Source organism: Jaculus jaculus, chromosome 4, assembly GCF_020740685.1.
Source record: "Jaculus jaculus isolate mJacJac1 chromosome 4, mJacJac1.mat.Y.cur, whole genome shotgun sequence".
NCBI lineage: Eukaryota > Metazoa > Chordata > Mammalia > Rodentia > Dipodidae > Jaculus > Jaculus jaculus.
Window position 1 is genome coordinate 21,562,086 of NC_059105.1, and position 72,089 is coordinate 21,634,174.

Consider the following 72,089-nt stretch of genomic DNA (forward strand, 5'->3'; position numbering starts at 1 on the left):
GCATTTCCTCTACCATAAGCCTCTCTTTGCACCATTTTTTCATTTGTGTCATCTGGTTTTTTTTTTTTTTTTTGGCTTACTAATTTTATTTTATTTTTCAGATCATTGTGAGATTTTAGCTTTATTAATAAATTAGGATGCTAAGATAATTATAATTTGACTTTATCTTATCGCTTGATTTGTTGCTGCTGGAAAAAAATAGTTTTTTTTTTAATTTTTATTAACATTTTCCATGATTATAAAATATATCCCATGGTAATTCCCTCCCTCCCCACCCCCACACTTTCCCATTTGAAATTCCATTCTCCATCATATTACCTCCCCATTACAATCATTATAATTACATATATACAATATCAACCTATTAAGTATCCTCCTCCCACTTTCTCCACCCTTTATGTCTCCTTTTCAACTTACTGGCCTCTGCTACTAAGTATTTTCATTCTCACACAGAAGCCCAGTCATCTGTAGCTAGGATCCACATATGAGAGAGAACATGTGGCGCTTGGCTTTCTGGGCCTGGGTTACCTGACTTAGTATAATACTTTCCAGGTCCATCCATTTTTCTGCAAATTTCATAACTTCATTTTTCTTTACCGCTGAGTAGAACTCCATTGTATAAATGTACCACATCTTCATTATCCACTCATCTGTTGAGGGACATCTAGGCTGGTTCCATTTCCCAGCTATTATAAATTGAGCAGCAATAAACATGGTTGAGCATGTACTTCTAAGGAAATGAGATGAGTCCTTTGGATATATGCCTAGGAGTGCTATAGCTGGGTCATATGGTAGATCAATCTCTAGCTGTTTTAGGAACCTCCACACTGTTTTCCACAATGGCTGGACCAGATTGCATTCCCACCAGCAGTGCAGAAGGGTTCCTTTTTTTCCACATCCCCGCCAACATTTATGATCATTTGTTTTCATGATGGTGGCCAATCTGACAGGAGTGAGATGGAATCTCAATGTAGTTTTAATCTGCATTTCCCTGATGACTAGTGACGTAGAATATTTTTTTATATGCTTATATGCCATTCGTATTTCTTCCTTTGAGAACTCTCTATTTAGCTCCATAGCCCATTTTTTGATTGGCTTGTTTGATTCCTTATTATTTAACTTTTTGAGTTCTTTGTATATCCTAGATATTAATCCTCTATCAGATATATAGCTGGCGAAGATTTTTTCCCATTCTGTAGGTGGCCTCTTTGCTTTTTTTCACTGTGTCCTTTGCGGTGCAGAATCTTTGTAATTTCATGAGGTCCCAGTGGTTAATCTGTGGTTTTATTGCCTGAGCAATTGGGGTTGTATTCAGAAAGTCTTTGCCAAGACCAATATGTTGAAGGGTTCCCCCTACTTTTTCCTCTAGCAGTTTCAAAGTTTCCGGTCTGATGTTAAGGTCTTTAATCCATTTGGACTTAATTCTTGTGCATGGCGAGAGAGAAGAATCTATTTTCATCCTTCTGCAGATATTTATCCAGTTTTCAAAACACCATTTGCTGAAGAGGCTGTCTCTTCTCCAATGAGTATTTTTGGCATTTTTATCGAATATCAGGTGGCTATAGCTACTTGGGCTTACATCTGGGTCCTCTATTCTGTTCCACTGATCTACATGTCTGTTTTTGTGCCAGTACCATGCTGTTTTTGTTACTATGGCTCTGTAGTATAGGTTAAAATCAGGTATGGTGATACCACCAGCCTCTTTTTTGTTGCTCAGTATTATTTTAGATATTCGAGGTTTTTTGTGATTCCAAATGAATTTTTGGATTGTTTTTTCTATTTCCATGAAGAAAGCCTTTGGAATTTTGATAGGGATTGCATTAAATGTGTAGATTGCTTTAGGTAAGATTGCCATTTTCACTATATTGATTCTTCCAATCCAGGAACAAGGGATGTTTCTCCACTTTCTAGTGTCTTCTGCAATTTCTCGCTTGAGTGTTTTAAAGTTCTCATTGTATAGATTCTTTACTTCCTTGGTTAGGTTTATTCCAAGGTATCTTTTTTTTTTTTTTTGATGCAATTGTGAATGGGAGTGATTCTCTGATTTCATCCTCTGTGTGTTTGTTGTTAGCATATATGAAGGCTACTGATTTCTGTGTATTTATTTTGTATCCTGCTACATTGCTGTACGTTTTGATCAGCTCTAACAGCTTGCTAGTAGAGTCTTTAGGGTTCTTTATGTATAGAATCATGTCATCTGCAAATAATGATAACTTGATTTCTTCCTTTCCAATTTGTATCCCTTTTATGTGTGTCTCTTGCCTTATTGCTATGGCTAAGACTTCCAAAACTATATTAAATAGAAGTGGGGACAGTGGACACCCTTGTCTTGTTCCTGATTTTAGTGGAAAAGCTTCCAGTTTTTCCCCATTTAGTAATATGTTGGCTGTAGGCTTGTCATAAATAGCCTTTATTATTTTTTCTTTGGTTTGTGTGTTTGGAAGTTTGAGTATAATGTGGCGAGGAGAGTTTCTTTCTGGGTTTTGTCTGGCTGGGGTTCTAAAGGCTTCCTGTATCTGTATTGTCACCTCTTTCCCAATTTGGGGAAAATTTTCCTCTATGATTTTGTTGAAGATGCCTACTATGCCTCTGGAGTGGAGTTCTTCTCCTTCTACTATGCCCTGAATTCTTATATTGGATCTTTTCATAGTGTCCCGAATATCTTGAAATTCCCACTCATACTTTTCTGTAAGTTTGTCTTTCTCTTTGTTGGACTGCATTAGGTCTGCCACCTGATCTTCTAGCTTAGATATTCTGTCCTCTCCCTCATCCATCCTACTGGTGAGATTTTCTACAGAGTTTTTTATTTCATTAACTGTGTTCTTCATTGCTAGTAATTCTGACTGGTTTTTCTTTATTATTTCTATTTCCCTATTTATGTCTTGTATTGCCTTCTTTATTTCATTAAATTGGTGTCCTGCCTCTTCTTTGATTCCTTTGATTTCCTCTTTGATTTCTTCTTTGATTGTTTTCATGTGTTCTTTGACCTCTTTGAACATATTTATAATTATTCTTTTGAACTCTTTCTCAGGCATTTCCTCTAACTCTTTCTCACTGGAGGACATTTATGATGCATTAATACTTTTAGGTGGATTTATATCGTCTTGCTTTTTAGTGTTTCTTGTGTTATAATGTATATAATTTTGCATCTTGGATTAAGTTAATACTTGGATTTTCTAGCTAGCTGTGTATTCTTAGCTGTATCAATTGATTTGATGTAATATATTTTCAGGGTAGGACCTTAAGGTATTAGGTGTGGCTCTTAAGACTCTCAGAGTATCTACAAAGATGTTCTTAGGGGTTGAGTTTCCCTGCTATAGGAGTATTCAAGCAGGCTGAGTGGAATAAAATACTGGTAGATTCTAAAATTTAACTAAACACTGTACACATTCAATCAAAAACAGCCCTGAGTATGTATGCAAGAGTAGTTATTATAATGACCAGATCCTCTATCAACAAAGAGGTTTAGATTTCTGGTCTGTTGAGGTATCCAAGTCAGCTTGTGACCAAGTGAGACCCTTCCCTGGTGCAATCCCAGTTACCTTGGGTGATTGTGGTCTCAGTCAAGTTGCTGCCTGGGTCGTCGGGCTGCTGTTCTGATTTCTGGAGCTGGGCACTTGCTTTTCCTACGGGGCAAACTGAGCTGCTGCTGCTGCCTCTGCTGCTGTCGTAGCTGCCACCACCGGAGCCACCACCGCTGCTGAAGCTGCCGCTGCCGTGTGCACCGCCGCTGTTCACCCCGAATCCGCTGCTGCGGGATCTGCCGCTGCTGCCGCTCCTGGGTCCGCTGCTGCTGGGGCCACTGGTACCGGTGCTGGAGCCGCTGAAGTTGCTGCCGAACTCTGCTCCTGCTTGGGTCCCGCTGTCAGCCCAAGTTGGCATGGCTGGTCCCGGGCCGCTGCTGTGTTCGCTGGAGCTGGGTTCAGGTGGTGGGAGAGGGGAGGGAGCCGCAGCTGCTCTGGTTGTATCGCTGTTCGACGTGTGCTTCTACCTCGCGGTCTGCTCTTCCCTCCGTTGCTCGCTGCCGCTCTCCCCTCACGTTTCCCGAGTTGCGGAGAGCGCGGTGTGAGGGGAAAATCCCGCACCTGGCTTGTCCTGCGGCTCGAGCCGAGAGCCCGGCGGCTTTCTGCCGCTCCGCGGCTGCCAGTGGCCGAGCCGCCCCGGAGCCGCTGTTCCCGCCTGTGCAGGCTCTGGATGCTCTGGAACTCTTCTACTTCTCCGCTGCCGCCTCAATTTCCTATACACCTCACTTTTTAGTAAAAGTGTGTATTTTGCTGAGTTTTTTTGGTCTTTTTCCCCCCTAGGCTGTTTTGGCGTGGTACCTACGCCGCCATCTTAACCGGAAGTCCATAAATAGCCTTTATTATATTGAGATATGTTCCTTCTATTCCCAGTCTCTGTAGGACTTTTATCATGAAGGGATGTTGGATTTTGTCAAATGCTTTCTCTGCATCTAATGAGATGATCATGTGATTTTTGTCCTTCAACCCGTTTATGTAATGTATTACATTTATAGATTTGCGTATGTTGAACCATCCCTGCATCTCTGGGATAAAGCCTACATGGTCAGGGTGAATGATCTTTTTGATATACTCTTGTATTCTGTTTGCCAATATTTTGTTGAGAATTTTTGCATCTATGTTCATGAGGGAGATTGGTCTGTAATTTTCTTTTTTTGTTCTATCTTTGCCTGGTTTTGGTATCAGGGTGATGCTGGCCTCAAAGAAGGAGTTTGGTAGAATTCCTTCTTTTTCTATTTCCTGGAAAAGCTTAAGAAGCAATGGTGTTAGCTCTTCCTTAAAAGTCTGGTAAAATTCAGCAGTGAATCCATCCGGGCCTGGGCATTTTTTGGTTGGGAGATTATTGATAACTGCTCGGATCTCCATGTTTGTTATAGGTCTATTTAAGTGATTAATCTCATTTTGATTTAATTTAGGTAGGTCATATAGATCAAGGAAATCATCCATTTCTTTCAGATTTTCATACTTTGTGGAGTATATGCTTTTATAGTATGTCCCTATGATTTTTTGAATTTCTCTGGAATCTGTTGTGATGTTACCTTGTTCATCTCTGATTTTATTAATTTGTGTCTCTTCTCTCTTTCTTTTGGTCAGATTTGCTAAGGGTTTATCAATCTTGTTTATCCTTTCAAAGAACCAACTCTTGGTTTCATTAATTCTTTGGATTGTTCTTTTTGTTTCTATTTCATTAATTTCTGCCCTAATCTTTATTATTTCTTCCCGTCTACTAATTTTTGGTTTGCCTTGTTCTTCTTTTTCCAAGGCTTTAAGGCGAAGCATTAGGTCGTTTACTTGCGACCTTTCTAATTTCTTAATATAGGCACTTAAGGCTATAAATTTACCTCTTAGAACTGCCTTCATTGTGTCCCAGAGATTTTGGTATGTTGTGTTCTCATTATCATTTGACTCTATATATTTTTTGATTTCCTTTTTGATTTCTTCATTGACCCACTCATCATTTAGTAGTGTATTGTTTAGTTTCCATGATTTTGTGTATGCTCTATAGCCTTTCTTGCTACTGATTTGTAGTTTAATTCCATTGTGGTCAGATAGAATGCAAGGAATTATTTCAATTTTCCTGAATTTGTTAAGATTTGCTTTGTGTCCTAATATATGGTCTATTTTAGAGAATGTTCCATGTGCTGCTGAAAAGAATGTATATTCTGCAGCCTTTGGATGAAATGTCCTGTATATATCTGTTAGGTCCATTCCTTCTATGACCTCATTTAGTCCAGATGCCTCTCTGTTTATTCTTTCCCTGGATGACCTGTCAATTGATGAGAGTGGGGTGTTAAAGTTACCCACCACCACTGTGTTTGGTGTTATCTGTGACCTTAGTTCTAATAGTGTTTGTTTGACGAATTTGGGAGCCCCCATGTTAGGTGCATATATGTTTAGGATTGTAATGTCCTCCTGTTGGAGTGTGCCCTTAATCAATATAAAGTGACCTTCCTTATCTTTCTTGACTAACGTCGGACTAAAGTCTACCCTGTCTGATATTAGGATAGCAACCCCTGCTTGTTTTCTAGGCCCATTTGCTTGAAACACCGTCTTCCAACCTTTCACCCTAAGATAATGTCTATCCTTTGTAGAAAGGTGAGTTTCTTGGAGACAACAAATTGTAGGATCCTGCTTTTTAACCCAGTCTGCAAACCTATGTCTTTTCGTTGGGGCATTGAGGCCATTGATATTAAGAGATATTATTGAAAGGTGTGTATTTATGTTTGCCATTTTTGTGTGTGTGTGTGTTTCTGGTTCTACCTGTGCTCTCTTCTGTTAACTGGTATTTGAGTATAGCTTGTTTTTTCTAGGTTCCTTATATGTGTGCTTCTACTTTTGTTCAGCATGGAGGATTCTATCAAGTATTTTCTGTAGAGCTGGTTTTGTCTTCAAATACTCCTTTAACCTGCTTTTGTCATGGAATGTCTTTATTTCTCCATCTATTTGAATGGATAACTTTGCAGGATAAAGTAACCTTGGTTGACAGTTGTTATCTTTCAGAACTTGGAATATATCACTCCAAGCCCTTCTGGCTTTAAAAGTTTGTGTTGAATAATGTGCTGTAATCCTGATGGGCTTGCTTTTGTAGGTAACTTGATTTTTCTCTCTAACTGCTTTCAATATTTTTTCTTTGTTGTGTGTGTTTGGAAGTTTGATTATAATATGGCAAGGAGAGGTTCTTTCTGGGTTTTGTCTGGCTGGGTTCTAAAGGCTTCCTGTATCTGTATTGGCACCTCTTTCCCAATTTGCGGGAAATTTTCCTCTATGATTTTGTTGAAGATGCCTACTATGCCTCTGGAGTGGAGTTCTTCTCCTTCTACTATGCCCTGAATTCTTATATTGGATCTTTTCATAGTGTCCCAAATATCTTGAAATTCCCACTCATACTTTTCTATAAGTTTGTCTTTCTCTTTGTTGGACTGCATTAGGTCTGCCACCTGGTCTTCTAGCTTAGATATTCTGTCCTCTCCCTCATCCATCCTACTGGTGAGATTTTCTACAGAGTTTTTTATTTCATTAACTGTGTTCTTCATTGCTAGCAATTCTGACTGGTTTTTCTTTATTATTTCTATTTCCCTACTTATGTCTTGTATTGCCTTCTTTATTTCATTAAATTGGTGTCCTGCCTCTTCTTTGATTCTTTTGATTTCCTCTTTGATTTCCTCTTTGATTTCTTCTTTGATTGTTTTCATGTGTTCTTTGACCTCTTTGAACATATTTATAATTATTCTTTTGAACTCTTTCTCAGGCATTTCCTCTAACTCTTTCTCACTGGAGGACATTTATGATGCATTAATACTTTTAGGTGGATTTATATCGTCTTGCTTTTTAGTGTTTCTTGTGTTATAATGTATATATTTTTGCATCTTGGATTAAGTTAATGCTTGGATTTTCTAGCTAGCTGTGTATTCTTAGCTGTATCAATTGATTTGATGTAATATATTTTCAGGGTAGGACCTTAAGGTATTAGGTGTGGCTCTTAAGACTCTCAGAGTATCTACAAAGATGTTCTTAGGGGTTGAGTTTCCCTGCTATAGGAGTATTCAAGCAGGCTGAGTGGAATAAAATACAGGTAGATTCTAAAATTTAACTAAACACTGTACACATTCAATCAAAAACAGCCCCGAGTATGTATGCAAGAGTAGTTATTATAATGACCAGATCCTCTATCAACAAAGAGGTTTAGATTTCTGTTCTGTTGAGGGATCCAAGTCAGCTTGTGACCAAGTGAGACCCTTCCCTGGTGCAATCCCAGTTACCTTGGGTGATTTTGGTCTCAGTCAAGTTGCTGCCTGGGTCGTCGGGCTGCTGTTCTGATTTCTGGAGCTGGGCACTTGCTTTTCCTACGGGGCAAACTGAGCCGCTGCTGCTGCCTCTGCTGCTGCTGTAGCTGCCACTGCTGAAGCCACCACTGTTGCTGAAGCTGCTGCTGCTGTGTCCACTGCTGCTGCTCCCCCTGAAGCTGCTGCTGCAGGATCTGCCGCTGCTGCCGCTCCTGGGTCTGCTGCTGCTGGGGCCGCTGGTACCGGTGCTGGAGCCGCTGATGTTGCTCCCAAACTCTGCTCCTGCTTGGGTCCCGCTGTCAGCCCAAGTTGGTGTGGCCGGTCCCGGGCCGCTGCTCTGTTCGCTGGAGCTGGGCTCAGGCGGTGGGGGAGGGGAGGGAGCCGCAGCTGCTCTGGTTCTCTCGCTGCTCCACGTGTTCTTCTACCTCGCGGTCTGCTCCTCCGCTGCTCGCTGCCGCTCTACCCTCACGTTTCCTGCGTTGCGGAGAGCGCGGTGTGAGGGGAAAATCCCGCACCTGGCTTTTCCTGCGGCTCGAGCCGAGTCTGGCAGTTTTCTGCTGCGCTGCGGTTGTGGTGGTTGGCCAAGCTGCCGGAGCCGCTTTTCCCGCCTGTGCGGGCTCTGGATGCTCTATAACTCTTCTACTTCTCCGCTGCCGCTTCAATTTCCTATACACCTCACTTTTTAGTAAAAGTGTGTATTTTGCTGAGTTTTTTTGGTCTTTTTCCCCCCTAGGCTGCTTTGGCGTGGTACCTATGCCGCCATCTTAACCGGAAGTCTCTAATTTTATATTTTTAAAACATTTTTATATTGAGGTTTTATTTTTTTAATATTTTGTTTTTATTTATTTACTTGAGAGATAGAAAGGCGAGAGAGGATGAGAGAATGGACACGCCAGAGCCTCCAACCACTGCAGATGAACTCCAGACATGTGCACCAACTTGTGCATCTGGCTTATGTGGGTTCTAAGGAACCAAACCTGGGTCCTTAGGTTTTGCAGCCAAGTGCCTTAACTGCTAAGCCATCTCTCCAGCCCCAGTTTTACATTTTTAATTAATTTAACTTGATAAACAATTTATCTGCTTAGTTATATACTATTTATAAAAGAGAGAGAGAATGAGCACACTAGGGCCTCTAGCCACTGCAACCGAACTCCAGACACATGTGCCACCTTGTCATTTGGCTTACGTAGGTCTTGGGGAATTGAATCTGGGTCCTTAGGCTTTGCCTTACGGCAAATGTCTTAACCACTAAGCTATCTCTCCAGCCCCTTTCTTTTTTATTTCTTGGTGTGTATAGCATGTGTGTGGTGTATGCGCATGTGTGCAGATGCACACATCCAAGCACATGTATGTGGAAGACAGCGGAAGAAGCTGGTGTCCTTTTTTTTTTCTTCCACCATTATTTTCCTCACTGGCCTGGCGCTTGCTCTTTTTTCCTCAGTTAGACTGGCAGACCTGCAGGACCCAGCGACCTAGCTATCTCTGCCCTCTCAACACTGGGGTTACAGGCATGTGTGGCCATAACAATCTCTTCACAAGGGTGCTGGGAGCCCACCTCAGGTCTTCATGCTTGTACAGCAAGTATCTGACCGATGGAGCCATCTCCTCAGCCCCCAGAACTTTCTTACTCTGTCATCCGGTGTGAGTCACGTTTATGAATGTATGAAGTCTTAGTATTTACAGTGCGGCATCACACCAGACTTCTTGTGTTATCTCATTCCCTACATGCTATCCTTTTCCTCTCAAATCTCCATCATGTTCCTCTCAAATGCCCAGTTGAGTGAATACACAAAGGAGATCATTAAAGTTTTCATAGAATGGGCTAAAATAGACTGACATCTTTCTGTGGAAAAGAGGTTTCATACACAGAGAAAACACTCTAGAATGCAGGCAAAAATTCTACAGAAAACTCCAATAGCTTGGGAAATACTAACAAGAATTGACAAATGGGGCTGCATCAAATTAAATAGCCTCTCCACAAGAGAGGAAGCAATTACCAGAAGGAAGGGAGCTTACAGAGTGGGAGAACATCTTTTCCAGCTATTCCTCCCATGAGGATTACCAATGAGAACATATATTTAAAAGACAGAGAGAGAATGAATAATCCAACCAAGAAATGGGTCAGTGAACTGAATAAATACATTTTGTTTATGTATTCATTTATGTATAGTTTTGAACAGGCTCTCTAGCTCAGGTTCACCATGAGCTCTTTATATAGCCAAGGATGACCTTGAACTCCTGATCTTCCTCTTGTCTCCACTCTCTGAGTATTGGGATTACAGTCATGCACCACCACACTTCCAAACAGCTTAGGGAAGAAAGGGATTTATTTCAGTTTACAAATCCAGGGGTAGTTCCATCAGTGACAGAAGTCACTTTCTGCCATTCATCAACACAGAGAGAAAAAGTGCAGCAAGCAAACACCAAAGCAGCAAACAGAAAACCCACCAGAGCTCAGACTGCCCTCTCTGTATCTTGGGGCTAGAATTCTGATCCTCCTCCAGTGGCACCTTAGGGCTGGACTTTAGGATCCACTGCCAGCGACACCTCCTCTCTAGCCAGATAACTGTAGATCCAAGTTACCGGTTTAATTTTAGTAAGACACCTGAGTCTGTGGGACCATACATTGTCAAACTACCTGAGTTCAATTCCTAGCACCCATGTGACAAAAGCGTGTGTGTCCCTATAATCCCAGGACTGGGGAGGAGGAGTCAGGCAGATCCCTGAGGCTTGTTGGCCAGTCTAGCCTACTGGGTGAGTTCCAGGCCAATGAGAGACCTTATGACGAAGGCAGGAATAACACCCAATGTGGTCTCTACCGTTGATAAACACGGGCATGCGCACCTCTCACAAACGTGCACTCCACCACATAGACACACCACTCCAAGCCCATTGAGAGGCCTGAAATTGCTATGCTTATTTCTCATACAATTTAGAGGATATCAAGTCTGATAATAATAATAATAAAATGTTAGCTTTATTCACATCCTGCTTGTTTCAAGTTTTGAGTATTTTTCTCTGTTTTTATCCTCGGTGTTAAAAGCTGAACTCGAAGTGCTATTTTCTGAATAACAGTGCCATTTTGTTTATTATATGCTTTATTCTTTCTTTCATGATCACATTTTTATTTAAAGAATACATCTTTCTATAAATCTCCTTAAGAATAGAAAGCCATTCCCTCCACCCCCAGAGGATTTACCTTCCTTCCACAAAGTACAGTTATTCAAGGCAAAGATCTTCCTCATGCTTGTCATAACAATGGGCTCTGTGTTTCAGAAGCAGCCCAAGAGCTCACCTCTTTGCTTTTCCATTCTGGAAGCCGAAACGCCTTCTTTGCCCCTTGTGCTTGGAGCTAGAGCAGACCTGCCTGTTTTGTTATGAAAATGCCCAACAACACAAAACTACCTGGGCCATAACCCAAACACCTACCATCCAGAATCAGATGTTACAAGAAAAATGATTGCCATTTATTTATTTGTTTTCCTTCCTTACTCTTTCCTTTTTCACTCCTTCCTTCCCACCTTCCTCTTATTTTTCTGCTATGATTTAAAGCTGATTTTAGATAACAAATCATTTCATTCTCATTCTCTTCCATTTGCACTTCTTTAAAAAAAAAGTGAGGATTTCTGGCCTAACCACAATACTGCAACAATTCTTTTATTTCTTTCAACCAATGCAATGGGCATTGGTTAAAACAAATAAAAGAATTATTATGCCTCAGAAATGACTTTGAGGGTTGAGGAGATGGCTGAGTGGATAAAGTGCTTGGCACATAAACATGAGTACTCAAGTTCAGAACCTCATAAGAAGCTGGACATGGTAGCCGGCATTGGTAATGTCACCCATACCTACGGGCAAGAAGAGGGGTGGAGACAGGCGAATCCACCACAATCTGGGGTGCCAGCTAACCTGGACAGAAAATAAAGGTGAACAAAATGAGCCCTGCCTCAAAGGAGACAGAAGGCAAGGACCAATGTCAAGTTGTCCTCTGAGGTCCACACATTCCTGCATTCATACACACCTGTATTCACACACATGCACACACACACACACACACACACACACACACACACACACACACTTGAAGAATAATCTTTACCCAGTGATTTGAAAGAGGTTTTTGTTTGTTGCTTGATTATTGTTTTATTTTTTGTTGTTGTTGTTGTCTTTGTTTTTCTAGGTAGGGTCTCACTCTAACTCAGGCTGACCTGGAATTTACTATGTAGTCTCAGGCTGGCCTCAAACTCATGGCAATACTCCTACCTCTGCCTCCAGAGTGCTGGGATTAAAGTTGGACACCCCCACGCCTGGCTGAAAGGATTTTTAGGGTGTTCTGCAATCTAGAATCAAAGAAAAATATCAATAAGGGGATAGACCCTGTTGCAGTCCGGTTCACATTGCTGGTAGAAATCACCCAGCCAAGAGTAGCTTCTGGGAAAAAGAGATTTATTTTGGCTTATAGGCTCGAGGGGAAGCTCCATGATGGCAGGGGGAAACGATGGCATGAGCAGAGGGTGGACATCACCCCCTGGCCAACAGAAGGTGGACCACAGCAACAGGAAGGTGTGCCAAACACTGGCATGGGAAAACTGGCTATAAAGCCCATAAGCCCGCCCCCAACAATACACTCCTTCCAGGAGGCATTAATTCCCAAATATCCATCAGCTGGGGACCTAGCATTCAGAACACTTAAGTTTATGGGGGACACCTGTATCCAACCACCACAGACCCCCACCCCCAATTCCAGCCAACTCACTGTCCATCTTTCTTGGAGCCCAGGAAACTACAGACCCCAAAAGAGTGCAAATCCTCAGGGAGGTCCTTGGATGGATAACTGATTAGCCAGCTTCATGTGTAAATGGCTCCAGTTACCTTGGTTACACCTGTCAATCAGCCCGAGGAAAGACCCTACCTCCTGGGGAGCCTCGACACTTCTGGAGGCCCTAAGAAGGGATTTTCTTGTAAGTTCATATCACATTAAGAAATTTCTGAAGTCTGCAAAACACTTCTACTTTGCAAAAGGTTAAGTAGAAAGAATTTAGGGGCTAGAGCATTTTTCTAAGAAGATAGTTCCACAGATCAGAGGGCAGATTATGCAAATAGTTGTAATGGATCTGGTGTTTTTCCCCAGTGACCACGGACGCCTGTGTGCAGATGACATGGCATGCTTCTGGAAATCTCCTGGTTGAGGATGGCAGTGTCTACAGAAGAGAAAATTATCTACAGTGCTGACCAAAGCCATTTGCTGCTACTGGGATGGCCACACGGGGGAGAGCGGCAGCTGCTGTCAGGGACAAAGCTTTCTAGAAGTGTTGACCTTAGCTGAGACAATCAGCAATTGAAACCAATTCCTACAAACATGCCCACGAAGACTGAGTCCCAGACTGAATGAGAGCTCACAGAACATTCTAGGCTCCACGGAAGCACCACGATGGTCTCAGACGTGCCACTCCAGCCATTATCTTTTGTGACTCTACCTCCCCTCCTCGCTTCTCTTTGTCATCTAACGGATGTGACGCCATCACGTCTGTAGACAGGAAGACAGAGTTGACCTGGGCAAGACTCTTCTTATAGGAGGAAAGTGAGTCTTGTCAAACTGACTTATTTAAAATGTCTCTCTTCTCTCCCTCCATCTTGCTTAGTCTGGCAGAGCCCAGGGCGTCAGGAGCAAGCCTTTCTTGGGGAAGTCATAGAAATCCTTCATTCCTGCTCGTTTCTGACTACTGGGGATGGTAATCCTCCCTCTAGTCCCTCCCCCACGTCCAGACGGTCCAGAAAGTTCAGTGGCAGGAGCTGCACCGCGCCATCGCTCCTGGGCCTAGGCTTGCCTTTCCCAGCCGCAGCAGGGCTGGCTCTCTCACATGCACACCGCCTCTGAGATCACGCGACCCCTGCACAAAGGCCCTCTGTAGTCCATCATCTATGCTCCCAAGGCTGTGGGAGCTGGGACGTCTGAATGATGCCATGGAGGGGACTTGGCACACATTTCTGGTCCCGATTCTCTAGCGTGGCAAAGCAAGGGCCTCTGTCAACATCTACTGCACACGACTTGGTGGTTTTAAAGACCCTGTCACAGCCCCTCCTCCCATTAGGCCTGTCTCCTTTGGTCCTGTCCTCCCAGAGGCTCGGGCAGGGTTGGGCTAACAGATACCTCACCAAGGTTGCAGGGAGAAGACTGGAGTGTTGGCCCAAAGTCTTCTGTCTCTCCTGCCCCGCTTGGGTTCCTGGCGGACTGTGCCTCACTCCCACTGAGCCCAGTTTGATGTGACTTGTCATGACCAGTCACAGGTGTGCAGAAGTGGCGTGTCTCTCTGTAAGCAGAGGCTTTAAAGGGGTGGTGTGGCTCCAGTGACCTTCCTGTGCCTCTGCTGGCCCTGACTGCTCCGTGTCCCAAACCCTCACGGGGAAGGGCTCCCCACTCTCCTCCAGGGACAGTCTCTTTTGGCATGGAAGGCCCCGGGCTGTGGCTCAGTGGACCTCTATCCATAGGTGACCTTATCAGTAACCTCGTGGTCCAGGGAAAAGCCTTGGACATAGGAGCTGTTCCCAAGTCCAGGGACATGTGGCACCCATGGCTTCCTGGCTGCCATGTTACTCTGCTTCGCAGATGTGCCCAACCTTCTGACATCGCCGTACAATGTCATCTACAAGAGTTGCAAAAAACAAGTCTCATAATTCCAAAAAGCTCATGATTTTGTGTTGGGTACCATGACAGCTGTCCTTGATCCTGTGTGACACTGACCTTGGGTTGGACACACCTGTATATAGACCTTCCTTGTAAGAACATCTGTCCTGTGGTGGGTGCCTGTGACAGTCTCAGAAACACCTTGAAGCAGGAGTTTGGTTATCTGAAGATGATGTTAAAAAGATGGGGAGGTGAGAATCTCTCTCTCCCTACCCCTCCCTCTTTTTTCTTGTTATTTCCGAGTGGGTGTCACCATGTAACTCACTCTGGCCTCGAACTCATGATTCTCCTGCCTCAGGCTAGATCTGAGGTTGTGGGTGTGGAGACAGGAGGGAGGCAGATTAGTCAGGGTGTGAGAAGTCAGCTCTGAGGGGATTTAAGACTAGATGCATGGAATAAAGAAGAGGAGACCAGTAGGTGAAAAGGCCAAGGTCACCATGGCCTTGCTGTAAATGCCACTGGCAACTAATAAGAGAAGAATTAAGAACCACCCCGTGCTGCAGAGGACCATGTCTCTCATCCAGCTGCTGTACTGATTGTCAGGGAGGCTCTTGGATCTCCAGCAGTGTCAGGTCCCAGCCCTGGGACAGGACCCGAGGAGCACAATGGCAGGGTTCCTCCGGAGCCAGCTGAGTTCACTACATGCACAGCAAAATCAAGAATGGGAGTGGAAGCTCCGCACCTCAACCCAGAGAGATTTGCTCAACCATGTTTATAGCTGCTCAATTCATAATAGCTAAGAGCTGAAATCAACCCAGATGTCCATCATTAGATGAATGGATAACTAAGATGTGGTGTATCTACACCATGGAATTCTGCATAGCAGTAAGGAAAAATGACACAATGAAATTTGAGGCAAAATGTTCAAACTTGGAACAAATCATTCTCAACAAACTCACCCAATCACAGAAAGATAATTGTCGCATGGTCTCACTCATGTGTGGCTCCTAACCTGAATCTGCCCATGATGTTGACATACCTAATAAATATCTCAAGGGAAAAAAAAAAAAGAGCCGGAATGACGTCATCCTGTCCAGCTCCCTCCCTGCTGCGGTGCTGACCTGACAGGACTCTGGGGATTGTGGGAAGCAAAGCCATAACTAAGCTGATCACCCAAGGAAGACACAGCTTTGCTCTATCAAGGGATCAGGGGAGGTGAGGTACACAAGGAAATGAGGTTCACGTTCTATTAAGAAGGTGAACAGATCTCCACCAGGGAAAACAGGTAAAGATAAAAACACTCCAGGAAGCTGGAGAGATGGCTTAGTGGTTAAGCACTTGCCTGTGAAGCCTCAGGTCCCCAGCTTGAGGCTCGATTCCCCAGGACCCATGCAAGCCAGATGCACAAGGTGGCGTATGCATCTGGAGTTCATTTGGACTCGCTTTACATTCTAATAAGTTTTTTGCTGTTTTTTTAAACTTTTTTATTGACACGATCTATAGTTACAGACAATAAGCCATGATAATTCCCTCCCCTCCACAACTTTCCCCTTCACAATTCCACTCTCCTTCATATCCCCTCCCTCTCTCCATTAGTCTCTCTTTTATTTTGATGTCATCGTCTTTTTCTCCTATTACGAGGGTCTTGTGTGAGTAATGCCAGCCACTGTGAGGTCGTGGATATTGAGGCTATCTTTTCTCTGGACATTTGCACTGTTAGGGGTGGTGCCCTTCCTTTGGTTCTTACATTTTTTTTCTGCCACCTCTTCTTCCACAATGGACCCGAACCTTGGAGGGTGTGATAGAGATGTTTCAGTGCTGGACACTCCTCTGTCACATCTTCTCAGCACTATGTTGCCTTTTGGGTCATACCAGATGTCACTGTCATCTGAGAAGAGAAGCTTCTCTAGCCAAAAGTGAGAGCAGAATTAACATATGAATATGAACATTAAGTGTAGTGCTTTCAGGGCAGTTTGGTGAGAATAATATATGCATTCAGCCTGACAAGAGCAGGCTTTATACCCCTAAGGCTCATGACCTCCCCTGTCATTGGCTTTTGATTGGCTTTTCAGTACCAGGTATGTATTCCCTCCAGTCCAATTAGGGAGAAGTTGGTTTCCCCCATAAAAGACTTGCCATTATTGCACTCTTTGGCTCAAAGCTTGAGGCTTGCAGTACCCTCTGTTTTCACTACTGATGATTTCTGTCTCCCACAGGGCTGTAAGCAGTGCAGCTTTTTCCAGCTTTCAATTGGCTATTCTACAGGGAGAAGGTTTTCACTTGCTGTTTTATTTTGTCTGTTGTGTGTGTTTTCTAGTTCTTTCAACAAGGCATCAAGATCACCAGTAACATTACCATTAGTCAACAATTAATAGAGATGGAACTTTCTCTAGGGGTGTAACAGGAAGGACCAGAAGAACTTGAATAGATTTCAAAGTGATCGATGGTAATTTTTGATAGAAAGAAAAAAGCTAAGTATTATTTAAGGATCAAGAAATTGGGGCAACCTTGAGACTATGGAGTAAGTTACAGGCCAGCCTGGGCGAGAGTGAGACCCTACATTGAAAAATAATAATAAAAAAGTAAAGGAAGAAAGAAAGAAAAGAAGAAAGAAGTCAGGGGCAGATGATAAAAAGTGCTGCAAAAAAATAAATAAATAAAAGAAAACCCAAGTTTAAAATTCTGTTTGGTGAGCCTGAGCAGAGCAGGGATCCTTGTACACTTGACCCCTCTTCTTCCTTATTCTCTGTGTAAAGGAAAAGCCATGAGGAAGAGGGAGGTAATACTGATTCATGGGGTCTGTCTGCCTCTCTCTCTCATACACACACACACACACACACACACACACAAAGAACTCAGAGCCTCATTTATACTAGGCAAGGACTCATGGTTTCTATGGCTTTAGGAAAAAACACACTAAGAATTTCCCAAGACATGTATAGAATTGGAATTCAAAACATACATGCTCCAAACATGTCTATTTTGGGCTACTTATTAAACAGTAAAATTTTGATCTCAGCATAAGGGGAAAGGCTGGCTGTGTCTTTGATTCTGAGTTGTGGTTAACAGTTTTTTTAATAGCCGAAAACCCTCCCTCTTCACGTTTGTCTTTTAACATCTGATGCTCATCTTCCATGCAGTTGTTTTCTATCCTGCTAAAGGTCAAAGGGATTTTTTGAAATATGTAAGTCATTGCCACATGCATTCTTTTGTTGCTGTTGTTCCGAATATTTTCTGTATGGAATTAGAAATTATCTGTGGTCCTGTCCTCAGGAACTGCGAGGCTGCACTCAGGAAGTCTCCAGGCTGTGTGTGAAGGGTCCCCACCTCCCCCCACCCCCAACACACACACTGGCCTTAGTGGGTGTGTTTGTGGTGCTGATGTAGTGAACTGAGTTTGTTAAAGGGCCAGAGTCCCCTCTCTTTACAGCAGTCACGGTGACAGCAGAGCGTAAGTCTCTACTAAGAAGACCCTTTGAGCCTTACATTTGGCCCTCTGCCTCCCTTCTACTAAAATACTCTGAAACCTCTCATGAAGCCTGTTCCAGCAAAGCTTAGGAGGAGTTCCCCAGCAGCAGGTGAGAGAAGGGTGTGCCCACTTAGAGAGAGGCTTCATGTTTTGAAGTTACTATGCCACACATCTTGCTTAATTTGGGTATAACTATGGCTGCTGGCTATAAGCAGAGCTTAGTGAGACGTGACCCCCACAAGCTTAGCTTTGCCTTTGACCATTTTGGTTGAAGCACAAATATGAAGAAGGAACTAGTAATGCTTTAAATACTGGCAGGAGCGATGAGGAGAAATCTATTGTGTCCACTTCCTTTTCTTCCACAGAGCACAAAACTGGAAACACATAAAGAAACCCACTTGAGAAGGATACAATGTAATAACATCCATTCTAAATGTATTATTAAAGCTACAATACGCTTACTCTGACCTAGTTGCATGAACGCCAACTGCTCCACATACACCTGTTCGGAAACCGAAGAAAAACTCCCAACCCTGCTAAGGCTCAGACAACAGTATGGATTCTTGTGGAGGCAGGAAATGTGGGTCGTGGACACTGGCAGCAATCTGGATGAGCCCCAGGCTCCAGTCCCACACCACCAACTGCCAGCACGCAGGCCAGCTAGTCTGGCATTCATAAAAGCAAAACAGCAGGGGAGACCGTGTCTCAAACGCACAGGAGCGCCAGGCTGAGGTTGGACGTCTGTCTTCTGGCCTCCACGCGCTCTACGGCGCGCACCCACCTCCACTCACCCACCACACACATACGTACGATTACTACAAATCATAATCGGATGACAATGACAATGACGTCCCAAGGGCTGCACAACTTTTTCTGTTTCTGGAGCAGGATACCGGGCTTCTCTGACTCTGAGGAAACCTCTGTAACCACCAAATCAGACCAAAGCACACATGACTCAGGCAGCAATTTGCTCAGTGCTTTCGCCCATGTTCTTGGAGGGGCCGTGGTGTCTTTTCCCTAAATGCAATCCAGCCATTCCGTGGTGCCCATCAACTCTCCCAAGGCATTAGTTTACCGTTTCTTAAATTATAGGGGTCACTGTAACTATGTGCGTAGGCATCTAATTTGTGTCCAGACACAAGTTTCTAACCTTGGCAAGGTTTTCTCCTTTTCTTCCCAAAACGTTTGACTGTAAAGATTGAAAGTGAAACCACACTTGGAATTGTTCCCAAGGGCATCTGAGTCATGCTACAGCTCGGCTTGCCTTGCTGGTCTATAGCACCCATGTTTGGGGTTAGATATGGCATGGAACCTGGAGGGTAATCTATGGGTATTTTTCACTGATGACATCACTTTTGCAGTGAAATCTTAAAAAATATCCATATATATATATATATATATATATATATATATATATATATGGCGAGAGACATATATATGTATGTATTTGTATCTGTATACATATGTCTTTATGCCAGTTACCCTTCCATAACCAGAAACTCACAGGAGGGAAATTCTTCTATTAAAGGATAAGAAATTTAATTTTTTAAATAAACAGAATGTGTTTTCAAAATTTGTTATGATTTATTTATTTGAGAGAGAGAATGGATGGGCATTCCAGGGCCTCCTGCCACTGCAAATGAACTCCAGATACATGTGCCACTTCATGTGGGTATTGGGGAATTGAACCCAGGCTTTGGAAGCAAGTGCCTTTAACTGTTTCACTATAACCCTGCGAAACTTAATTTTTTAAAAAAATTATTTTATTTTATTTATTTGACAGAGAGAAACAAGGAGAGAGGGAGAGAGAGAAAATGGGCGTACCATGCCCTCCAGTCTCTGCAAACAAACTCAACTGACACATATACTACCTTGTGTATCTGCCTTACATGGGTCCTAGAGAATCGAACCTGGGTCCTTTGGCTTTGCAGTCAAGTGTCTTAACCACTAAGCCTTCTCTCCAGCCCCAAACTTAAATTTTTAATACAGACTTTGAAGTCGCTCTTGCAAAAGCCCATCTCAATCTCCCACTTAAAGTGTTTCCCAAGCCCAGCCTACATCAGATATTGTCAATCTCCACTTGCTCCCAACGATAGAAAAACAATACTTCACTTTAATTTGCATTTCCTTTATTGCTATTAAGACTAAACATTTTCTTTAAAAAAATTTTTTTTGAGTCAAGGTCTCACTCCGTAGCCCAGGTTGGTCAATGTTGGGGACAATCTTCTCGCCTTAGCCTCCTAGTGCTGGTATTACAAGTGTGAGCCACACGCCTGGAGCGTAACTCTGAAATGTCCCTCGTCGGCTTCTGTATTCAAACGCCTGTTCAGCAGCTGGTAGCACTGTTTGGGAAGGTTGTGGAGCCTTTCAGCGGTGAGCCCCGGGGCCTGAGAGCCCGGGCTGCTTCTGGTCTGATCTCTGCTCCTTGAACGCAGTTGCCCTGTCACCAGCCACCACGCCTCTCCTACCAGGATGGATTTTAGCCCAGAACTATAAGTCAAACCAGTCCTTCCTTCCATGATAAGTGGCTTCTTGTCAGATCTCTGGTCATGGCGATGAGGAAAGTGACCACAGACCTGACCGCTTACCTGAACCCCTGGCTGTTGGCATTCCTTCTGGTTGAGGCTTAGGCAGAGGTGCTGTGCACTTTTCACCTGGGCATTTTTTTCTTAGTTAAGGGCTGTGATAGGAATGCCATCTTTTGTCATGTACAAGAGACTTCTGCACAACCCTGTGCGCTTCTGCTTGCGCGCACAAGCTGGCTGGGGGCTTCTTCCCAGGCTTTTCTTGGCACAAGAAGACACCACAGAGAAGATCTGTGTCATTCTTCCCTGTCCCAGATGCCAGTGAGGGTCACAGGGTTTGTATGGACATCGATGGACCTCGAGCCCGGGATCGCTTCTGAGCCCCGTGCCCGTGTTGCCCTTGGCTCTGGACGCTCCCGCACAACATGCCCGGCAGAGTTGCTGCTCTGGCATCCCTCCTGAGCACCACATCCCTCAACCAGGGACACCCCCCTTCACAAAGCCCTGGCAACCCCACGGTCCCGATCGAGGCCCACCTTGACTTCAAGTCTTGCGCCCCTGTCGTCAGAGTTTGGGTGTACAAGGATACCTGTGTTGGCAGGCTAGGGTGACCATTCCATGGGAAAGCTGCCAGCCATGCAAGCATGAGTGTCTGACTCCAGTCCCCAGAAACAACATGGAGGCTCAGCGGGCATCACACATGTGTAATCCCAGAGCGAGAGAGGCCAAGACAGGCAGATCCCGGGGTCTCTGGCCAGCCCGTCTAGCTTAACTGGTGAGTTCCAGGGGACATAAGGCAGGGAGCAACTGAAAAAGACACCCATCACTGACCTCTTGCCTACACACACACACACACACACACACACACACACACACACACGCATGCATGCACACACGTGCAAAGGCATATACACACACGTGGGGAAAAAAAAGAAATATCTATGTTGAGTCCTAATGGAAACCAGTGATTCTGTGTGGGTTTGGTGTGTGTTAGAAAGCCACGGCCCAGTTCTGTAGACTGCAACGGAGACTCAAGGCGAGCCCGCCTGCCTCCCGCATGACGTCCTCCGCACCGGGGAGCCCGGATCCCAACCACGGAGGCTTCACTGCCGATTTCCTTCCACAGCCTGACGCTCAGCAGATGATCCCATCCTGTCATTAGGCACCGGGAGCCGCTGCCAGCCTGCTGTGCCGCCTCCGTGAAGAGCCGGGGAGAGCTGAGCACACACGTGGCCTGTCCCCGAGGCCTTTTCTTCCCAAACCTCCAAGGCTCTCTGCTGGGTGGACATCTGCGGGCTCAGGGCAGACTGCCCGGCCACGTGGAGAAGCAGTGCCAGTAGGCAAGTAAAATGACAGGGTTAGTATAATGGGACTGGCACAGTGGTGGCGGCTCAGGCCGCAGAAGATCTCAGCTCCAGGGCCCTGTCAGCAGCTATCTCTCTACAACTTCCATGGAAGTCACACCGAGCCCCAGTGATGCCCAGGCCACTGTAGGGCTACTCTGGTTTCACAGGGCCATTTAGTTTGGCGAAGCAGCCACGGTGAGGAAAGTTGGTTCCAGGCAACATGTGTTTCTGAACAGTGAGTGCATTGGTTTGGGATGTGAGGACGGGTCAGGAATGGAGGAGGAGCTCTAGCAAGCCAAGAGCGGGCAGCGGACGGAGGCACAAACATTCACAACCCTGAGCGGACGTGGAGCATCTGATGCCTGTTTCCTCATTGGTCGAGCCTGAGATCCTCACCTGGGAGTACTATGTTTTGTCTTGGTTTTTTGAGGTAGGCTCTCACTCTAGTCCAAGCTGACCTGGAATTCACTATGTAGTCTCCGGGTGGCCTCGAACTCTCAATGATCCTCCTACCTCTGCCTCCTGAGTGCTGGGATTAAAGGTGTGAGCCTCCACACCTGGCTGGCAGTACTGTTTTAAAGACTGGAGTTTTTTTGTTGTTGTTGTTGTTGTTTTTTAAGAAGTGAGGCTCAGGGACTGGGGAGATGGCAAAGTGGTTAAAGATGCTTCCTTGCAAAGCCTGATGGCCTGAGGTTGGAATCCCCAGTACCCATGTAAAGCCAGATGCACAAAGTTGCACATGCATCTGGAGTTTGTTTGTAGTGGCAAGAGGCCCCGGCATGCCCATTCCTTCTCTCTTTCTTTCTCTTGCAAATAAATAAAGTCTTTTTTTTTAAAGGGAAGTGGAGACTAGCTGGCACAAGCAGGTCACTACAGGTGGGTCCTTGGTTCAGGTCCAGCCCTCTCTGCTTCCTGGTCATTCCACGCTGAGGAGCCTCCATCATTCATTCCACACCGTGAACTCTTGCACACCTTCCTCGCCACGATGGACTGAAGCTCCCCTAACTCACAAGGAAAAGCAAAGCTTTCTTCCCTTCAGCGGTTTCCATCAAGTGTTTGGTCACAGCGAGGCAGAAGGGACATGGTAACGCCTGAAGCACGCTTGTGGGAATGACTCTACCTGACTCGCCTACTCAGAGCCCCGCCTCTGCCAGCTAAGAGTCCAACAGTGCCACAGCCGTCAGAGCCTCCACCCACCGGCCCATCTGCGCTTCCTTCCCACAGTCCTCTGCTGCTGCACAGTTCACTTAGGCCTAGTTTGGGGATCCTTCGGACCACCTTTGTAGCGTGCTTGAAATTCAGTGAGAACCCTGTCTGTGGATCTAAACTATGCAAATTTGAATAATGTGCGACTTTTAAAAATAATCAAATTTAACCATGTGCAGGTTGGAAGTGCTGCAGATGACATATTGTAGCCATGGCCACATGGTGGCGCTATGGGAGCTTGTGGCAGCCACACACACCTGCGTCCCGGCTCTGGGGTGCTCTGGGAATCTGCAAACGCTCATTGCGGGATTCCGCCGTGTTGGGAGTGCGCTCTTCCCACGCAGGCGTCTTCCCAGCATGTGTCATCATGGTTCCCTGACAAACACGGTTCCAAGGAGGCTTAGTACAATTCAACAAGCTTTTACTGAACAAGTACTCTGGCCAGATGCGATACTATTTCCCACAGATAGGACAGGAAATGGCGCACTGTGGCTCAGTGGGTAGAATACTGACCTAGAATGCACAAAGACCCGAGTTCAACTCCCGGCACCACATAAACAGGGCGGGAGGACACACACTTGTGACCCTAGCATTAGGAAGCGTAGGTAGGAGGATAAGGAACCATGAGTTAAAGGTCATCCTCAGCTACACAGCTAGTTGGAAGCCAACTGGTCTACATGAGAACTTGTCTCAAAACAAACAAACCAAACCAAACACTTCCAAGAAATAGCATGCTCCCTTGAAAAGCTAATGCTTGTAAACTCGAGAACAATCCATAAATGGAGAGTGTGCCGTGACAGGAGGGTTGGCAGACAGCACCCAGGTGGGTCTGCAGAGACACCCAGCAGGGCTGCCAAGTTCTGACTTCTGGCCCAGGCATGTGAGGCATTCAGCAAAGCAGTGCCAACAGGATGGCAGAAGGAACTGGCACAGTAGCGAGGCCCCAGGTCACAGAGGGTCTCTGTGCCCAAGAGTCCTGTCAGCGGCTGTTCCCATGTAACCATCAGAAGAGACTGAGGGCTCCGAACCAGAGACTAAGGGTTCAGAACCACAGAGACCAAGTACTTCATTTCTGGTCTCCAAAATTGTTCTACCAACAGCCCAGCCCCTTGCAGACGCCAGCCAGCCACCCTCTAATCAATCAACTCTGGTTCTGAGTCCCAAAGCTGATTTCATGTCACACTGGCAGCAGGCTGTCACCAAGTCTCCTGACCTAGGTGTAAATTAGGGCCTGTGCAACCCCAGCCCGTCTTTGGGTTTGTTTGGCTAGAGCCACTCGGAGGTCCCAAAGAGACGCCCTCATTGTTGCTCCGTTGTCATGAAGGACACCATGTAGTCTACAGACCAACGGCCACAGGAGAGAGGTGGCCAGGGCCAGGTGCTAGGGAAGGGCGCAGGGCTTTCGCCTCCCCAGGGTGCCACCCTCTGGGCTCTCTTCGGCTATCTTGAAGCTATCTGAATTGGTTTTTATGGTAAGTTCCTCACACAGCAATTTGTGATTAGACCATAACCACCAGTGTGCTCAACTGGACCTCAGTCCCCCCCTCCTCCGAGCTGGCTCCATGGAAACCAGCTCCAACCTGAGGCTAGTGAGGAACACGCCCAGAGCAACTCCCATCTCCCAGGAACTTCCAAGGGATTTCGGAGCTCTGGGTCAGGAGCTCTGGGTCAGGAGTTCTGGGTGGGTCTCCTTACTCCCAGTATGCAGAGGCTTGAAGGAGGCTGTCAGGAAGCAGGGGTGTCACCACAGGGTGAGATCGGTGTTGCGAAGAGGGGTGTCTTGTACAGAACTGACAACTTCTCAGGAGCCCCTGGCCCTGTGTTGGGCTTGCCTGCTTTTGCCCTGTGTTCCTGATTCTGGGCACTTGTCGCTGGTCAACCAATGTCTCTGAAGGAGTTTTCAGTGTATGCTCCTGGCCTCGCTAACGGACAACACGGACTCCCTGTCACCCCGCACCATGGACTCTCTTGCTCTGTTGCCCTGTCCCCAGGGCCTCTGGTAGGCAGTGCGCCCCTGTGACCAGTGGGCTTTCAGCCAAGGCTAGCGGGAGACCCTGGACAAGCCTCCCCTCTGCTTCGCCTGCAAAGAGGAGCCTGACGGTGGGGTCCTTCATGCTTTCTCGGTGCAAATCTCCTCTCCTGCACCTGCAAAACCGCCCCCCAGAACCCACCCTGGCCGCTGCTCACCCTTTGGCCTTCCTCCTTCCCACGAAAGCAGACGTATGCGTACTTCCACTTTGCAGACAAAGGCTGCCTTCCAAGGTCAAGTACTCTTCAAGACCTTTGCTCTCCCTGGCCTGTCACACAGGGGGTCGCGTTAAGAAAACACACTTCAGAAAACAAATTGCTCTGCCTTTGGCCACCCTGACCCCGCCTGTAAGCCTGCGACAGCTGCCGGCTCCTCTCCACTGTGAGCCTATGCTGATCCTCGCTGCCCACAACTGTTGCCTGGTCGGCCAGGAATCATGCCGCCTCCCTGTTGCCTGATTCCCCAGACACAAACTAAAGATGACATTCACCTTGCCACAGGTGCGATTCAAAAACTAAATGTAAGCCGGGCGTGGTGGCGCACGCCTTTAATCCCAGCACTCGGGAGGCAGAGGTAGGAGGATCGCCGTGAGTTCAAGGCCACCCTGAGACTCCATGGTGAATTCCAGGTCAGCATGGGCTAGAGGGAAACCCTACCTCGAAAAACCAATAATAATAATAATAATAATAATAATAATAAATGTAAGAGTGCTGGAGAGATAATTCAGTCAGCAAAGTGCTTTCCCTGCAAGCATGAGGCTTCGAGTCCGCTCCCCAGAATCACGTTTTTAAAAGCTGGGCATGGTGCTATGTGCTTACAATCCCAGTTCTGGGGCAATGGAGACAGTCAGGTTTCAGGAGCCGGCTGGCTAGCTGAGGTTTGTTGCTCAGTGTGTCCCAAGCCAGTGAGAGCCTTCCAGAAATAAATAAATAAATGGCAGCAGCTGGCGAACAGCACCCAAGGTTGCTGCCTGGCCTGCATGCCCACACCAACACACAGGCACAAATTACGTGTGAGATAAGTAATCACCAAGTTAAGACATAAAATCGAAATAAATAAACACAAGCAAAGCTTGGTACATAACCTTACTTAGCTTGTATTTGGCTCATAAAGTAAATAATGGGACCTGTGATGGCTATAAATAATATTTGGAAAACACACCAAATATTTATACTTACAGCATTTTTTGTGTTTATGAGGTACAGAGGATCTTTGCGGGGGGGAGTTCAAGAATCATTACACGCAGTATCTGGGCAGCTCGGTTCTTGCCCTGAGAAGGTGGGTTGTTTACATCAGCGCTGCCCCTCAGCATCGACATTCTTGTGTTTTTTTTTTAAATTTTTTTTTTTTTTAATTTGAGAGTGGCAGATACAGAGAGAAAGACAGATAGAGGGAGAGAGAGAGAATGGGCGCTCCAGGGCTTCCAGACTCTGCAAACGAATTCCAGACGCGTGCGCCCCCTTGTGCATCTGGCTAACGTGGGACCTGGGGAAGCGAGCCTCAAACCGGTGTCCTTAGGCTTCACAGGTAAGCGCTTAACCGCTAAGCCATCTCTCCAGCCCGACATTCTTGTTTTTTAAGTGAAAGCTGTGTCAGGGAGCTTTGGTGCGCTTTGCTAGGCTACCAGGAAGGCTGGTTCCAGTTCATTGCGAGCCGCCAGCAGGGTCCGGAGGTTCTGGCCACATTTGATATAATGATGGCTTCGCTTCTCTTTCTTCCCCACTGTGATGGCTTATCCTGATTGTCAGCACAGCAGGACCTGGGACTCACTGGTGAGGAATTGTGTAGATCAGACTTGCCTCCGGAGATGAGGTCAAGGCGAGAAGACCCAGCTTGGCTGTGGGCAGCTCCATGCCATGGCCTGGGGTCCTGGACTGTGTAGAAGGGACAGAGCTGATTGAGCACAAGCATGCGTCTCTCTCTGCGTCCTGACTGCGGCTACAACGTGACCAGCTCCTGTTCAAGCTCCTGCCATGATGAGATGTGAGATTTTTGTCAGGCATTTGTGCCAGCAGTGAGAGGGGAAACGATACACCCACCAACTGTGGTGGGCAATGGTGCTGGTCCTCAGGGGGGCTGAGCCATGCTTCGGATGAGAAAAGCTGACCCTCTTCATATCTGGGTAAGAGATTGGTTTTTGAGGTAGGGTCTCACGCTAGCCCAAGCTGACCTGGAATTCACTATGTAGTCTGTCTCAGGCTGGCCTTGAACTCATAACATCCCATCTCAGCTGCCCGAGTGCTAGGATTAAAGGCGTGCGCCACCACACCTAGTTTCATTTATTTGTTGGTTTTGCAAGGTAGAGTCTCACTCTAGTCCAGGCTGACCTGGAATTCACTATGTATTCTCAGGGTGGCCTTGAACTCATGGCAATCCTCCTACCTCTACCTCCAGAGTGCTGGGTGGACCAAATTCTCTCATCATTGCTGTGATAAAATACCGAAGAAAGCAACTTAAAGGAGGACTTTCTTTGGCTCATGGTTTGGGAGGATACAGTCTGCTCTGGCAGGACAGGGGTGGAGGAATTTGCGGGGGGCTGGAGGCTGTGGCTGTGGGAGTGTGAGGCTGCTCTTCACTTGCATCTCTGAAGATCCAGGCTGAGCTAGAACCGTGGACTCTCCCTAGCTGCCTACTTCTGCCAACGGGGCTTCACCTCTTAAAGGCTCCACAGCCTCCCCAAAATAGCACCACCAGTTAGTTGGGAACCAAGTATTCAAAGACATGAGTCTGTGGAGGACATTTTGCATACAAAATATAACATCCAGCCTCTGACTAAGTATGATAGGTCTGTTGCCATTGACAAAGGAGAAAAGTCAGGTCAGAACAGAGGGTGGAGAGCCCCTGGTGGTGAAGGAGATGTGCCGAGGCCTGCCTGCCTTCTCAGGCGCCATGAGGGGATCGGCATGTGCTGGGGCTGCCTGAAAAGGAAGACCCGAGTCCACCCTCTGGGCCATGTCTTGTGCATAAAAGGGCCACATATCCCCTGTAGGCACATGAAATGAAATGTGTTGATGAGCCACCCAGGGCCTGCGGTGTGCCCTGCCAACTGGAGAGTCGCGGAGTCTGTGCTTCTCCGGAGTGCTGTGGTGGCGGCTGGGAGCAGGGCTGTCTGCCACGGGAAGGGAAGTGACCCAGAGCAAGGAGAGGGTCAGAAGGACCTCAGAAGGGAACCCGCAGCTGCCCTACCTGACTCCCCTTTGTTCCAGCTCTTGGCCTCAGAAGACCCTCGGAATCCACGCAGTTTAGGCACATCTTCTTCCTCAAGTATCTGCTTCTTATATCTATGACATAAGGACTTTCTACTCTTTCCTTAATCTCCATATGCTTTATTTCTGTAACTCGTGGTTTAAGAATCCTGGGTTGGGGGCTGGAGAGATGATTTAAGCAGTTAAGGTGTTTGTCTGTGAAGTCAAAGGACCCAGGTTTGATTCCCCAGGACCCATGTAAGCCAGATGCACAAGGTGGTACATGCACCTGGAGTTTGTTTACAGTGGCTGAAGGCTCTGGTGCACCGATTCCCTCTCTCCCTCCCTCCCTCCCTCCCTCCTTCTCTCCCTCTCTCTCTCTCTCTCTCTCTCTCTCTCTTTCTCTCTCTCTGTGTCAAATAAAATTAAAAAAATAAAAATAAAAACAAAGACTCCTGGGCTGGGAAGGAGGCTCAGTGAGTAAGGCACACGGCTTGCCAGCAGCCGCAGGAGCTGACTTCCGATCCCCACACCAACATGAAAAGCAGGTATGGGGTACGCCTGGAGGCCCAGCCCCGAGGAGGAGCCGGGGGGCAGCCTGGGGCTCATCAGGGTGCTCGTCTGGCCACATTGGTGAGCCTTAGGTTCAGCAAAAGAGCATGTCTCATTCTTTTTGGCTGTTTACTTATCCTGAGCTTCGAGGTTCCTGCTCTAAGGAGGGGACCCCTACTCACACGTGGGCTCCCCACACCTCCCGCTTTCCACAGGGCAGAAGCTTTCTCTACTTTATTCTCTTTCCTCCTCTTAATCTACAAAGGTCTCGCTAAACTCGGAAAAAAAAAACCCTTGTCTCAAAGAATAAGGTGGATGATGACTTAGGGAGACACCTGACCACACTGCTGGTCTGCACACACGCGCGCACACACACACACACACGCACACATACACAAACATATGCACCCCACGCACAACATACACACAAAAAGAGAGATTCCTGACAAGCATAATGTACAACGCTTCCCCAGCTTAGGAGTGGTCAACTGACCGTTGTTTTCCTTCATGATGGTGCAAGATTAATGCCCAGCAGAAAGGTTGACCGCCTCCAGGCTCCTGTGCTGTATGCGACCCTCCCGCGGGGCTGGGCTGCCCAGCTCTGCCCCATAGTCCTGAGGAGACAGCAGCTGACAGCCATCAACGTACACCTGCTGTGAAATTTAGACGTTCAACAATACGGCCAAAGCATTTTCCATGAGTGAAACCTCGGGAGCAAGGCCGATCCGAAGCTGAGGTGCATCTGTACTCACCCGTGATCTGCATGCCCAAGACCCAAAATAATTCACGCAGACTTTAAATGGCTCTTTGGTGACAAAGAACACGTGTGGTTGTCATAACCAGGTCAGACTTAGCTGACTCCATTGTGGGCAGAGAATTTATCACAGCAAGGACTTATAAAAACAAACAAAATAAAGTGTTCCTTCTCCCCCGAGCCCTCACTAGATGATAATTAGATTAGAAAAATGTGCTTTCAGGTGAGGCCATGCACGAGCAAACAGCAAACAGAACTCTGCTTTGCCACATGACTGAACTGAAGTTTCCACACAGTCCAAACTTGCATGTGCCTGGCTTTGAATGATCGGACTTCAGATCGGTAGCTGAGGCTGTGCCTGGGGCCAGAGGGAGAATTCAAACGGTAGGAAGGCTCTGCCCTGGGGATTGGAGGAGCCCACAGCTGACAGACTGTAGGATTATTTACTCAGACTTAGTGAGTTTACTTATTTTTTTGGCAGGAGGGGTGGTGGTGGTGGCCAAGGTAGGGTCTCACTCTAGCCTGGGCTGACCTGGAATTCACTGTGTCTCAGGCTGGCCTTGAACCTACTGCGATCCACTTACCTCTGCCTCCCAAGAGCTGGGATTGAAGGCATGCGCCACCATATCCAACTCAAATTTATTTATTTTTAATTTTTTATATTTTATTGTTATTTATTTGAGAGGAGAGAGAGAGAGAGAATGGGCACTAGCCACTGCAAATGAACTCCAGACACATGGGCCACTTTGTGCATCTGACTTACCTGGGTCCAGGGAAATCAAACCTGGGTCCTTTGGCTTTGCAGCCAAGTGCCTTAACTGCTAAGCCATCTCTCCAGCCCAGATTTATTTTTGTGAAACTTTTTATTTGTGTGTGTGGTTATGTGAGTGCATTTGTGTATGTGTGAGCACGTTGCTCTTTGCTGAGCTTCCTGCAGAACTTTCGAGGAAATTCTCCTGCCTCCACTGCCCATCTCACTGTTCAGTGTGCTGGCGTCACAGAAGCCCACCACTGCCTGTGAGCTTTCACATGGGATCTGAGGCCTCATTGGTGAGTGTGTTATCCGCTGAGCCATCTCTCCAGCCTGAGTTTGTTCTGTTTACTATGTAAGTTCACAGATAGGAATACAACCACACAAACTGTTTTAATTTGTTGTTGCTTCTGGTTGGTGTTGGGGAGGAATCCAGGCCTCCTGCATAAAAGATATGGGTTCTACCACTGGGCTATAACCACAGCCCTAACTACTCCCCAAGGCCTTACTATTGCTATTTTCATTTTCAGTGTTCTAAAACAATGCTGGGGTAGGCTGGAAACACAGGCCCTCTTTCTGAGGCAGATCGTCATGGTCCTATCTTGTGTCAGGGGAGCAGGTAAGAGGGAGCTAGGGTGCCTCCTGGAGGTGGGGGGGGACAAGCTTTCTGCTGAGCCCTGGACAGCACTGGCCAGCACAGACTGGACGTTACAGCGGGATGCCTGCATAAGTCGCTCTTGTCTCCCAAGGTCAGCGGTTCAGGATGTGTTGGCACAAGTTGGGGGCACTTTTGTAAAGTACTATCTTCAGTGTTCAGTGACCCTACCAGACACCCAGACACATACTTTCCCTGCTCCATCAGTGTGAACTATAGCAAAAGAGGGAGGAAGATGTCTAAAGGAAGAATTAAGGAAATGAGAGAAAGGAGGCAAGAACTCAGTAAAAGGACAAAGGGGGAGGCAGAGACACTCCACGGACCTGGGCTCCTAGTATCCTCCTCAGAACCTCAAAACATGTCCTATCTTCTCCTTCTCCCCTCCCCCCCACCCTTTCTCCAACCCCATCTCCATCTTCAGAGTGTGAAGGAAGACTTGCTCATGCTATATCCTGAGGAATCATGAGGAGGGTTTGAGCTATCAGGATGTTCAATGTGCCAGAAGCACAAAGATTTTGTTATCTATTTTCCAAACACAGCAATCATTAGATCACTCCAGATAACTAATATGTTTTCAGAAGACCCGAGTAGATGATAAGCTAATATTTGTACAGTTGACCTTCAAAATGGGACAACAAGGAAGTGCTTGGATAAATGCTCAGTGAGACGCCGATGATTAAAGGATTTAGCAGTGCCGTATGGAAAGGAACCTTCAGAATTCTTTTAAAAATACGTTTTCTGTTTTGTAAATCACTATGCTAGAGTAACCATGGAATTATTCTTTGACAGTATAATTACACTTTAATTGTACAGCAATTATATGTTCGATAGTAATTAGGGGGAAATCCAGTAGCCAATCTGCTACCACCAGTGTTAAATGCATAGACTGCGGGTCCCATGGTCCAGACTTCTGTTTTCTTTTATCCTTGTGAACCCTTTAGTGGCACTGGACCAATGACAGAAAGGGCGGGGGCTCTCTCGAAGGCATCCAGACATCCAAATACCCCCAAAGAAGCAAGCATTGTCTGTCAGAAACCTAGCTACAGGCTATTTCACAAAATGTTCTGAAGATAATTTTAGGAAAATATTCTGTTATGCAATCAGCTTTCTTGGGACAATTAAGTCTATGGGGGAGGGGGAAGAAGCTGTCTGTAGGGGCCTGGGGTGGATGTAAGAGCCTCATCCAAATTCTCCTGTTGAGAACTGTCCCTCCTTTCTTTCTGCTCTAAATGTTAAGTGACTCAGACTAAAAGCCAGTTCTCACGAGCAATGAAATGATCCTGCATCCCAAAGGGACAGTCACCACCCCCCCAATCCCCATTTACATTCGGTGTTCCCTTGACTCACTCACAGATCTGCTGCCTAGACTCTGGGGATTGTGCACACCACAGACCCATTTCATAGCCAACTACTTTAAGAAGCACTCAATTGCTAAAATAGGAAAACATTTCACCTCCACTATAAATTTGAACACCCTAGGGAAGCCTGTCATGTCTAATGCCATTGTTGTGTCAGATGGGCAAATGCAGGGCTTGTCAGAGTGCACAGGCCTGCTTTGAAAGCTGCTCCGAGGTAAAGCTCACTGCTCTGTGTTCTCATTAGGGGAGGTGCTCAGCCATTTCTGCACTCAAAGGCAGGGCAATACTGAAACAGGGTTTTCGGGGTTCAGGAATAGAGTTCTTAAACCCCAAACCCTGTGTTCATGCTTGTATTTAACCAAACAATTGGGCAAACCAAACAAACTGAGAATGCTAATGATCAAATTTTCATATTTATTTATGGGCTGGAGAAGATTGCCTAGTGGTTAAGGAGTTTGCCTACAAAGCCAAAGGACCCCAGTTTGATTCCCCAGGATCCACGTGCGCTAGATAGATGCACAAGGAGGTGCATGTGTCTGGAGTTCATTTGCAGTGGCTGGAGGCCCTGGTGCACTCATTCTCTGTCTGTCTCTCTCTCTCTCAAATATATATATATATATATATATATTTAATTTGATTAGTTTTGTATTCAGCAAATACAGGCAGTTTGGTGCCATTATTAGGCTCATCCGTGACCTACCCCCTCCCCATTGGCCCCTCCTTCTTGAGGTATATGGGTCGTGCATTGTGGAGTTAGCCCATAGTTATTGGTACGATAAATGTCTCTGTATAACGTGACCCAACATATGGCTCTAACATTCTTTCTGCCCCCTCTTCTGCAAAATTTCCCTGAGCCATGTTGGGTTCATTTTTGGTCTGCTTCATTGATGAGGTATTGGGGAATTTGGTAGGAATTGATTTTTCTCTGTGTTGGTCTCCTTCCCCCTTGTGCTGGTATCCGGTTCATCAGGAAAACAACACCCTTGCTTATTTTGCCAATTTTGTTAGTTTCAGCCGGAGCCCTTTGGAGGTATGATAGGGTGGCTCTAAAAGGTATGATGGGGTGCCTCTCTCCTTAGGGTCTACATCTATCTGAAAAACAGAAGCAGATTCTCCAGCGGAGAGTAAGTTAGCACCAGGACAAATGAGATAACCCTTACTTTTTTATAGAGAGTTTAATAGGTTTAGGCCCTCTTGTAGCCCATGATTGATGGTAGCTTGATATTGGAGAGTGGGCTTATGTTTGGATATGGTTCTGACATGTTTCCCAGCTCCAGCTATGGGTCCCATACCACTGAGGGGATCAGTTAGCCAAATCAAGAGCAGTTGGTTCCCCACCATGGCTGTGTGCCACTATTGCACTTGTGTGGGCATCACAACAGGTTATTTGCTGATAAGTAGGTTAGACCATGAATTGGTTGGACAGATACTGGTCATTTCCCCCAGTCACCCATGTAGCCCCTTCTGGCACTAGACACGCTGACTGTTTGGGACTGACTCTCTCCTGGCTTCCAGCCATGCTGTTCCATTTTACATGTCAGCTGCATATGATGTCTTCAGCAGTAGGGTCTTCCCACTAACCTTTGGTGGGTCATCAAGTACTCTGACAGAAATCTGTCATTCTTTTAGGAAACCTTGTAGGTCTCTCTGATCAAAAGCTCATTGTGGGTGATAGCCCCATGCTGGTACTGGGAGTTACACGTCAGTGCCCTCTAAGAAAATGAGGAAAAAGATAACTAATAGATAAGAGTTAGAGAGACAAGAGAGAGAGGGAGAGGGAGAGAGGGAAGATGTAGAAGATTTAGGTTAGACTTGATCCTACCCTCTCTAGTGACTTCTGGTTCAGGTGTTTCCTGTAAGGGCCTGGTGAAGGTTCAGCCATTTGGTCTGCCTTTTAGGAAGTAGAATTTTATGGTACCATTGCCGTTTGGGTCCAGATTAGCGTTTACCACCCCTTCGATGCCCTCCCTCCCCATCCCTCCTAGTGTCTAGTCCATGAGATGCTTGCTGGGTATGTAAGGTATCTTGGGTAGATTCAGGTTAGGTGCTGTAGATGAGTGAGACTATGTGGCGATTTTTTTTTCTGTGATTGGGTAAGTTCACTGAGAATGAATGATCTGTTCCAGGTTCAACCATTTTTCCTCAAATTTCATTGTGTCATTTTTTCTTATTGCTGTATAGAATTCCATTGTGTAGATATACCACATCTTAGTTATCCATTCTTCTCGTGATGAACATCTAGGTTGATTCCAGCTCTTAGCTATTACGAATTGAGCCGCTACAAACATGGTTGAGCAAAATCTCTCTGGCCTGTGGTTTGAAGGTTTTAGGGTAGATTCCCAGTAAGGGAATAACTGGTCTGTTGGTATCTCTATAGTCAGCTTTTTCAGGAGTCTCCATATTGCTTTCCAAAGTCCTTATACCATCCTACATTTCCACCAACAGTGGATGAGTGTTCCTACTTCTCCACATCCTCTCCAGCATTTATTTTCATTTGATTTTTTTGATGTTTGCTATCCTTATTGGGGTAAGGTAGAATCTCATAGTTGTTTTAATTTGCATTTCTTTGATGATTAGGGATGATGAACATTTTCTTAGGTGTGTGTTTGCCATTTTTAATTATTCCTCTGTGAACTGCCTATTCAGCTCTTTGCCCCATTTTGTGAGTGGGGTGTTTGACTTCTTACTGTTTAGATTTTTGAGTTCTTTATAGATTCTAGAGATTAGGCCTCTATCAGTTGGATAACCCGCAAATATTTTCTCCCATTCTGTTGTAATCTATTGGCTTTGCTTATTGTATGCTTGTCTGTAAAGAAACTCTTCAGCTTCATGTGACCCCACTGTTTAAGATGGTGAGCTACTGGGGTTTTGTTCAGGAAGTCTCTTTCCATTCCTATATCATGGAAAGTACTTCCTAAATTTTCTTCCAGTAGTATTCGAGTTTCTGGTCTTATATTGAGGTCTTTGATCCATTTGGATTGAGTGTAGTGCATGGTGAAATGTGTGGATCAAGTTTCAGTTTCCTGCATGTGGTTATCCAGTTTGTCCAGCACCATTTGTTGAAGATGCTGTCTTTTTTCCAGCCTATATTGTTCAGGCCTTTGTCGAATATCAAATAGCTATAGTTGCTTGACCCAAAGTCTGGGTCCTCAAGTCTATTCCATAAACCAATCTTCCTAAAACTGTGCCACACAATTGAAGAACAGGGAAAGCTACCCAACTCCTTTTATAAAGCTAGTATCACCCTTATTCCAAAACCAGGTAGAGATGCCACAAGAAAAGAAAACTACCGGCCTATTTCCCTAATGAACTTAGATGCAAAGATCCTGAACAAAATCCTCGCAAACCCAATCCAACAACACATCAAAAGCATTATCCACCTTGACCAAGTAGGATTCATCCCAGGAACACAGGGGTGGTTCAACATACGGAAATCTGTCAATGTAATACACCACATAAACAAGGTTAAACATAAAAACCACATGATCATTTCAATAGATGCAGAAAAGGCCTTTGACAAGATACAACATCACTTCATGATCAAAACATTGGAGAGAATTGGCATGGTTGGTTCATATCTTATCATAATAAAGGCAATATACAAATCTCCGAAAGCCCAAATAATACTTAATGGAGAGAGACTAGAGGAATTCCCATTAAGATCAGGAATAAGACAGGGTTGTCCTCTCTCACCTCTGCTTTTCAATATAGTACTGGAAGTCCTAGCTCAAGCAATAAGACAGGAGAAGGAAATAAAAGGGATACAATTTGGAAAGGAAGAAGTTAAGTTAGCTCTATTCACTGATGACAGGATTGTATATGTAAGAGACTTGAGAGACTCCATCTCAAAACTTCTGAAGGTGATTAACTCCTATAGCAAAGTAGCAGGATACAAAATCAATGCACAAAAATCAGTAGCATTTCTATATGCAAATGACAAAGATACAGAGAAAGAAATAAGGGACATAATCCCATTTTCAATAGCAACAAAAAAATAAAATACTTTGGAATAACGTTAACCAAGGAAGTGAAAGATCTATATAACAAAAACATAAAAACACTCAAAAAAGAAACTGAGGAGGACTGGAGGAAATGGAAAGACCTCCCATGCTCCTGGATAGGCAGAATTAACATTGTGAAGATGATAATCCTACCAAAGGCAATATACAGATTTAATGCAATTCCAATTAAAATCCCTACAGTGTTCTTCACAGAGATAGAAAAAATGATCTCAAATTTCATATGGAAAGGCAGAAGGCCTCACATATCCAAACATATCCTCAGCAAAAGAAATACCTCTGGTGGCATCACTATACCTGATCTAAAGCTATATTACAAAGCCATAGTAATAAAAACAGCATGGTACTGGCATAAAAATAAAACATATTTTTAAAAATTATTATATTTATTTAGGAAAGTACAAAACCAAGAGATGGAAAATGAATACACCCGCATGGTCTAAGAACCCATGTGGGCCTAAACTAAAACATGAAAAGAGATTTAGAGAGAGAGAGAGTACAGAGAGCTCCTGCCATGTGAAGGGCAGGAGGGTATGGAAAGGGATGGGGGGGGGGTTCCCCTTCCTCTTGGCCCAGATGGACCAAGAAGCGAGGAGTTCAAGAGTGATGAACTGGCAACCAAGAGAGCTTGCTCTCCCTGGGTAAATGTATGTCTAACCTTATGGTAGTGGCCCCACCTCCGGCTCAGGTGAGCCAGAAATACAGCTGATTGGTCTGGGCTAGAGACTGGTTCAAAAATAGGCTAGCCTCGATGCCACGTTCTAGGGGCTAAACTTGATCAACCACAACATCATTTAGATTTTAGGAAATGGGACTTCCCTCCCAGGAAGGGTGTTGCAGTCAGGTTCACATTGCTGGCAGAAATCACCTGATCAAGAGCAGCTTGTGGGGAAAAAAAGGTTCATTTGGCTTACCAGACTTGAGGGGAAGCTCACCATGGCAGGGGAACATGATGGCATGAGCAGAGGGCAGATATCATTTCCTGGCCAACATCATGTAGATAATAGGAACAGGAGAGTGTGCCAAACATTGGCATGGGGAAACTGGCTAGAACACCCATAAGCCCAATAATGTACTGCCTCCAGGAGGCGTTAATTTCCAGTTGCCATCAGCTGGGGAACCTAACATCCTAATATCCCATAAACTTAGGGGACAGGTGAATCAAAACACCACATTCCACCCCAGGCCTCATAAACTGATAACCCTACATGATGTAAAATGCAATGCATTCATCCAACTGTAGAAGTCCCCATAATTTTTATCAATTCCAATGTTGTTCTTACATCCCCAGAGTCCAAAATCTTTTAAATGAGCCATAATACCAAAAAAATTCCCCCCAAACTCATAATGGCACAGAGTAAACATTCACCCTGCAAAAGACAGCACTGGGCATAGCAAAGAAATATTCAGCCAATACAATATTTAAAACAACCAAGGAAAACATCAAACTCTGTAACTCCAAGTCCAACAACTCTAGTCAATGACAAATGTCCAAGTCCGATAATCCTAACCACTGACAAGTTTCTGGAGTTCTAATTCTGCCCCTCCAGCTAAGCTACTCACAGTCCTGGAAAACTTCATTGGGGCCGGCAGCTCTGCTTGGCAGCCATCTCGTGGTCCCAGCATCTCCATTGGGTCTCCACTGCAATCCATGGTTCATCTTCATGGCCCCATGGGGTCTCCATGCAGGCATCCAGCAAACCTGCTTCACATTGCCCATGGCCATTTCCAAAACACAAGACCGCATTACAAACTCAATGACCCTCTCTTTCCTGCATTTCTTATACTCCATAATACCAGGTAGGGTGCCAATTTGTTAATGGGGGGGGGTGATAAAGAAGACTTTGAAGAACAGGACACTGCTGGAGCACTCAGGCCCCTTCAAAAGAGTCTACATTCTTCCTGTTGCCCAGTGCAGGTCAGCTGGCCCACTCTCAATGGTTGTAAGCTCTCAGTTGCAGCTGAATAGGCAAGCAGTTTTGGCCCAAAAAGATTTGATTTCTGTGCCATATCCCTCTGTTCACACCAGTCTGTTTCTACATACTGCAACCCTGCACAACTTCTTGGGACATGGGCATAGCAGCAAGCCTCTCACTCAAACTGCCTCTATCCCAGTCCAAGCAAAGCTCTTTCTCACCTTCATAAGCCAAACTCACAGTCCATAGTTCTTACTGCATTCAAGTCTTTCAACTCTGACCAGAAGAATCCATCAAGCTGTACTTATAGCTCTGCAAAATGTCTCTTAGGCCAAGGTTTCAAATACTCCCATATTCCTCTTGAAAATCAACTTCAAAAGGTCAAAGCCACACAGGTGTCTAGCAGCAATGCCACTCTCAGTACCGCCTCCAGGAGGATTTAATTTCCAGTTGCCATCAGCTGAGGAACTTAGCATTCAGAACACCTAAGTTTATGGGAGACACCTGAATCAAACCACCACATTCCACCCCTGGTACTAGAAAGACAGCTGACTGGTGTGGGCTAGAGACTGGTTCAAGAAGAGGCTATACATGATGCCAGTTTCTAGGGGCTGAACTTGACTAACCACAATGTCAGGATTGGATGTAAAATTTAGGAAAGGGCACTGCCCTCCCAGGAAGGGCTCAGGTTGTTTGTGGGAAACAGATCTAGGGAACTCCTTTAGTCAATGGATAAGGAGAAGCCAGCTTCCTCTTTAACCTCCAAAGTCCAAAGGCATTCCTGTTTTTTACTTCCAGGGGCCCATTCCCTAAGTGCCTGACAAAGCTACCTGACTCCCTCTCAAACCCACCAAGGAGGTGAAGATGTAGGGAAAGTTGGCTGAGGGGTGCATGTGAACTTGATCTTGTGGGGTGACTTCAGCAGGCCTGGAGAGGGATGAGAAGAAGGGCCTTTCTAGCTAACAAGGAAGCACTTGCCAATTTCCGTATCTTCAACATGACAACCTTTGGGGATTTGAAGACTGGTATTGCCTTGGCTTGCTTCTTCAGGGGTGTGTGTGTGTGTGTGTGTGTGTGTGTGTGTATGTGTATGCACGCATGCATGCTGCTGGGGGTTGAACCTAGACACTCTTTCTCCCACCGAGCTACATCCCCAGAAATGTTCACTAATTTCCGTGATTCAAATACACTTGCTGTAAATCATTTCCACTGGATACACCGACATGCACGCAGACAGTTTTCACTCTGTCTCTGTCTCTCTCTCACCATTTGATGGCAAGTCTGATGAATTCTGAACATAGAGAGATGCAGTGTTCTTTTGTTTAGCAGGGAAATAGGCTTGTGTTATTCATGTTACTCATTTTAATGGTTCCTGAGGATCTAAATCCATTTCTGTGGCTGAGGGCAGAACAAAGGCCCAAATATCTGATCTTTTCCTTCCCAGCTTCCCTTGCATCAAGGTGCAATCGTGCCAGCCTCCACCACTGAGAAACAGCCTCGCCTGCAGCCTGCAGGCAGAGAGATACAGACACACACACATATACACATACACACACATATGCACATACACACACATACACACATACACACACATACATACACATATACATACATACATAAACACACATACATACCTACATACACACACGTACATACATACACACATACACACACACACATACACACACACACAGTATGTGCACGCCAGGGCCTCTCGCCACTGCAAACAAACTCCAGACACATGCCCTACTTTGTGCATCTATCTGGCTTTGTGTGAGTACTGGGGAATTGAACTTCAGTTGTTAGACTTCGCAGGCAAGCCCCTTCACTGCTGAGCCAGCTCTCTAGCTTAGGATTTTTTTTAAATGAAAAGCAATTAGGAGTATGCCACCTCACTGAGAATGTTTTCCATCTTCATCAAATCCGCTTCCTGCCCACGTGCATATGGGACTCACCCAGATCCACCGTGGGCATCTGACACTCGGGGCGTCCTTCATCTTACAAAAGCAGAGGCTGGGGATGACCTGGGCAATTTCAAAAACGGCAATGACTGAGAAGTTACAATTCCTTTGTGTTTCTGTGGCATCAGAATTGCTCATGGAATAATGTGAGACAAAAACTGGACATAAACCTTGAGTATTTCAATTCTATATTAAACCAAAAAAATAAACAGTAAGGATGATTCTATCTGACTATAAATTGGTGATTTACAATATTTTCTAAAAATCTCTATAATGAGATTTTTGCAGAGCAACTATGAAATTCCTTCTAAAGCATTGAATAGGAATGTGTGCAGAGACGAATCTAAACAGTCTAGGGCCCAGTACGAAAGAGGAGGTAATCTGATGAGGTCACATTAAAGGCAGTATGAAGGCAAAGAAAGATGACGAGACCTGCAACCAAGCGGCCAGAGCTGGAAGGGAAGCATCAGAAGGAAGACCAAAGCCCACATCACTAGAAGACAAGACAGAAATTGAGGAAGATGTGTGGGAGAAACTTGCCAGCTTAAGATCTATATTGTGAAAAGACATCTGAACCCCACCGCCTGTGTGAGCTTCCATTCCCATTCGGACCTGCTGTTGGACAAAAACTCTGGGGACATCAGCTCTCCCTGTGACCTCCTTCTTCCCTGCCAACAGCAGGAAATCCACCAGCGGCCTGCAGGGTTGTTGTGGGATGCAATGAAAGCCTCAGAAAAATATGGGTGTAAACAGATGCTTGGTAAATTTCCCTTTCCTTTCACAGGCATGGCAGCAGAATATGAAAAGGAGTTTATCAGGCACACCAGGGAAATGGACAGAAATACTGTTGTTAGAAGATGTCACTCACTGTGATTCAAAGGCAGACAGGCGCAACCACTCAAATTGTCGTCTGAGGGATCACGGGAGATGTGAGAAAGTCTTTGTAAGATGTGGCTGTTTACAAAATGCAAAGTAATATTTATGGGAAGTTATATTTTTCACAATTCTCCTAGAATTTCTCAATAAATAAATTTTAAAGTAGAGATATTCAGTTCCTATTTATGACCCCAATATAGTAAGTTCTTCCATCAGTCATTTATCTTTAGACCAGAGGAACTACCCTGCTAGTATTTCTAAGCATTCTCCTAGATAATATTTATAAAACAAATGAGCTAAATAATTTAAAAGAGAATCATTTGTAAAATGTAGAAAATAAAAATACTATATATTGAAACAAGGTAATAATAATAATAAGTCAAGCCATGCTTGAAAACAATAGAATTGAGTGTTAGAAAGTGAATTTATGTGCATTGAAGTTATGCTAGGAAAAGAAATGACAAAAGAAACGTTCAAAAGATTTGGTGATAAAAACATGTATAAAGTATATGTCAAGATAGAATGAGAAAAATAATCTCAGGGAATTTCAAGCCCACGGCAATTGATTAGAAAAGGAAAAAATCACCAGACAAATGGGCAAAGAATGCCAAAGTGTGAGACAGTCCTTGTTATTAACCGACTCAGAGGGCGTCAAGCCAACCTCACATCCTTGCGCATTCTCCACTCGCCTGACGTGCTTTAAGCACTGGTGGCTGACTGCTCTCGCCTGCCCAGCAGCCCTCTAAGCTGTTGCCTTTGTTTCAGTTCACAGATAGGAAACTGGTCACAAGGGCGTCAAATGACTCACCACAGCCATGCAGCTGTGCAAGTAGCTTGGCAGGAGCAAAGCCAGGGTTGAAGACCCAGAGTCTGTTTTCTCTTGGTCACTTTATTACCTGACCCAAGTCAAGGAGGCTGGAAAATATGGATGGCAAGCCTTACAGTGCTGAGCAGAAGAAGGAACTGATAAGGTGGGGTGCTGAAATGAGAAGGGGGGACCGTCAAGTGTGCATAGTGGGTGACAGGGATGGGGAGGTGCATGGTGTGTGAATTGCTTTGCGCATCACTGTCACCAAAACTTGACAGAAACATACGGGAGGAAACCTTCGTGTTGGCTCACGGCTCCAGAGGCATTTCAGTCCCTGGTGGAGGGAAGGCGTGGCGGCAGGTGTGCAGCAAAGACTCCTCACATGGCAGCGGACCAGGAAGCAGAGAACAGAGGCACTTGTAACCTCCCAGTGCAGACCACCACCTCCCAAAAGAGCACTATCAGCTGGGGACCACAGGTTCAAACGCATACGCCTGTGGAATGAACTGAAAACTGTTGTCATGAAGGTCAGCCAGCCTCACTGTGTGCTGACAAGTGGAGTCAGGTTTGAGGAGGAAAGATTAAAGCGTGTGTGTGACTCTTGACACCCTGGTGTTTTCTGCACATAATACACACTTTTAAAGATTTATGGTTGAACATCTTATTTTATGAATGCCTTTTATTTGTGCTTGTATAATGAAGACATTCTCAGGCATGTGTGTAGAAACCAATGGTTTTTTAAAAGAAAAACTTTCTATTGATAATTTTCATACATGTTCTTACTATAAAGGCTCCCTGGGACTCAGGGATCCTGTATTCCCAATCCTGGAGGCCACCTACTTCTTTGGGGAGATTCCTTGGCGCCCTGCCCACACAGAGAGCAATCGGTTTTCCCTCTCAGCTCCTAGACACAGAGCTTGGCCCAGGTTGGAGCCCAGGATGGGTTCATGGGAGAACACACATATCTGAGTCCTGCAGGTAAAGTTCCAACACTTCATAAACTTCCTCCAGAACCACACCATCCCTCACTGAAATAAATTGTAACCCAGAATTCTGTATTGTAAGCCTAGTCTTAGGCACATCATAAAAAAGAGGATTACCAGATAATCTCTTCATATGGACAGAAAATATAAGACCGTACAATGTCTATTAAAATGGAAATGGCAGATCCTTAATTCTGAATCTCAATTGGGAAAGTCCCCTGGTAACAACCAGACTTTTACATCAGCACATTTTTGTAAGCAGTCTATTTCAATATAAACCCTTCTGATGAGACGTGTCCAGTGCTTGGAACGGCCTGGGAAGTGTGTTCCCATGCTGTTTATGTAATCCCCTCTTTCCACGTTGTTTACGTAGTCCCCAATGTGTGTTATTTGCTGCAGGTTGCTCAGCTTGTAACAAAAAAAAAAAAAAAAAAACAAATAAACAAAAACACCTGCTCTACCATGCTGAGAGGCTTCTGAGGAGAACAAGAATGTTCACTCCAGCTTTGTCATAACAGTAACAGAATCAACGGCAGCTCACGCTCGCGTGGTAAAGCAGAGGTTGAGAGGCAAGCCCAGGTCTCAGCTCTCCGACACCCTTGCCTATCACACAGCTCTCTGAGTCGGGTGCATGGGGTACCAGTCTTATAGATGCAAGAACTGAGAGCATGGAGACATCGGGCCGTGGGCTCAGCAGCTCTGGGTCCACAGCCAGCCCCTGAGGCAGGTGGTCTCCACCCGCAGCTCCTGGACGGGTAAGATCAGCATCACCTGGGTGCCCACGAGGCGTGGACGCTCATCCCGCCTCAGTGTGGTGCCAGCACTGCTGGAGGTGGGGCCCAGCAGCCCGTGTGTGTGCGGGCCTGGAGTGGCCTTAGGATCTAGCCTGTGTCTGTGTCTCCGCACCATCTCTGTCAGCGTCTCTAAGAGCTCGCGTCTCTGTCCATGGGTGCCACTCTCTATAGCTGCCGCCTCCGTTCCACCCCACTCTATCTTCTGTGCTGGCTGCTGGCTGGCGGAACCCAGATGGGACTCCTAACTCCACTCTTTATTTAAAAAAATATTTATTTATTTGAGAGCGACAGACACAGAGAGAAAGACAGAGGGAAAGAGAGAGAATGGGCGCGCCAGGGCTTCCAGCCTCTGCAAACGAACTCCAGACGCGTGCGCCCCCTTGTGCATCTGGCTAACGTGGGACCTGGGGAACCGAGCCTCGAACCGGGGTTCTTAGGCTTCACAGGCAAGCGCTTAACCGCTAAGCCATCTCTCCAGCCCTTGTTGTCTTTCTTTTTTTTTAATTTTTTTTTAAATTTATTTGAGAGAGACAGACACAGAGAGAAAGACAGATAGAGGGAGAGAGAGAGAATGGGCGCGCCAGGGCTTCCAGCCTCTGCAAAGGAACTCCAGACGCGTGCGCCCCCTTGTGCATCTGGCTAACGTGGGACCTGGGGAACCGAGCCTCGAACCGGGGTCCTTAGGCTTCACAGGCAAGCGCTTAACCGCTAAGCCATCTCTCCAGCCCCTAACTCCACTCTTTTAACTGGCCGTGCTGGCTGCCTCAACACGGAATCGCATGGCAACTCAACAACCATAAAAACAAAATCCACAGACAAACAAAACACAACACAACACACGGTTCGGGTCCCATTCCAAGGCAGTTGAACCAGAGGCTCTGGGGTGGTGCCGGGCACCACCTCTGTTCAAAGCTTTCAAAACCAAACAGCTGCTTCTCCCAACTGATCATCATGGCAACCTGTGTCTAAGAGCCAGGCCTGGAGAGTCAGGATGGGAACACCAAGCTGTCAGCAGGTTGGTTGGGCTGTGGCCTAGGGCCATGCGGAGGTGACAACCCCAGCCATGGCCTTGGGGTGCTCCGGGGCTGCACTCAGTTTTTGATCTGAGGTGAGCATGCTGCATGCTTATCTTTGGCCACTGGAGTTCCAAGGGCAGGGTCTCCTGCTGTCTTTCCAGGAGGAGACATTGCAGGCCAGGAGAGGAGAAAGCCTGGGTCCTGGGGCCGCAGCCCCCTGAAGCTCTACTGCATGAGCATGTGCCCACATAGTGTATGGCTGTTCTCTCTTCCTCTGTGCTAGCCTGTGAGTTTATGCTTTCTAAAATTTTCTTTACCCATGTTTTTCTTGAGTGCCTACAACACAACTCAAACACCGGAGTGCAATCGCCAGAGCCCACGTAAAAAGCCTGAAGCTTATGGGCTCCTACAATCCTTGTGAACCCACGGTTAGAAGGGAAGCACATACAGGAGAATTTGTTGGAAGCTTACAAACAGAGCCATGAATAAGAGACCCTGCCTCAAATGAGGAGGAAGGTGAGGCCCAACCTGCAGGGGGCGCTCTGGAGTCCCCGAGCCCACGGTGCCACTGACAGGCCCGCACTCCCTCACAGGAACACACCCCCAAACTGAAGAGAAAACATTTGGGGGGCTGGTCAGTAAAAAGCTTGCTATCCAAGCATGACAACTCAAGTTCGATTCTCAGCAGTCATGCATGAGAATAAAACAAGCTGGGCCTTGGGGAGACGTGCTTGCCATGACAGCATGAGGTCTGAGGTGGGATGCCCACACCCGTGTGAGAATGCAAGGCAGGGTGGTGGGCACTTGGAATTCCAGCGCCAAGGATGCGGAGACAGGCAGATCCCTAGGGCTTACCAGCTAGCTAGTATACCCACATGGATGAGCTCCGGGCTCAGTGAAAGGGTCTGCCTCCAAGTACTAAGGTAGAGACTGACTTAGGAAGACACCCGATATTGACCTCTGGCTTCCATGTGTACACAAACTTGTGTCCACACACAGACACGCACACATATACACATGCCAAAAACGGAAGAAGAAGAAGAAACTGAGCTGAGTGGCACGTGCTTGTAATCCCAGGGCTGGGGAGCCGGAGATAGGGAGACCCCTGGGGAATGGCCAGGGCACTTTAGTCTCCAGGATAAGCTCGAAACCTCAGGAGAGGTGCACAGCCACACCTGAGGCTGGCCTCTGGCTTCCATACATGTGCACATGTGCCTGAGCATGCATGCACACACACATACAATAAATAATAGTTTTCTTTTTCTTGTTTCAGTGATGTGTCAGTAACAAAAGTTACTCAACACAGGACTTGGACACACCTCTTCTTCCCACGCCCCTTGCTCACCTTAGCCTCCCTGTGCCACGAGGCCTTTGTATATGCTGCCCTCTGCCAAGGGCCCTCTTTCTTCAGTATTCTGCCTGCCAACTTCCTCTCGCCTTTCCAGTTCATCCCCAGGTCTAGATCCTGATTAGCCCTTCCCATAAGGCACCAGAGCAATGCTTGGGACATGCTGTAGACGAGCTTAATTATTTAATTCATGTCTGTCTTTCCAACTAAACTGAAAATTCATGAGCTCTACAGACCTTTCCAAGTATGTGCACCACTGCACCTACCTCTTCTTTCCAATAAATATTTTTTAACGGGTGAATGAATACAAAGCCAGCTGGAAACTTGAAGGCATGTAAATTTGTGGGATGGCATGAGTGTATGAACTGGCTTCACAGTCTGGTGAGGTTGGCTACCCACCCGCCAGCTCTTTCAGCAACGTGAAAGCCATTGTGAGTGAGAAATGCCCCACCCCCCAGGTTCACATGCCCGAAGACTTGGTTCCAGCGGGTGGTGCTGTCTGGGGAGGTTGTGCAATCTTTCTTTTATTTGAGGCAAGCCCAACAGACAGTGTGTGTGTGTGTGTGTGTGTGTGTGTGTGTGTGTGTGTGTGTGTGTTGTTTGTTTGTAAGAGAGAGAGAGGATTGGTACACCAGGGCCTCCAGCCACTGAAATTGAACTCCAGACATGTGTGCCTCCTTGTGCACATGTGCAACCTTGAGCACTTCCACCACTGTGCGTCTGGCTTATGTGGGACCTGGAGAATTAAACATGAGTCCTTAGGCTTCACAGGCAAGCGCCTTAACCACTAGGCCATCCCTCCAGCCCGAGGTTGTGGCATCTTAAGGAAGCAGAGCCTCCTTAGAAGAAGAGGATTACTGAGACGGGCCTTGAAATTTTATGACCCAGCCCTACTTCCGGTGTCTCTGCTACTTGATGACAGATGCAAGGTGACCATCTGCCTCACACTCCTGCACCGTGATTGTCTATCTACCTCCAAACCATGAAAAAGAAACCCTTCGTCACTTAAGTTGCATCTGGCCAGGTATTGGTCACAACAAGGAGAAAAATACCTCTTACAAAAGCAGAGAGGTATAGTCAAAGAATGAACTAATCCAACTCTTGCTGCAAATGAGCAGAAACCCACTGGCCATGCACACCTCTCCCCTCAGTCCTGGCTAATGCTCAATGGAGACCATCAGCATCCCAGATCAAGCAGGGTTGGACCCCCACACTCTGCACTTTCCTCTCATCTGCAGCCCAGCTGCTTAGCATGTTACAACCTCAGCTCGGAGGAACCCAAATCCACGGGCCATTAGTAAGTTGATTTTGACCTTCTTGAGCCTTAGTAACATTCAATTTAAAAAAAAGTCGACTGGGGAGATAGCTTAGAAGTTAAGGCACTTGCCATCAAAGCCAAAGGACCCAGGTTTGACCCTCAATATCCACATAAGCCAGATTTTCAAGGTGGCACATGTGACTAGAGTTTGTTGCAGTGGCTGGAGGCCCTGGTGTGCCCATTCTCTCTCTCACTCATAAATAAATATTTATAAACCACGAAAAACAGAACCTGCAGTGATCGTGGGAAGAAACCATGCACCCTCCCTCACAGGGTCGTGGTTGGGTACTTCCTTCTGAAGCGAAGACCTTGAACAATTCCCCTGTCTGTGAGGCAATTGAAATAAGTTACGCTCCCATTCTTTGACAAGGGCTGTTCAGGATTTCTCAATCCACCAGCAAGGGCTTTAGTGCCAACTTGCCTGAATGGCTGGCTGCTTCGCCTGCCCCACCCTTGCCACACACAGGCAGAGTGTAGCCTGGGCCCAAGGCCAGCATCTTCCCCAGCAGAAGGACAAGGATGCAGCTTCCTGACATTTGATAGGAACGCTGCCTCTGACCACTCAGGCAGAGCGAGGCGCATAGTCCGTGTTTCCTTGCTTTTTGCACAGTGCCAGCCCGGCCTCATTCCCTCCAATGCTGATGCTACACATCTGCTTTAGGGGTTCTGGACCTTAGCCTCTTTCTCCCACTGTGCCTTGCTTCATAACACGTAGCATGAGAGACACACATAACAATAACTTGGGAGTAGGACACTGTACCTGTTTTCTTGTTGATATGACCAAAGACCTGACATGAAGCAACTGAAAGGAAGAAGGAAGGGAGAGAGGAAGGAAGGGAAAGAGGGAGGGAGGAAGGAAGGAAGGGAGAGAAGGAAACAAGAGACAGAGGGAGGAAGAAAGGAAGGGAGAGAGGGAGGAAGGGAGGAAAAGAGGGAGGGAAGGGCAGGACAGGGAAGGGAGGGAAGGGGTGTATTTCAGCTCCCAGTCCAGGTTACAGACCCTCATGGAGGAGAAGGCACGGCAGCAGGAGCTTGAGGCAGAGCTGCTCACATGGGCCCACAGGGAGGAAGCAGAGCGGTGAATGCTACTGCTCCGCCAGCTCTCTCCTTTTTACTCAGTCCAGGACCCCAGACTATGGAATGCTGGCACCCACAGCTGGGTCTTCCCACCTCAGTTAACCTAATCTAGAAAGTTCCTCAAAGACAGTCCCAGAGATTGGTTTCCACGGTGATGCTAGATTCTGTCACGGTGACAACCGGAGATGAACCTTCACAGGAAGGAGAAGAGGCTTGCCACGTTCACGGGAGCATGGGTAGGAAGTAAGGAGCGCATGGAGATCTCCCTGCTGCGTGACAAGCACCCCTCACCCAGAGCGCTAGGCAGACAGGCTTCTTGGGCTCCGTTTATTATAACTAATAAACCCGGCAGTCGCTCCCGTGGAGGCTTTCTTATGCTTTTTCTGCTTGCAACCCCATTTTGCCTGAGAAATTTTTACACAACTCTAAGTATATAGGTACATAAAGAGGGTATAAAAATTAACACCTACTGATAATGAATCATAAATGAATTCACTTGAAAATAACTCTTTGATATACATATAATTTTACCTGCTTTTGTTTCTTTCCATGCTGAGGACTGACCCGAGGGTCTCACACATGCTAAGCAAGCACTTTACTGCTGAGCTGTAGTCCCAGCTGCCTTTGACTTTTTATTTTAAGACACGGTCTCACTAAGTTGCCTGGGCAGAGCAGATGTTGAACCTGCTGCCCCAGCCTCCCAGCTAGCTGTGATTACAAGTCTGCACCACCAGGCCTGGTGGCTTCATCGTTTTTATCTTAAGACAAGATAAAAGCTGCCTTGCATATTAGCCAGATGAATATGCTTGTGTGCCTGACACAACCCAATCCAAAGATTCACTAATTTGACCCATGCTGAATAATGGCAATAAGAAAATATTTTTAAAAGTCTCCAGGTGTGGTGGCACACGTTTAATCCCAGCACTCGGGAGGCAGAGGTAGGAGGATCACCAAGAGTCCGTGGCCACCCTGAGAATACATAGTGAATTCCAGGTCAGCTTGGGCCAGAGTGAGACCCTACCTCAAGAAACCAAAAACAACAACAAAACAAAAAAGTCTTTGTTTTCCATAATTAAACCATTATGTTTCTTGTTACAATGTTTTTATTTTTTTTAATGTACTTGTAAGTAGAGAGAGAGAGAAGATGAGAGAAAGAGGGCATGGGCACACCAGGGCCTCCTGCCACTACAAACAAACTCCAGACACATGCACCACTTTGTGCATCTGTCTTTTTTTCTAAAGATTTATTTTTATTTTTATTTGTTTATTTGAGAATGACAGACAGGGAGAGAAAGAGGCAGATAGAGAGAGAGAGAATGGGCGCCCCAGGGCCTCAGGCCATTGCAAACAAACTCCACATGTGTGTGCCCCCTTGTGCATCTGGCTAACGTAGGTCCTGGGGAATTGAGCCTTGAACCGGGGTCTTCAGGCTTCACAGGCAAATGCTTAACTGCTAAGCCATTTCTACAGCCCTGTGCATCTGTCTTTATGTGGGTACTAGGAATCAAATGCAGGCTGTCAGGCTTTGCAAACAAGCACCGTTAGCCATTGAACCAACTCTCAAACCCTATTGTGTTTCTATAAGAGAAAGCTTCATATCAACGGTGAAAACACCGGAACTCATGACACATGATAGTCTCAAGTCTGAGGCATTTCAGGCTGAGTTCGCTGGTGTCGCACGACATGATGACATCCGTGAAGCAAAGTGTGTATTGTGTGTCCAGAGGCAAGGCTGTAAAGAAGCACATGATACAACATGGATGAGCATTTCCAAACAGCTCAGATTCATGACCCGTTTGATTTTGAATTGATTTTGGGCCACTGTGTGTTCAGAAACCTTTTACAGTTGCCATTATCTTTTGCCACCCCCACATTCAGTTATGTGGACGCCCTGTGTGTTCATGACTCACGGCTTAGGAAGCTTCGCTCTAGTCCAAGGTGTCAGCATGCTGCTTAGCAAGGAAGAGCGGGTCGGGGGGGGGCCTGAGGCTGTCTATGTACCACCCTTTCCCACACGGGCTGGGGTCCACACACACCCCACCTACCTTACAGTTGTGGACCTTGTCGGCGACAGTCACTTTAAGACCACTGTTACTTCCTGCCAGGCCTCTCCAGCTGGGCAGTGTGCTTCATCAGAGGGTGCAGGAGAAACAGCCAGCAGATCACGGAAAACTGAGACCTTCATCTTGTCACATTCTATTGTTGGAAGCAAATGGCTTATTCAGGCCACACTCAAGTGCAGGGAGTGAAAGCATGGCTCCTCTTCCTCCTAAAGTGGAGTCCATTAGGGAGGGTCGGTCTTGATGGTGGTCAACTTAGATAGCAGGAGGCCACAAGCTTGATGGTCCCGGATGGAGCAGAAGGAAAGGGGTGCTCTGTGCTCATTGTTTCGTGGGGTCACCCTAACAAGGAACAGTTATGAGTCACTTAGGACAGAATCTGCTGTTCTCCCTGTCTATCGCCATCTTGCTCTACCTCTCTCTTCTCCCTGGCCCAGTGTTCAGGGCTCCTTCCAGTCTGCTGGGGACAGGGAACTTTCAGAAAGATCCCTCGGTGTTTCCTGCTGGAGACATATGCAAGCCCCACTTTTCCTGGCAGCCACCTTTCACAGCGTCCTCTATTTCCCCACTGTTGCTACTTCTCTGGGTGTCTCCATTCCCTTCCTCCATCCCCCACACTCCCCCCTCCCTATTCAGTATCAGCCCACCCACTGCACGTAGGCTTAGTGGTTAAGGCACTTGCCTGCAAAGCCTAAGGATCAAGGTTCAACTCTCCAGATCCCATGTAAACCAGACACACAAAGCTGTAGGCAAGCACAGGTTGCACATGCCCACTAGATGGTGCAAGCATCTGGAGTGTGATTCCAGTGGCTGACGCCCTGGAGTGCCAATTCTCTCTCTTTCTTTCTCTCACTTGCTCTGGCTCTCTCTCTAAAAAAACAGAAAAAGAAAAAAAAGAAAAGAAAAAGAACTATCTGTAGCCCCTGCTGAAATAGACTACTGCTAACTTTCCAGGTTGGAAAGGCATTTCTAGAGAATTACTGTAGAGGAACCAAACTGCAGACCACATATTCAGGTATGAATTTCTTTTTTTCCCCTGATTTAATTTTATTTAAAAAATACATTTTATTTATTTGAGAAAGAAAGAGGGAGAGAGAGAGAAAATGGGCACTCCAGGTCCCCCAGATATTGGAAATGAACCCCAGATACATGCACCACCTTGTGCATCTGGCTTATGTGGGTCCTGGTGACTTGAACCTGGGTCCTTAGGTTTTGCAGACAAGCGCCTTTACCACTAAACCATATCTCCAGCCTCATGAAATCATTTTTCTTTCCAAAAAGTGAAAGCACTGGGGCCGGTCAAAGGGAGTGGGGCAACACTGAGGCTGGTGAGGTTCTAGAAGTCACTGGTTCCATCATCTTCCCATGAAAGCTCTCCACTTCCCTATGCCCAGGAACTCTGGACAGCACACTCATGTCTAGATTCCCGAACCATGAGCCCTTCAACATCAGCCACAGCTGATGAAGAGCCCTGTCTGGACCTCCACGGGCAGAGCCAGGTACTGACCGCTTCCTCCAGGCTCTCACAAGCACTCTGACCTAACCAACCTTCTGTCCATCCTCCCTGAGGCATTGGGCCCATGCTCCTACGAGCACCTGGTTTCAGTGTCCCTGGCTGACAAGGCACTGGAACATCAGGTTTGGGAAGCCTCCCGGGCCTGGTCAGAGGCTGAGACATGACCCCTGTGGCCCATGTAGTCAGAGGAGTGAAGGACCATGGGAAGGGGTGGGAAGCACTGTTTCTATCCTAAAGGCAAATTAACCTGCCTGAAGAAGGCTTTTGTGGAATGTTCAGAGGTATTGTCAACATAAGCTTGAGAGAAAGCTTAAGACAGACCCTTAATTGTGACTAAAACCCCATTTCCCAAAACCCGGGTGTCTCACTGTGGCATCAGATGGGGACTTGCCACATGGACTGAGCAAAGAGAACATGCAGTCTTGGGGCGGGGGGGCAGAGCACCCCACAATAAATAGAGACAGTGGTCATGTGAAAGAAATAAAACCAAACACTGAGAGATGAGATGAAAGAGGCCTTGGAGATGACTCTGTCAAAGATGAAGTCAAGGATGGGAAAATAAGGCTGAACACCCAGGCCCCCAGGATCCCCATTCCTGCTCTTCCTGTCAACAGCCCAAAGCGCAGCCTTGGGGTGAGGTTCCTTGGGGCAGCAGACACAGGGTCTGTGCCCAGCAGCAAGAGTGATGCAAGCGGCTAGTTTCCCAGTGCCCAACAGCCGGAGATGCAAGGAAAACGCCCAGACGTGTTCTCAACCATTGCGCAACCAGACCCACTTTTCCTAGGCCAGTCTCACCAAATGTCAGTCCACAGGGAGATGACAGACGAGTTTTGGAGAAAGGGACCCAGGAAGGCTGAACGTTTCTGCTCTCTTTGAAAAAGCCACTGAAGCCACAGCAGGAACAAATGTGACCAAAAAAAAAAAAAAAAAAAAGGCTTTCTGCCAAGAAGGGAGTCGGGGAGGACAGGACTCTAATCACCCAGCCAGAGACCGGAAGGGGAAGATGCCTCTCTCCAGCACAGGCTGTTCCCACAGTCCTGAACACACTTATCTTCTATGAGACAAACAGGGTGACCCATCAGCCTTTGGCTGACGTGGTGTTGCAGCCCAGTGCCCACAGGGCTTTGCGACAGACAAAGGACCATGAAAAACAGAATTGGCTAATGCAATGTCATCACAAGAATATGACAAGACCCCAGTAACAAGAAATAGCATCTGTTTATGAAAACAAAACAAAAAACTAAGCAGAGTTGAGTTTGGGTTTCCCCTTTTCATGCTTTGCATTAAATTTTTTCTTGTGGGAGACTTAAATTATCTCAGGAGCTGCTGACTGGATTCAAGCCCCTTCGAGTTGGCGTGAGTTGCCACCAGGATCTCATCATGGCTTTAAGCTGCTCAAGGAGGAACCCACGTTTCAGAACCCGTCGTGGGGAGCACTGCTGTCTCCACACCCTGCCAGCTGGTGAGCCCAGTTTACAAGCTGATGACGGTGGTCAATGAAACCCAGAGGAAGTTAGTGTATTCCTCATGCTCCTTCCTAACAGTCCAGCAGCCACACTTTTTGAGGACTCCCAACAAGATGAAGGGCGGCTGTTGCAGTCCGGTTCGCATTGCTGGTAGAAATCTCCCAACCAAGAGTAGCTTCTGGGAAAAAGAGGTTTATTTTGGCTTACAGGCTTGAGGGGAAGCTTCACGATGGCAGGGAAAAACGATGGCATGAGCAGAGGGTGGACATCACCCCCTGGCCAACGTAAGGTGGAACACAGCAACAGGAGGGTGTGCCAAACCCTGGCATGGGGAAACTGGCTATAAAGCCCATGAGCCCGCCCCCAACAATATACTCCCTCCAGGAGGCATTAATTCCCAAATATCCATCAGCTGGGAACCTAGCATTCAGAACACCTAAGTTTATGGGGGACACCTTAATCAAACCACCACAGCGGCTATGCTGGCACTTTGCAGGGCATTCCTAACCTTGTCATACACTGATTGTTTCTTCTCTGCACTTGTTTTCCACTCCACCAGTTAGAATAACTGCTGGAGGGGTGAGACTGGAGAGATGGCTTAGCTGTGAAGGTGTTTGCCTGCAAAGCCTAGGGACCCAGGTCAGATTCCCCAGGACCCATGTAAGCCAGATGCACAAGGTGGCACATGTGTCTGGAGTTTATTTGCTGTGGCTGGAGGCCCTGGCGTGCCCATTCTCTGTGTGTGTGTGTGTTTGCCCACCCTCTTCTCAAATAAATAATAAATAAATAAAATATTTTTTAAAAGAGGAATAACTGCTAAGGTTCATAGAAGAGAATGTCAGCACTTTACCCATTCAGACATCTTTGGCCAGTCTTATGTCCCTGAAAGAAAAGCTGTTGATGCCTTCCATGTAAGACCACCAGACCAGAACACACATTTTATTGGTACTGGACATTGTCAGCAGTCTAATGACCCCACTCAGCTTGCAGAAGCCAGATCAGTCATTGCTCCAACACCCTAACAGCAGTTCGGGTTACTTCTTCCGAGGGGAGGAAATGAGGCAGTTCAGGGGCTGCAGGGCTCCAAAAACAAAAGTGGGAGATGTCCTTGTGCCTGTCCTTGCAGCCTCCACTTTGCGAGAGAAGGATCTACATTCTTCTTATCTCATTCTAAGGGAATTCTGTAAATCTGTTTTTCCTTAAACTCCACCAAGTTCCTTCCTGGGAAGGAGTTCCTTTTCCTAAACTAGTACCTCACCTGGACGGTTAAGATCCCTGGAAGGACTAGACTTCATTGAGCCTTCATGTGGACTGGTCAGTTCCACCCGCATCCAGAATGGAGAAGACGCTCTAGTCTGGTCTCCAGGTGGACCTTTCCATTGCTGGACTGTCCCCATCGCTGCGCAGGAACTTTGTCTTCCTTCCATCTCTTGACTTCTATCCATAATCTAATGAAATATCTCTAACCTTAATAAAAAGTCTATTGATTTTTCTAAACTATAAGCCCGTCAGACTGGATAAAAGAGTAAATCATATGCATACATTTCTTTTAAGAACCAGATTTAAGCCAGGCATGGTGGCACACACCTTTAATTCCAGCACTCGGGAGGCAGAGGTAGGAAGATTGCCATGAGTTCAAGGCCACCCTGAGATGACAGAGTTAATTCCAGGTCAGCCTGAGCCAGAGTGAGACCCTACCTTGCAAAACTGTGAAACCAAAACAAAAAGAAAAAAAAAAAAAGAAGAAGCATATTCAATACAAAAATGCAGAAATACTGAAATTGAAACAATGGGGAAAGACATCCTGAAAACACCAGCCAAAAGTAGCCTGCAATTGCTACTGTAATATCACGTGAGGTGAGCCACAATATAAGCATAATACAAGTGTCACGAGAGAAAGGGGCTCCTTCCTGAACAGGAAACCTTAGCCACTAGGAAGGCATGCTATGAGCCTACTGGAGAGCACAGAGTGGAAACGTTAGATAAGCTAAAAGGAGGCATTGCGATCCGAGTGGAGTGTTACAAAACACAGCTCACCGGCTAGAACGGTCAGCCGTGTCTGATAAAGACCCTGCTTTCAACCACGAGGCAGGCCTGGCATTCTCAGCCGCCAATGAAGATACATTGTCTTTAAGTGCACGTGGGACATTTTTCAAAGCTGACAAGTAACTGGGCAACAAAGTAACGTTCAAATTCTCAAGTGAATCAATACATATAGTGTGTTCTCTGCTCAAAGTGGGCTTAGGCAAGAAAATAATAATACATGATAACTGGATTTCTAACCACTGGTAAGATAAGCAAATGTTTTTTGTTTTTAATGAAATGGAAACTTTGTATGGACACATCATACGTTGTTTCCATCATTTCCCTCCTCCCTGCCTTCATTCCATGGAGGGTCCTCAGTAGGATTGTGAGTAATCACCATGGGCCTGTGGGTTATGAGCTGTGAGAGCAGCAATCAGTCATTATGGGAGGGGCGATGCCTCTGGATAGTCCCTCCCACCATGTGGTTTTTACAATCTTTCCACCCCTCTTCCCCAAAATTCCCTAAGCCGCAGGAGGGTGTGCTTTGAGTCAAAGTTGGTGTTGAGCTCTCAGCAGCTTCTGGATTTCTGCTTTGTGCATTCTTAGTATCCTCAGTGTCTGTCTCCATCACCCTGTGCAGGTTGTCAGCTCACCATGGAAGCAGCACTCTTGCTCATTTCGCCAGTTCCTCTGTGGTTTCACTGGGGTCCTGGCTCATGTTCGAGGGGTGGCTCATCTCCTGCCCAGGCGTCAGCTATCTTTTCTTGTCTTCTTGATAGAGTTTGGTTGTCCTCAGCTCTCGCTGCCTTCTGAAAAAGAGAAAAACAGATTCTCCAATGGCAAGTGAGATCAGCATTGGTTAAAGGGGAAAACATTATTAATTTAGAGATTTTGATAGGTGTAGTTCCTCTTTTGGTCAAAAACTAGTGGGAGCTTTTGGTTGAAGTCCACAGTCTTGGTCTCCATAGGATTCTGACTCAGTTCCCAATTCTAGCTATGATTTCCTCCCCCCTGAGTGGCTCTCTTAGCCAATCAGAGAGTCATTGGTTACTCACCTAGGCTGGTGCCATAATAAGCCAATATTTGTAATTATGCATCAGTTACACAAGAAATTATAATTGGAATCAGAAGATACTTTACTCTGGCAGTGGTGAAAATAACACAAATCAAAAGGGCAACTGAAGATAAGCTTAGTGGGAAATGAAGGGCCTTCCATGTATTACAAAGTGAGAAAGGGTTAAAGTCAGTGGTGCAGATGCATCTCATCAAGTTATGTGAAGAGAAAACCAGCTGGGAATGGTGATGTGTGCCTGCGGCCCCAGCAATGGGGAGGCCAAAGCAGGATCGCCTCTGTGAGTTTGAGGCACCCTGGGCTGCTGGGGAAAGCCTGCCTCCAAGCAAACCTAACAAACATGTTGGAGAGATGGCTCAGTAGATAAAGCACTTGCCGCACTGCCTGAGTGGCCAGTTCAGATCCCAGGTCCCATCTACAAAGCCAGAAGTTGTAGCAGGCTTCTGTAGTCCCTGTGCCTATAGTGCGATGGGAGGCAGAGACAGGAGAGTTCCCGGAAGCTGGCAGACGAGCTAGTCTAGCAGACAGAGCAGTGAACAGAGACCTTGCTTCCCACAAGGTAGAAGACAAGGACCACTGAGCGTCCTTGTCCTCTGACCTGTGTGGGCTGTGTGCTCCCTCACCCATGCAAATAACATGCACACACATCATTTATGTACACACACACCAAAATTTTTATTAAAAAGGAAGCGGAGCTGGGCGTCATGGTGCACCCTTAATCCCAGCACTTGGGAGGCAGAGTTAGGAAGAGTGCCATGAGTTCAAGGTCACCCTGAGACACCATAGTGAATTCCAGGTCAGCCTGGGCTAGAGTGAGACCCTACCTTTAAAAAAAGAAAAAAGAAAGAAAGCAAAGCCCCAAAAAGGTAGGAAAAGGAAAATATGGAAGTTCCAACCTGAACCCCATAGAAATAAACATGGGAAATAGAGAATTAATCACTCCATTGGCTTAAACAAGTGTCAGGCCTGCACTGAGGTGGGTGGTGAGCAAGTCACTCCACCTTTGGCAGGAGGGGGACAAGAGTACGACAAAGTCACCTGCCAATGGTGCGTAAAGGTTGAGATCATGAGTCACCCAACGTGCCAAACCTCGATGTCTTCTAAGTCAGCTTCGCTTGAACTCCAGTTTCGGCCTGTAGAAAAATAGCTGACGGCCTTTTGTTTTCTTCACTCTTGCGAGAGAGCCCTGACTTTGAGCTCCAACAGCCTGAGTTAGAAGTGGGGCTCCCAGGTGCCAGCTGGGTGGCCTTCTGTTTACCCTAGACCTTCTGGCAGAGTCACACGTGTGATGCTGTCCACTCTTCCAGCTGTGGAGAGGGACCTGCAGAGTCATGCTTGGCCAGCAGGGACATGCTGTGGCCCGCGGGATTCCAGCTCCCACGACAGGAGTCACTGTGGCCCGGTTTCGAAGCAGCCCTAGCGCTGCCTTGCAGACCCGCACTTGCTCCCTGGCGTCTGTGCTGTTGCCACGGCCACGAGCGCGCGTCTGGGGCAGCCCGGTGGAGGACGGGAGACGCGCGGCACAGAGCCAAACTGCCCTGGCTTCTCCGCTGTGACCAGACCACCTTAGGGACAAGCCAGCCCCCAGCCTCCCACCTCATAAGGACCACCTGCCCACCCGGCTGGCCACGGTTTGAAGCCATATTCATTGTTACCTTTCTTGTAGCTGTGAATAAACACCTGACAGAAACAACGTATGGGAATAAGAATTTATTTTGTCTCAGCTTTAGGCGATGCCAGTCCGTCATGGCAGGAAGGCGTGGAGTTCAGTCCACGTCAGTGAGTGGGGGTGGCTGTGGATGGCTCGTTCACATCTTGGCAGATCAGGAGTCAGAGAAGGGGACTTGAGGACCACAATGCCAGGCTATGACCCTCCAGGCTACACTTCCTCCAGCTAGGCCCCACCTTTCAAGGTTCCCTGGTCCCAAAATAGCTCCTCCAGCTGGGGAGCAAGTGTTCAGAGACACAAGCATGTGGGGACAGTTCACATTTAACCCCAATGCCACATGCATGAGACAGGACTTCTTGAGCACGTCAGTGTGGGGTTCGGATGTTAAACACCATAAAGATGGCAATTGATTACTGATACAAAGGCAAAAACTATGGCATTTTGCATTTCTATCAACAGTTGTTTTCAGTCTTACTTGTTTAATTTTGCCCATGATTGGTGCTTTGAGAAGCAGAAAGCTGGCCAGCAGCAGAGCCTGCTAGCCAGTGATTTGGACAGCGCCTTGGGCTGAAAACCACTGAGCTGTCTTTTCTACTCAGTCTTCACAGTTACATTTGTTAGCGATGATTCCTCCATGCTCTGAGGACAGGGCTGAAGGCAGGTCAGAAGCTAACTTTTGGCTTCTGTAAGGCACACTGCAAGTCAAAGGTGGCCCGGCGCAGGCGGCGTCGAGCGGCGTCACGCAGCAGGTGGCTGGGCCCAGCCTCGCTGGCTTCCCCGTCAGGGAGTTGCGGCATCAGAGGAGGCTGTCGACGGATGCTGAGGCATGTCATGTCATCAGATGCTGGCTCCAAGTTAGACGGGTCTACAGAGCATCCTGACCGGCCTGCAGGGGCTGGAACTGGGTAGAGCCCTCCTTCAGGCAGCTATTGGAAAGCGTTCTGCCAAGCAAGGCGCAGCGGTGGTCGAGGGGAGATATTCAGAGGCCCCACCCTCAGAGAGTCCCCAGAGCAGGTGGGTGGTGGAAAAGCACAATAACAGAGATTTCCACAACAGTGAACAAAGGGACAGAGTAGGTCTGGCTGGATACTATTACGTTGCTATTTTCTGTATATCCCCATATATGTGTACACAGAACAATGATTAATTGAACTAGTTAGTTAATTGCTTGATTAATTCATCAGTTAAAAGTAGAGCTAAGCTACAGGGCTTCCTGCAGAGGAAGCTGTCTGATCTTGCAGGTGGAGTTTAGGCCTCCAGAAGCGAGGTGGCATGCTGCACTCACGTGCCAGGGCAGATGCCTGAAAAGCCGTGAGTCATGCTGCTGTGTTCTGAGACCCTCATCTCTGGTGAAGATAGCCCAGGGCAGTGGCCATGTTGGCACAGCAGCCGGCTGGGCAGGAGCAGACAATGCTCAGAACCACAGCAGTGTGAAGCAGCTGGCCAAGGGGTCCTCAAAGGGCACAACCAACTGGTGGGTGGGTGGACCCCAGCTGAAGCCCACAGGAGGGTCTCCTGGAACTCGTCCTGGGGATGTGGAGGTCAGCAGAAGAGGCAACGGCAACGCTTACTGGTGTTCTAGAACAGATTCTGCCAGGAAAAACAGAAGAGTGTTCATTTCCCTGTTTAAAGTACCATCTGCACATTTTGTAGAAGTTGGGCAATACAGGAAGTCAAGATGCGAGAGGAAGCAACAACTGTGTTTCCAGGTGCACAGCAGGATCCAGGCTCCTCTCAGCCGCCCACGTGCACACACACATCCAGCAGGATCCTGAAGGCAACTTGATAACTGGATCTTAGACTCAGATCATCTCCCCAGGCATCTCCTCAGAGGTTTGTTATGCTATGATCAATCCATAAGAAAATTGCGGTTTGTTTTTGAGGAAAAAAAATCTTTGACAAATAGAGCTAGATCATCCATCATCCCAGAAATGTACTCCTCTGGCATCTTTACCCACGCAAATGTGCAGTCTCGGAACACAAACCCAACCTCACTGAGGTGAAGGCTGATGGGCGGTGTAGGATGTCAACATGGCCTATAAACATGTCCGCAACAGTCCCAGATAGCTCCGATTCCTTTAGAGACCTTTAAATTCTAACGTGTCCATTTACACAGGGACAAATCGGTCAGAAGCCCTTGAGAAAATGAAATGGCTATTTAATTGAAGAAAAAATAGAACCAAGGAGATGGTTCAGTGGTTAATGATGCTTGTTTGCGAAGCCTGCTGACCTGGGTTTCATTCCCAATAAAATCTATTTAAAAATTTAATTGGAAGCCTATAAACTTCAAAATAGCTGACAGTTATCCTATGGCAAATAAGGGCCCTGTTGAAGATACTCAGTTGCAAACTTGGGGATTAGTTTCCAAGAACAAGCAAATCCAATGGAATATGAGTGAAAGCAAAAAGCTTTGAAATGTAAATTATATTTATTATGAACCTGTTAGTTCAAACTAGCTTCCCAAATGGGACACCTTCACACATGCGTCCAAGTTATTAAGGTAGCCAGGTTTGATGTACTGGAGGTTCAAATTGTCAGTATCCACCAAGACAGAATCAGTGGTTTAATTGTGCCACAGCCTGGTCAGTAAGTCCACTCTCCTGTAAAGTATGCAATTTATGGCTGGAAGTTAGTAAGTGCTGTTTTACACATGAAGCCCCTAACAACACACAGTACAGTATTCCTACCTGGCAGCAGTCTTCTGTCCTTTGGGGATAAGTATGAATGCTGACCTTGAAACACTACTGGAAAGTCCCTGCCCCTTTTCAGTGGGCACTGCCTACCAAGTGCTTCATTCATGTACTGGATAACATCTGCAAGAATCAACTGTTGCTTCTGATGGAATGGCTCACACTCCACACATCTGGGGCTGGGAAGTCTCGCCTCATTTGTCAGTCATGGACTTACATTCAAAGCCTTTGGAATCATTTAGTGTGACACGTGTCAGGCACCTGAGGGCCCCTGACTCCACAACTTAGCTTCTGAGACACTTCCGTGTCTTGTCTTCTTTACCCGCAGTCTTTATTTTTAAAAAATATGTTGTTGATTTACTTGACAGAGAGAGAAAAAGAAGCAGAGAGGGGGAGAGAGAATGGGCACACCAGGTCCTCCAGCTACTGCAAATGAACTCCAGAGGCGTGTGCCACCTTGTGCATTGGCTTATGTGGTTCCTAGGGAATCAAACCTGGGTCCTTTGGCTTTGCAGCCAAGCGCCTTAACCGCTAAGCCATCTCTCCAGTCCTCCCCACAGTCTTTCTCATGGCGATTCTGTCTTTCACTTCTGCCCATCACTGTGTCCGGAGGAGAATGCAATGAACTCCCAAGCCTGCATCTTGGTTTGTCAGGGGCTCTTGGGGCAGAAAGAAAGGGGGGCAGTCTTCATCATCTGTAGTCACTGTGCTCTGTCCTGTCACCAAGAACTCTGAACTAGTGGATGCTGAGCCAGTGGCCACTGAGTCAGCCGTGCAGGGTGAGCCGTTGCTGCCTGGGAAAATGAGGACTTAGGCGCCTTGCCGATTCTCTGGGCGCATTTCAGCAGCCTCCCAACCCAGCCATCTTTGTGTGTGTCTCCAGCGAGAGACATCTGGCTTAACAGACCTGATTCACTGGCACAGAACCCCAACCACCATGAGTCCACAACTCTAAGCCATGCCCGAAGGAAGTATATCCAACACAAGTTTTCTCTACAAGCCTTCTGGTACCAGGCCCCCCAAAATAACTCTTTGTCCCCACACTGGGGCTCTGGCTGGAGGTATGTGCAGCAAACGTACTGGTCCACAGTCCCCCCCACAGCAATGGGGGGGGCATCCTACCTGCGGGCAAGGACTCTGTGGGGAGAAGGGGCTGGAGAGGGCAACTCCCCCACTCTCCCTGGTTAAACTTGAAAGCATAAAAATATGGAAATCGGGGCCCTACATAGAGCAAGGTGGTGTGTCACTGTACAAGAACGAGGACAAGGAGGCCCAGCATGGCCTTTGACCTCACCGGGAAAGCTGCAGGGGCCCCTTTCACCTGTGACCGTGCCGGCCAATGACCACAGAAGTGGAGGGAGAATCAACTGGGGTGGCAAATAAATGGCAGTGAGTAGGTGACAACGGAGATGTGGAATCTGTGAATAATGAGCCTCAACAATGGCACTTTGTGCCTCCCTTTGGCCTGGTCTGTTTGTGCAGCATGTTGGAGGAGGAGGGAGCTGTGGATGGGCCTTTTTTCTCTCCATCTGTGCTCTGGGGATCCTAGGGATTCAGGGCAGGGAGAGTGGCCCACCCCACCCCTGCCTCCTCGTGGTAGCCTGTTCCATCCAGGCAGAACTGCGCCTCCCCACCATCCTCTGCCATGGAAGACTGAGAAACGGTGGATTTTCTGCACACGGAGCCAGGCAGGGACCCAATGCCAGCCAACCCAAGTATCTCACCTTCCTTCCGTGCCCAAAGCATCAGCCCAAGAGACAGGGACAGTGGCTAATAGGGCACAATCCTGAGCATAGACCCTGGGAAGGAAAGTCGCTCTTTTTTTTTTTTTTAATTTTTTTTTGGTTCATCTTTTATTTATTTATTTGAGAGCGACAGACATAGAGAGAAAGACACATAGAGGGAAAGAGAGAGAATGGGCGCGCCAGGGCTTCCAGCCTCTGCAAACGAACTCCAGACGCGTGCGCCCCCTTGTGCATCTGGCTAACGTGGGACCTGGGGAAACGAGCCTCGAACCGGGGTCCTTAGGCTTCACAGGCAAGCGCTTAACCGCTAAGCCATCTCTCCAGCCCAGGAAAGTCACTCTTATTTGGTTTGGACCTCTGGAGCCCAGCGACCTGTCAGTCATCTCCTGCCTGGGATGATATGACTGCGGAGCACGTCGGAGCAAAGGGATGGGGCGGGGAGCAGAAAGGAGACCAGCGCAGGCCGAGCAAGGCCGAGCCTCTGACCCCGGCTGTGCCTAAGACAGTTAGCCTTCCTGGCTTCCCAGAGGATGCATGTAAGAGTGTTTCTTCATTAACACTGAAGTTGCAACTGTGTCATGTGGGAAGAAGCAAACGACCGTTACTTGCTCCAGGGGTGACAAGTTGGAATTCACTCAGATGACCTTTTAAGATTCTTTCTCTATATATTCTTAACTTTTCTCTTTGTTCCCACCTAGGCTGCCCATCCACAAGATGAGATTGCTACTGGTTTGTTTTTCTCTGACGCTGGAGATGGAACCAAAGGCCTTGTGCATGCTAGGCAAGGATGCAACCACTGAGCTACATCCCAGCCCTTCGGACAGATTTCAACTCATTCTTTGTCACGCGCATGTGTGTGTGTGTGTGTGTGTGTGTGTGTGTGTGTGCGTGTGTGTGTGTGTATAAGTTGCTCAGGCTGGCCTAGAACTCACTTTGTTTGTAGCCCAGAGAGGTCTTGAACTTGGAAACCTCCTGCCTCAGCATCCTAAGTAGCAAGGATGTCCAGCCTCATCACCAGGCCTCTCTCTTTGTGTCTTTTGAAACCAGATTTCTTATATGCTTTTCTTCTTTCATCAAGCCTTAGGAAACTGATCTGTCCCTGTGCATTGTGACTGATTTCTAACCCCCTTCCATGTGAGCTTTGTGTCTGATTTCTCCCCCAGGGTGGGCATTCCTTAGTTTTCAAACAGTTGGTGGTACCTGCTTCCCGAGTGGTTAAGAAGGAAGACAGCACACAGCTCCCTGTGGTCAGGCTGCAGGAGGGGCAGCAAGGTGTGATGCCCTGGGTCCCAGGACTCCTGAATGGAAAGGAGCTTCTGACTCCTACATCCTGACCTTGTGTGAATCTAGCAGCACCACAGGCTGTCTTTCTGACACAGCAACTGCTGGATCTACGCACAGAGCTGGCAATTCTTGTTTCCTCTCCCTCCTCGGAGCCATCAAGAGACTCACGGTGTGTCAGAGAGGAGAGCCTGTCTTCTCCAGTGTCCATCAGGAGAGCCTGTCCTCTCCAGCACTCCAGCGTCCATCACTCCCACAGGGACTTCCTCTGCTTTCTGTCACCCTATCGCCCTGCTGAGCCTGAAAGATCCAAGATTCCACTTTGCCACTTTTATTTTCTGCCCTGCTTCTCAGCAACATAGGACAATGACTACCGCCTATGGTGGCAGGGTGGATACGCTCATCTGATCAATGACCACACGTCCCGTAAAGCATACATATGCTATTCACACTCTGTACACCAATGTGCTGAAACTCAGAGATGTTAAGTGACTTGCCCAGGCCCACACAGCTCAGAGGTCACAGAGCTAGAACCAGAACCCAACACTCTGACTCCAAAGTATACATGCTTGTGACTCTCAGGCCACTGTTCCCAAGGACAGAATGACCAGTCTTTGCTTTGAGGAAGGGTGCCAAGAAGTCCTCCAGAGATGAAAATTTCATCTCCTAATTACATTTTTTCCCTAAAAGAAGGCTCCTTAACACAAACAATCCTTGTCTGACCCTCTTGCAGTTACTGGTGCCATAGTTACAGAAACATCAAAGCCACAGGTTCAAGTTCTCCACTAGGTAGTTTTGGTTTTGTCTTGCACAGCAGGCCAGGACTAAGCAAGAAGCTCTAATTCAAGACTAGCCAAAGGGCTGGAGAGGTGGTTTAGCAGTTAAGGCACTTGCCTGCAAAGCCTAAGGACCCATGTTCAACTCTCCAGATCCCACATGAGTCAGGTGCAGAAAGGTTAGTCAAGTGCAATGTTGCACATGCTCACTAGCTGGCACAAGCATTTGGATTTCAATTTCAGTGGCTGAGGCCCTGGCACGCCAATTCTCTCTCTCTCTCTCAAAAAAAAAAGAGTAGCCAGAGTGGAAAGATGATCAAAGAGGGAAAAACATACTCGATAGAGAAGAACTGGAGCCTGGCTTGTGCTGCCACCAACCACCTCTAGCTCCACAGGCAGCTTTCCTTGGACCACGGTGCATCCATGATGAGCTATACTGTTGTAGTAACAAGGTCACCCAGCTTCCAAGAAAAGAGTGTAAAGTATTTCAGCAAAGACCACTCTATGATGATTATGTGTTGAAATAACCTGTCAGGTGCACTGGTTACTTGCAGCTGGGGCTGGAGAGATGGCTTAAGGGAATAAATCACTTGCCATGCAAACATGGGGACTGGAGTTTGGATCCCCAGCACCCATGTAACCTCACGGCAGTCTGCCCGCCTATAATCACAGTGCTCTGGAGGGCGAGACAGGAGATTCCCAGGGCAAACTAAAGTAGCCAGACAGGTGGGCTCTGGGTTCAAGTAAGGCATCCTATCCTGCCTCAATAACAGTGGGGGTTTGATTCAGGTGACCCCCATAAACTTACATGTTCTGAATGCTAGGCCCCCAGCTGACAGCAACTTGGAATTAAAGCCTCCTGGAGGCAGTGTATTGTTGGGGGTGGGCTTATGGGTATTATAGCCAATATCCCCAAGCCAGTGTTTGCACACTGTCCTGTTGCTATTGTCCACCTGATGTTGGCCAGGGGGTGATGTCCACCCTCTGATCATGCCATCGTTTCCCTGCCATCATGGAGCTTCCCCTCGCGTCTATAAGCCAAAATAATCATTTTTCTCCTCACAAGCTGCTCTTGGTCAGGTGTTTTCTGCAAACCTAACTGCAACAAGGGTGAGTCCTCTAGGCAAACACCTGACATCAACCTCTGACCACCATACAAACATGCACACATGTTCACCTCCACACACATGCAACCATGCACACACATACCACATACTCATGCAAAAAACCTGCATCTTATCCTTTTTTCACATGTTCATTGTGGCCCCCCCAAATCATTATCACATTCTTGGCCCACATGTGAGGCTCAGAGTTGCATTTCTGTTGTAGCACACTGGACTAAACAGACAAATACTGAAGTAAGTTAGCATCGCTCCCTCCGGAACCTTCCACGGTGTGGTGGTTCATCTTCTTTGCCTTCCATGAACAAAGGAATAAAAGGACAAGGAGGAAGTGAATACCAGCATCCATCTCTCTGCTTCCTGACTGAGGGCCACATGTGACCAGCCGTCCTGTGCTACTGTCAGAGCTAGAGCTTCCTTTGCTGACATTTCTTCCCCACCATGACGGGCTGAACCCTCAAGCCCTGAGCCTAAGCAAACCCTTCCTCCTGCGGTTGCTTTTGCCAAAGCAGTGAGAAAAGTACCTAGTACCCAGGCCTAAAAGGTTAACAGCTCCAGGACAGGAAGACCCCAGAAGCAGGAAAACTGAGATGAGAATCAACTGGCACTTATATAAAATCGTAAGTATCCAGACAGGGTGTTATATCTATAAAGTTCATAAGACTATAATTAAGAATGTGCAGCATGGACGTTCCTAAAACAGCTAAAGATTGATCTACCATATGACCCAGCTATAGCACTCCTAGATATATATCTGAAGTTTCCTTAGAAGTACGTGCTCAACCATGTTTATTGCTGCTCAATTTATAATAGCTGGGAAATGGAACCAGCCTAGATGTCCCTCAACTGATGAGTGGATAATGAAGAAGTGGCACATTTATACCATGGAGTTCTACTCAGCGGTAAAGAAAAATGAAGTTATGATATTTGCAGAAAAATGGATGGACCTGGAAAGGATTATACTAAGTGAGGTAACCCAGGCCCAGAAAGCCAAGCACCACATGTTCTCTCTCATATGTGGATCCTAGCTACAGATGACTGGGCTTCTGCGTGAGAAGGAAAATACTTAGTAGCAGAGGCCAGTAAGTTAAAAAGGAGACATAAAGGGAAGAGAAAGGAAGGGAGGAGGGTACTAAATAGGTTGATATTGTATATATGTAAGTACAATGATTGAGATGGGAAGGTAATATGATGGAGAATGGAATTTCAAAGAGGAAAGTGTGTGGCGGGGAGGGAATTACCATGGGATATTTTTTTATAATCATGGAAAATGCTAATAAAAATTTTTAAAAAATAATAAAAAAAGAATGTGCAGCAAATTTAAGTGAGATGCCTGGATAACTATGGAACCTAACTAAAGGTATTAAAGAATTGGACAGATGCTGCGGTCTTGAAGTGGGTGGTGGTGTCCCCAGTGGCCCTGCAGGCTGGTCACTGCTGTCCTCATATGCACTCTGCCTCAGCAGGCAGACTGGGTGTGGTCTCTGTAGACTTTGGGTTTGACCAGCATAAAGCATTCAGCAAGGGGCATCAGGGACAGGAAGCGGGGGAGGTCAGGGTGCCCTCTCTCCTGACTCCTGCTTGATGGCCCATGGGGTGTATGGCTGTGCCCTTCTCCTCAAGGCCACATCTCTTCAGATGGTCACTCCTAGAGCCACAACCAGTCCACAGCCGATCCCTCCCTTCAGTCAGGGAGCCCCGTGCTGTGAATCCTGCCCTGTCCTGAGAAGTCATTCTTATGATGGATGTTCTCTCCTGGTCCCTTTCAGCCCAGCAACCAGCCTTTGCCATCCAAAGTATTCAGAGCAAAAGATACAAATGCACATTTGGAGTGTAAACAATGCACCTCTTACGGGAGGGTGGATCCAAGCAAATTCTCAGCACTTGCAACTTCTTACCTGTTCTTTATTGCATTCATGGCCCACATTGGAGGTTCAAAGTCCCAGGTCTGTTGTAGAACACTGGGCTAGGTAGACGAGATACTGAAGCAAATTAGTGTCACTCAATGCAAGCCATCCTCGTCTGACCACCGGGGCCATTGTTCAAGCACCATGACGGCAGCAACCTGGGAGCCTCTGCTGCTCGCCAGCTGAATCCCAGTTCCACCACTTCCCACCCTCCACTGGGCACTGGGGATGAGGTGAAACGTCAATTCCACAGAGACTGCAGGGACCCAGGGCTGGATGTGTCAAGAACAAGAAGGTACAAAACCTTCCAGGGAGTGATGGTTCATTTTCTTTGTAAACGTGACTGGATTTTAGAATCACACAGGAGACACACACACACACACACACGTCTTGGTGTGTCTGTAAGGATGTTTCCAGAAAGGCTTACCTGAGAGGAGGAATGTGAGCAGCATCATCCCGTGGGCTGTCATGTCTGTGAAAAGGAGACTGTCCCCTTGGCACAGTGTCGGGAGGGCTGCCCAACACGTGCCTGACCCCAGGGAACAGAGATTTCCAACATGGTTAGTTGGCACTGACATCAGCGGACAGCAGAGGTGCCCATTCCTAAAGAGTGAGGTGAGCCCAGGGCGCCTGCTCCCTCAGCCCAGCTCTCTCCAGAACCAGCACCTGTCCACTGCGCCAGAGCAGGACAGCCACTGGGAGCCTTAGCCAGCTGTCCCCACCAGGCCTGGCTTGAACAAGCACACTTCAGCTACGGTGGCCCCTGGGCGCAGGGAGGCTGCGGCCTCGGGACAGGGGCCCAGTTGCACCTCTGCCACCTCTGCAGTGGGACAGAAGATGGGGCACCAACCCTCCTCCCACCTGGGCTTGCTTTTCACCGCCGTTCTCACACACCCTGGTGGTCTCCCACTTCCTGTTTCCATCGTGACACATATCTCTGTGCGGCCCCTGTGTGTGTCTTGCCCACTCATCCCTTCTGCATTCCCTCCATCCATGGGTGGGCTCACGTGTCTTCAGCTTCCGGGCACTCTGGGCCACTGCTGTTCCCTGGCACCGCTCTCCGCGCCCCATGCCCGGGGGTCGCTGTGCAGTTCTCAGGAACTCTCCTTCAGGCTTGTGTCTCCTTGTCCTCGACCTGTGCCCAATGCAGGGAGGGAAGAGGTGTGGCAGGGGCTCCGCGGGCCAGCAGCAGAGACGCACCGCCCTCCGAAGTGGCTGGTGCCAGCGCGGTGCCCCACTCGGACCCGACTGGGCAGGTATCTGCTCTGACCCGAGCAGTTCCTCGTGGAGGCAGGGCTGCCAGGCAGGAAAGATTCCAGAACCCACCCCCCACGTTTGCACAGTGCTGGTCAGCGAAGAGAGCCAGCACGCTGCTTCCTTGAGTGCCCAGGCGCATGGTGGACTTCCTGGCACCCTCAGTCGACTCATGGTCCACTGAGCTGGACGCAGTGCCCCGTGCTTTGGCCTGTGGTTGGCACCTTACCTGGAGTGGTTTGTTCCCATCAAAGCGCCCAACAGACCCCCTGCTCCTTGCCCTGTCCTGAGAAGTCATTCTTATGATGGATGTTCGGTCACCTCCTTCCCAGCTCTGACTTATGCTTCCTGTGCCACAAAAGAGGAAAGTACCCAACAGCCTCTTCCACCTCTGGCACTTTGGCACCCTGTGTCTCCGGCAGTCCTCTGCCCAGCCTTCCTTCTGTCCCAGGAGCGATCTTCCCTCACTCTGAAATTCGCCAGCCATTTCCATGATCCTCTGCCTTCCGCACTCTTTCCCGCTTTCGATTATCAGTGTGAATGGTGCTCAGCTGTATCCAGCCGCAAGACAGCCAAGCTGCTCCCAGCGGTTCCGGCTCTGGCTCGGGCTTCCTTCTTCCCTGAGCTCTCTCCAGCCACATCTCCGAGTCTCCCCTCAGCAACTACCCCCCAGAGCCACTCAGAGTTGCCAAGCTTGCTGGCTCACACTTACTCTTTCCTCCCCCTGCGTCCTGCACCTCTCCTCCTCCTCTCCTCCTCCAGCTGTGGCTTCTCCACCCCCAGGCTTGGTTTCCCAACCAGCACCTCCACCTGCCGCATCAGAACAGGCCCGCGCATGCCCGCTTCTTCTGCTCCACTGGCCCAAGTCCCTTCACTAAGCACAAGGCACACACCTTTAGTCCCAACCCTCGAGAGGCCGAGGTAGGAGGATCACTGTGAGTTCAAGGCCAGCCTGAGACTACATAGTGAATTCTAGGTTAGCCTGGGATACAACGAGACCCTGCCTCAATTAAATTAAAAAAAAAAAAAAAAGACAAGGGCTGGAGAAATGGCTTCGCGGTTAAGGCACATGCCTGCGAAGCCTAAGGCCCCAGGTTTGATTCTCTAGGTCCCAAGTAAGTCAGATGTGCATGGTGGCACATGTGTCTGGAATTGGTTTGCAGTGGCTAGAGGGCTTGGTGCTCCCATTCTGTATGTCTCTCTCTCCCTATCTCTAAGAAATAAATGAAAATAAATCTTTTAGCTGGGCGTGGGGACGCACACCTTTAATCCCAGCATTCGGGAGGCAGAGGTAGGAGAATCGCCATGAGTTCGAGGCCACCCTGAGACTCCATAGTGAGTTCCAGGTCAGCCTGGACTAGAGTGAAACCCTACTTTGGAAAATAAATAAATAAATAAATCTTAAAAAAAAAAAAAACTAACAAAAGACAAAAACAAATTTCTTTATTCCTCCACCCACTTGTTCCATTCTCCCAAACTGTCGCAAGCAGAGGCTCAGTGGTGCTATAAATAGGCGACAAGGAAACTTCAAAACAGGTACCAGACCCAACGTCCCAGTCACCTCCTTCTTCACCGGGAGTGAAGGACTTTCTCAGACCAGGTCCTGCTGTGCTTTGAGACCTTCTTCTGGTGCCTCCCCTCTTCCCACCTGGGGACCTTGCTTCCCGCCCTAGCTGCACCCCCGCGAGGCGCCCTGCTTCTGCTCTGTCTGCACCCTCACTGCAGCGTCAGGAGCAGGAACTTCACTTCCTGCCAAGCACGCCTCCTTCCCGCCTCCTCCCAGCGTTCTCACCCCCGTCCCACAGAGCATCCAGCTGCAAATGTCCAATACACCCCTGGCCACCCCGTTTGGCTATTCTGCTTCTGGCTGAAGCCCTGCTGGGTACAGATTATCAATTCCTGCTCCTTAACAAGCAAGCGGATGCTCTGGAAAGGCTCATGTAGCCTGTCTCAATGACTAAGGCAGAGACACTGAGCCCACAGCTTTGGGGTGACAGACTCCTGGCCACATCCCCCCTGCAAGGACACACAGATCTAGCAGGTCATGGCTGAGTCCCACCCGCACCCATCACTGTTGTAGGCACATGTTTCCTGGGGACACTCAGAGGCTCCATATATCTCACCTCAAAAAATAATTTTAAGAAAGGCAGAGCAGAGTCTCATTCTAAGCAAAGACCTTAAATTAATAAAACACACAATGCTTCCCCATTCTGGAGTTGGCAAGGCCTGCTTTCAACCAAATCTGACCTGCAGACCCTCAGGAATGCTGACCGTCCAGTTGCCTAAGCCAGCCCAGGCTCCTTTGAGCCCTTCCTACTCTGGCAGGGGCCAGGACTCCCTGGGCTGCATCCTGGCTCTCCTGGCCCTGGGTCCCTGAAAAGGCATGGGCGAGGCACCTGCGGGTGTCCATCCTACAGTCTCAAGAACAAAGCACCATTGCCCAGGGAAGCCCACTTGTCATTTACTCCCAGAGCTCATGGGCAGGCAGGTGACACAGTGGCCACCCAGTCATGCAACCGGTGCCTAGCGCCTGTCCATCATCCCAGTACTGTGCTTCCAGAAACTCCCAACCCTCACTTCTCTCCCTCCCTCTCACAATCAAACACTACCGTTTCTTCTTTCTTTCCATCTCTTGTGTCCAAACATCACTGAGACAACGATGTGTGTTTGCTAATCAAGGTGCATTTTCCAGGGTGACAAGATTTTGTTTTAATCAACTGAATTTAATCAATTTAAATCAACTGAATTAAAGCGATGGGTAAGCAGCTCTGCTCCACCATGATCTTCCTTCAGATTAAAGCGATGGGGTGAGCAGCTCTGCTCCGCTGTGATGCTCTCCCTCTCTCCAGGCCCAAAGCAATGGAACAACCAATGACGGGTTGAAACTTCTGAGGAAGATATCCAAATGAAATGTCTCCTCCTTTAGGTCTTCTATGTCAGGGGTCATGTCTCTGACTAGCACAGGCTGCCAACAAAATATCACAGAGTGGTAAAGAATAAAAATTTATTTTCCCCCTGGAAGCCCAAGATCTGTCAATTGCGAGTCCTTCTGGAACTTCCCTGGGTTTTAAACAGTTGTCTTGTCGCTGCGTCCCTGTGGGTCTTTCCTCTGTGCATGTGAGTTCTGGTTGT